Source organism: Populus alba, chromosome 14 (genome assembly GCF_005239225.2).
Source record: "Populus alba chromosome 14, ASM523922v2, whole genome shotgun sequence".
NCBI classification, from domain to species: Eukaryota; Viridiplantae; Streptophyta; class Magnoliopsida; order Malpighiales; family Salicaceae; genus Populus; species Populus alba.
This window is the reverse complement of record NC_133297.1, coordinates 9,713,316-9,771,243: the sequence shown is the minus strand read 5'-3', so window position 1 is coordinate 9,771,243 and position 57,928 is coordinate 9,713,316. Positions and strand designations below refer to the sequence as shown.

Here is a 57,928-nt window from a genome sequence, read left to right as displayed (position 1 = left end):
CCTTTTCTTACCTTTGCATATGCAAAACGCGTGGGAAAAAAACCATCTGAGATGAAATTTATGGTCAAATTTAAAATCTAGCGAATACGTGAATGCTTTTATTCAATTTATAATAATATTCACATACAAGCCAACTCATTTGCCTCCAGCATAGTGTTGGATCCTGGCAAAGCCTTCGTGCGATTGCAGTAACTCTTCCAAAATTGGAGTTCTCCAGCAGAATTGTGGACACCTTGGACGCATAAACTTTTAGTTTCTACTCTTTCAAGAATGTTTTGGATTGTGGTAACTTTTATGGCCGTACCACATTAAAAATAATGCTTTGTTACTGCTTATTGGATTAAAAAAATATTTGATTAAATCTGTTATTAGAATTATTGTCAAATAAAAAACATTTGAAAAATGTTTAGATAAAACAAAAAAGAAACGGGATAATTTCATAACTTCAACTTATATATAGAGCTATGATTATTAATACATAAAAAATATAGCAAAACAACATTAAAGTCCTAGTTTAACAACAACAAAAAACATACTAAATTGGTTAAAACAAGAATAGAAATATTATTATTATTATTATTATTTATACATGTGAAATATTCAATCCGAAAAGGATATTTTAATAAAAATTACAAATAATAAATATAACAATTGCAAAATTGGTGCAAGTACCAATTGCTATCCTAGTTAGAATGTCTCCTGCGTTAGGCAACAACAATACTAAAAGATAGTTTTCCCCTTGTTTTGTCTCAATTGTTTTAGCACTCAAAATAGCAGTCCTAAAGTCCACCTTTAAAAGGGATCTCTCACCATTGTAAAAGAAATGGAGAGAGAAGACATCCGATGAATGAACACAAACTATTCTCACTAACCTTCTTTTCTTTTTAAGACACAGCAATCCAAATCCAGCTCACATTCATATCCAATTTGAAACCCTTCCCCTTAAACCCATCTGTCGAGCCCTATCCTTCTGTTCATTCCCACTAACCAGCTACCAGCTTCTTAACACTCACACAGTCGGCCATACACTCGAATTTAAAGGGAGGGAGAGGGAGAGGGAGAGAGAGTTGTTGATTTTCTTTAAGGGCATCTATTTAAAGACAATTTGCAACTAGAAGACCTGTAAAGGATTGATACATAGCCGAACAAATCTGAGAACAAAAACACAAGATCAAACTGACGCTATTAATGCTTGTAATTAAAATTCACTTGAACCACATATCGCATCCTAATCTGACCCACGTTGTAGACTATGTACTCATTGTACAGCAAAGAACCCTGCAAAAAGTATTCAAATTACATATCAACAAAAAATTATGAAAATTGTGAGCGGGGAAAAAAACAGGAGTTGCAATAACAGATGTTTAACGGTCATATGAGTTAATATGTCTGAGTCGGCGAGTGCTTTGAATGCACACAATCATAGTTTGTACTACCTTTGAGCCTTGTTGCTCTTTGGGCTTCCCAAGGGGAACAACAACACCATCCTCCAGTGCTTTGGCATCTGAAAGATCTGGAGCAGTTCTACCAACTCCTTTTGTGCTGCAATAATTAGATTGACACTACATTTACTTTGCATTAGGGAAGAAAAAAAAACCGTATCAACCATGTTCTAATAGATTGCGATAGAACTCTGCTGTAAAAAGGACGAGAATGATACTGATTATAAATGGCAATGTCTCTTCACATACAACCTGCAACTTCAAATTTATGCTGGCAGTGTAAAAATAATGAACTAGTATCTGGTAGAAATTTGAATGTTTAAGGCAAGTAGATTCTATGTAAGGGTCAAGAGATGAGTCTCATCAATCGTGCAGACATAGCAACAGTTTCATCATGCGATTTCATTTCATCACTTCATTATAATTATGCATGCATGGCGCAACCAGGTAAGCATGAATAAAACTTTCAAATACAGCACAAAAACAAGACACACCTTAGCTTCCCCGATGGCAACTTATCAGCATCATAGTTTGCACATAATAGTTCAGCCATGTCTCCAAGAGCAACCTAAAAGCATACAGTCCAACAGTTTTATGAGAGCATCCAATTATTCAAAAGAAATAATTGCAGTCGGAAAAGGGATCATAGAAGTTTTCTTTAAAAAATTTACTAGCCTTGCAATTGTGCTATTGTTTCAGGCATTAAGACCGTGCTTACTATTATTCAGAAACTCATCAAGTGCCATGTTTACAATTATTAAGAAATGGACTAATAGAGTTTATATTTCCTTGAATGTTTTAGGATATGCTTCCTTAAATGTTTTAGGACTCTTTAGGGGGTTCTGAGGAGTGGATATTAGCACCCATATTTTATGTATCTGGAGGCTTTTTTAATGAATGAAAACTGTGTTGTTTCAGGTTTCTCTATGCTTTTAATTTCATGAATGCTAGTTTCTTGTGGATTCAATAAGTGCCTCTATGGATTCAAGTAGCCTAGTGGATCCTACATTCATCATCTTTTATCCAGTATCCTTTCCCTCTTCTTGTTCTCCATCAGAAACATATTATGCATTGATAAAGTTGAAATACTTGGTCGCAATAGTCATGGAAATATGTGGCACATAATTTCGAATAATGAACCCAGTCTTCAGGTTCCACAACGACAATACCAATATTTCCATGAAAAAAATTGGTGAGGCGACAATTAAGGAAGCGTCTACATCTTGTTGAGCAAGAATAGTCTGTTTTGCAACATCTGTATACGTCTGATCTGATCTAGCCACATATATATATATATTTTTTTAATATGATACTTTCTAAGGTGGTTTTCTAGAATAACCATACCTCACACAGAAGCAGCACACCAGCTGGAGCAGCATGATTTGCATAGCAATAATTTGCACTTTTGGAGAACATGTCAGCAAAGTAAACTCCCTTTCCAAACATGTAACCAGTTACTGGTGCTTCAGGGGGAGCAATACGCAAGCCTGGCAGTTTTCATGGCAGAAGTTGCACTTTGCAGTTATTGACAGGAAATTCATAAACACCCATGCATGGACACAATTACAGTAGATGCAATTGCACAGCATATACATGCAGATATTCAGAAAAACAAAAGCATGAAAGGATGACCTTGGGATAGAATGCCAGTCCAGTTTGTGAGGCGCGAGCCATGCCATAAAAGCATTCTATTTTTTGTGTTAGAGAACTGCTCACAAGAGTTAGAAGGTATTAGTTTACAACAGCTTAAAAGTTGCTTGCAGAAGTGAAAGTAACACAACTATGAGCATTTTCTAATTGTTAGATATCCAGAATGACTGCACTTCATGCACAAGTGTCTCTTTAAAGATCATGAAATCTTAAGCTTACAAATACATCAGCACAAATTCAATTTTTCAAAATGGCTATTTCAAGAAAATTGCTGAAGAGAAAAATGTTTGTATATTCTCCCTCCAAAGACATTACTTTCGTAATGAGTAGTTTTTTCCTGTCCAAAAAGACCAAATTATTTCATGATGAGAATGACTTGTCTGGATAGAAAATGCATCATTACCTTTCTGAAGCTTTCATTTTCATCCTCTCTTGAGACCTTGAATATTTGAGCAATATCAACAGTATACTGTGAATGTGTTTTTGCATGCGTATTCTGCAAATACATGGCAATCTTGCCACAGATAGGAAGTGTCAGTTATCAAGCAAAATGTTAACGAATTCAAAAAAGAAGGCACAATTTAATACTTCTATAGCAATTTTAGGGCGGAATTTTTAGATAGAGTAATCAAAATGGGGGTTGAAAACAACTCCAAATGTCACCACTGCACCTCATTCATCTCCTCCTCCACCACCAACCATTCCCCCAAAATAAAAACTCAGTTTCAATTAAAAAAAGAGAGAGAAAAGAAGAAACATCTAAATAAAAAAAATATTAGGAGCTCAAGTTGCTTAAATTCTAAAATTCTACTAAAGAGAATACCATTGCAAAGTCCTCAGAATAAACTTCAACTGGAGTCAATTCACAATGTAGCCGGTTGTAATGAGAATACAGGGGATCTTCCTACAAAAAATTGTAGAAACTTTGCATAAGAATACTTGAGAGCATGGTAGCGAATATGAAATTGAGAAGAGAAGAAGATAGTGGGCACCTCATTAATATACCACGTGCAGCATCAAAAAGAAAACTATGACTAATTAAAATGATTTGATGCAATTCATAAATGGAGGTAGCATTTGTTTTTTGATTTTTTTTTGAAAAAAATGTATCAGAAAAAACATGGGCACGTGAACAAAATCCAGCAGCACATCAATCCTGGGAATCATAATAAACCACAGTAACTGAGTGGCTAGAACAAGGTGGGATCATTTTCTATCTGCATCTATTGACTGTTATTATAAACTGAAAAGGGGAACTAGTTTGGATCGCTTTCTATTTTCATATATTACTAAGATTATTATTACATTCAAATTGAAATTCAGAAAATTTTGCAAAACACAGCATTTCCAGGAACTGAGAGCATTAATGAAGAAGACCTAAAAGATACCTGCATTCCAGGTTCATCCTCCAACAACTTTGTTGCAACTTCAATCTCGCCTAGGGCTTCAACCTGCAATTATGAACAGGGAGCTGAGGAGTGCGTTTTATAATTTAAAGAAATAAAATCAATTTCCATACAGAACCTCACCAATAGGCTTTAGTCAAGATAATGTATCTATTAGAGTGATAGATGGTATCAATATCACCACAAATCCTTTAAGAGTAATACCAAGGAAGACAGTAATTAGAATGACTTATCAGCCGACTGCAGGCATACTAACAAACCTAACTAACCTAAAAGCAACAACGGATGCTTGAGTTAAAAAAAGAAAAGAAAAAAAGGAATTACCATTTCCAGCTTGCATTTTAACTTCTGAGGAGTATCAATAACAAACTCTCCTGCCATAATCAAAATATCATACTACTTAGAGCTTTTCAGAAAAGAAGATAAAGAACACCAGTCACCGCATCCATAATACTTATTAGTCTATGGTTTAACGAACATTCTAGAAAGAGAGAGACTCACGCATTTTTTTAAATCCAAAATCATGAGGAATGACAGTGTAAAATTCTCTGCAATAAATTACGTCCATCAAAGATCAAAGTTTCTCAAACTTCTTCCAAGCCAGAGTCCAACATCTTAACATAAAAATAAATAAATAAATACACACACACACACACACAAAGTGAATGATGCAACCCATGTGCTTGTACTTACCCGCTTAGTTGTTCAAGTTTTAATCTATCTGCTGTTCCAATTACATCAGAAATCCTCTTCAGAACATCATAACCCTAAATAAATTCAAAGAAAATTAATTGGTTAGATATTCCATGGAATTTTTTTTTTAAAAAATCAAAACAAAGAAAAGATACCATGTTGTGCATCATACAATTGAAAAACTAAAAAACACAGTAGCCAGTATCTGCATTGGCTCCATCCTTGGTTCATCAGACAGATTCTGATATACAATAGCTAGGCAGGACCCAAAAAATACCAAATTGAAGTCAACTAACTATGAGTTATAGTTATTCATCTTATCCAGTACTCTTTAACTCCCAAACAAGGAATGTTATTGCTGGAAACTGCATCTACATTATCTTCGATGCTCATATTAGTAGAAAATAAGAGCTCTGAAAAGGGTGGAAAAAAGGCTTAACATCATAAGAAAAATTTGCATCCCATGCTGCTCTAACATCTAAAGCAGGACAGTCTGAAATTAGTTTTATGTTGATTCATCAACAAAAAGTATTTTTATAGTTCTCGTGATCTGTGATATCACTCTGTGTAGTAGTAACTTAAAGCATGTCTTCTACATAGTTAATCATTGCAGTTGTATCTTATAATTCATGAATCACGAGCACTAACTAGCAGATTATGTTAAAATGTCATGAAATCAAGGACATAGTAAAGATTATTTCCATCCATGGATCAAACACTCACCTTTAATACAGTTGACTTGCTTAATTTACCAAGTGGCAATTTATTTGCATTGTATCCTGAAAGATAAGACAAATAACATTCGATAGTGACTTTCAGGAGATGTTGTGATAAACTAAAAAAACAAAAAAGGCATATAGAACTGGATTAAATAATTCAGAATGAAAGAACCACCAATGAAGTACTACCAACGTTTGAAAACATTTCCATCTCAAAACACGTCTAAAAATTTAAAGAAACAAATTGAGCATTTGCTTTACTTTTGGATTTTATTGAAAGATCGAATAACCAACCTATTTCCATCATTTGCTGCTTCATCATACTAACATTACATATAAGAGAGATAAATTTGGCAACACGTGACTCAAGTTGTGTCTCCTGAGGTTGAATTGCTATAGCAGAGTCAAGCTTTTCTTTAACCTGAAAACAGAACAATTGTATCTCAAGAGCAGTGGACTACATGGCATGCAAAGTTCATTATTAGGGTGAAATCTGGAGCACCCATGTCTCACACACTTAAATTCCTCGTTAAATTTGACATCCCTCTCCATCAAAGAACTCAAGAAACCAAGATTGGTTACTATAGCAAACAAGATTCAGAATTATTGCATTTCCGCTAACAAGGTTTGTCTTGTTTTCCTGTTTCACATTTTCTTACTCTTCTCTATTGCCACCCTTCTTCCTCAAGAGAAAGATGGTTGTTTCAATGCTGTAATCATGAAAATATATTACACTTGCACTAGCTGAAAAGAGGTGGATATAGAGTATGGATGCAACTCACAACTGGCTCTTTTTCCTGCTCACTGTAGTCCATTTCCAACCAAGCATAGCACTTTGGGTAACATATGAACTCCTTTCGGTCGGACCAATGGTTCTTTGTCTTGGCGTAGAACTTCTGTTCAAACTCAGAAATAGCAGGATCTCGTGAAGTGTAGGGACCAAATAGCTTAACCTGACCATTCACCCCAACCCTACCCCATCTGTTATAGACCATATATCTACCACCACCATCAGATTCTGCAAACAGATTTTCATTTAAAAGAAAAGGGGAAAAAGGAGCAGGATATTAGCAAAACCAACGTAAAGCATCTGAAATTAATAAAGGTTATTGTCATGTATCACTTTCTGCTTGTGGAGCACTAAAGCCATGCAACTTAAGATTTAAACAAGAATTTTCCACTGCTATTTTCCATCACATATGCCAAAAAAAAAAAGAAGTGAAAAAGGAGATCCTTCAGAGTTAATTCACTTAAGTTGAACACGAGAGCTAATTTGAGAGAATTTTCAGCTATAGCAAATATAAAGTTCCTCGAAAACGAAGGTATGACAATTTAAATAACCACATCAGCAGAAGTGAAAGCTTGCCTAGAAGTTGAATCACATAGAACTTGTTATTGTTGTCCCCAACATTTGTCTGATTCAGCATTGCATCATAGACATCATCACCCTGCATCATCGCCCAAAAAGATGGGAGAAAAAAAAAACAGAGAGAGAAGCTCAAATCGTTGCCAGCAAGACACTAAGAAAACCATTTCAACCGATGATACTTAATCCTAACAATTGCTATTAAGTGATCCTAATAAAAACTGCTACAAAACTCACTATTTGCAAAACATGATACTCTGACTTTATCTGATCAGAAAGGAACTGATCTAGCACCGCTGCGCCCTTTTTCGTCGCAGTTACAATTTTCTCCTTTTCCTTTTCCTTTTCCTTTTCACCCTGTTCCTGCTCTTCTTCTTTTGCTGGAACCACAATCATTTTTTTTAAAAAAAAATATTCCCAATTTCAGAAACAGAAATTAATAAGAAATTTAAACCCACACACATAAACAATGTCTAACAAACTCCTAATAAAACCGAGTAATAAATAAATAAAAGTGAAGTTTCGAATAGAACGTTGAGGTGAATGGTGATTGTCTCGTTCAGCGTTGCAGAGCCTGTCAATTAATTGTCTCTTGGTTCCGGCAGTGGAAACTCCAAGGAGACTGGCCTGTTCGCGTAATTGCTTGACATTCATGCCCCGAAACTTTTCAATAGCCTTGATTTTCTCTGTCTCGTTATTAGAATCTCCTCCTCCATCTTCAGACTCCCTTTCTCTTTTGTTGTTACTACTACGTCCACCATCGACCGAGTCCACTTCTGACTGCTTGTTTTCTTGCTTGAGTGCCGATTCCAGTCTCCGCACCTGCAAAAAATAAAACAAGTCTACTATTTCTTTGTGTTTGAAAAAATGTATGAACTTGAGCAGAAGGGGAACGGGGTGAAACCAGGGAAGGCTTGGTTCCGGTGGTATCGAGTCCACGCTTAGCAAGTTCGGCTCGAAGCTCGTCTACTTTGAGCTTATTTGCCATTTCAAGGGTGGGGGGGGGGGGGGATTTCGAGTGTCTTTTGAACTTTAGAACAAATGGTGAATTTAAATGGAGACGTGGAGAGCACTTGGTGACCAAATGACGTCGTCGTTTTCGAAAGTGCTTTTAAAGTGTCCTTTTTTTTCTTATTTTTTTAAGAAGCTTTTCAGGTACGATATTGGCTCTACAAATTATCTGTTTCCAACTTATGAAAGATTAAGAGTGCGGTATTTTTTTATTTTAATATTAGTATATTAAAATATTTAAAAATATAAAAATTTAATTTAAATAAAAAAATTATTAATTATTTTTAAAAATAATTTTAAAATATAAAAAATAAACACTCTTGTTAATGATGCATATTGGTTTGAGGTTAAAAAAAGTGAAGGAATTGTGATAAGTTGGATTTTCCAATAAGTCCAATTTAAATTAACATTGCTTTCCGCCAAGCTTTTCGAGCACGCCAACACGAACGGGGGAATTTAAATGTAGAGCACCAGGAGACGATATAAACGTCCAAAGGTCCTCTGATTCACAAGGGATGCTTTATAGTTTATAGTAAAAAACTAGTTACATGCTCCGCGCGATGCCGCGTATCATTATTTTTTATATTTTTAAAAAAATCAAGATCTAAAAGTATTAGGTTTATTTACAAAGTTATACTCAAGAGTCTTAGGTTTGGTTGCAACACCTGACCCAAGAGTAATATTTATAATATTAATAATAACATTAAACTTAGGTTAACCCTTAACATAAAAGTGTCAGGACTGCAATACCATACCTAATAGCATTGGACGCGGGTATGGTTGCAAGGTCGTGTCATAAAATTTTGATAATTAAATAAATTAGTTAAATAGAAAAAAAAAAAGAAAAAAAAACCAACAGGAAAAAAAGAAAAAAAAATATGAATTAATTGGGTTAACCCTTCAAACCAGGTTAATCCATCATACCTTGAATTCACATCGTGAAAGTTTGATAATTAAAAAGAAAAAAACAAATTAACGGCTTAGCCCAGAATTAACTGGACTAACTCATCAAATCAGGTTAACCTGTCAAACCCAGAATCCGTGTCATTAAAGTTTGATAACTAAATAGAAAAAAATTTAATATTAATATATAATTTAAATTAAACAAAAAAAATTAATTAAAAAAAAATAAAAGGCATCAACCTTTTCATTGTGGACTGCATTGTGCAGTCCACTGTCGAAGGCATAAAAACAAAAAAAAAAGCTAAAGGTATTAGCCGAGAACTACTTAGAAAAAATAAAAAATAAAAGAAAAAAAACCTCTAAGAAGAAAAAAAAAACTAAATAAAAATAAATTTAACATTAACAAAATAAACTAAATAAAAAAATAATTAAAAAGAAAAAAAAAGTAAAAAAAAAATTTCAGGTTAACTCGTCAAACCAAGTTAACCCGTTAAACCTGGGATCCGTGTCATGAATGTCTGGTAACTAAATAACTAAAAAAGTGAACATTAATAAACTGAACTACATAAAAAAAATTAATTAAAAAAAAAATCAAAAAACAATTTTGGGTTACTCGTCAAACCATGTTAATCCGTTAAACCCAGGATCTGTGTCATGAAAGTCTGATAATTAAATAAAAAAAAAATTAACATTAACAAACTAAATTAAACAAAAAAATTTAAGAAAAAAAATTGACAGGTCAACCCAGAATTAATTGGATTCACCCGTGAAATCATGTTAACTTTTGAAATTCGGGATATGTGTCATGAAAGTCTAATAAATAAATAGAAAGAAATTTAACATTAACAAACTAAACTAAACAAAAAAAAATTAATTAAAAAGAATAAAAAGCAAAAAAAAATATATTATAGGTTAACTTGTCAAATCAGGTTAACTTATTAAATCCGGAAAACATGTCATGAAAATCTAATAATTAAATAAGAAAATTTAACATTAATAAACTAAATTAAACAAAAAAATTTTGTTAAAAGAAAAAAAAAAAAAAACAAAGAAAGAAACAAAAAAAAAATCCCAAAAGGCATAAAAAAATAATACAACTTAAAAAAAAAAAACCCACCTAAAAATTTTGTTCAAAGAAAAAAAAAAACAAAGAAAGAAGTAAAAAAAAATTCCTAAAAGGCATAAAAAAATACAACCTAAAAAAAAAAAAAAAAAACCGGGAACCTTCAGTGTTAAAGGAGTCAGTGTTTTACTGTGGATTGCACAGTGCAATCCACAGTAAAACACTGACTCCTTTTAGCTATTGTTATAACTAGAAACTGCCCGCACCGCGCAGTGAGTTAATTTTTTTATATAAAAAATATTAAAAAAAAATAAAATTTAAAAGTATTGGGTTTTTCTATAAAATTATATCTAAAAGCATTGGATCTATCTATTACTCCTAATCCAAAAGTTATAATTATAATATTAATAATAATATTAAACTTGTATGATCCAAGTTTAAGTGAGTTTGGTTGCAATATTAAACCCGAAACCTTTTAATATGAGTCTGGTTGCAAGGTTTTGTTATAAAAATATGATAATTAAAAAGGAAAAAAAATTAATATTACATAATAAAATTAAAAAAAAAATTAACTGAAAAGAAAAAAACAATAAAGCAAATCATTATTCTGATAAATAGTTTTTTGAGATCACAATAATTTAATGATCAGTAAACAAAACAAATCATAAAGTTTAGTTTTTAATCAAATCGATATTAAAAAGATAAAATTGAAAGAAAAAAACTACTTAAGAAAATGAAAAAAAATCTTAATCAACTGGTTTAACCCGTCAAACCTGGGATTTGTGTCATAAAATTGGAAGAAAAAAGATTGATGTCTTTTAGTTATAGTTAATTACAATATGTCAAGATGAAATTGGAAGAAAAAACTAATAAAAAAAAAAGAAAAAAAATATGAATCAACTGGGTTAGCCCACCAAATCAAGTTAACCCGTCAAATCTAAGATTTGTGTCATGTGATAACTAAATAAAAAAAAATTAACATTAATAAACTAAAATGAACAAAAAAAAGATTAATTAAAAAGAAAAAGAACAAAGGAAAAAAAAAACCTATAGAAAGAAAAAAACTAATGAAGAACAAAAAATCTGAATTAATCAGGTTTATCCGTCAAACTTGAGATTCGTGTCATGAAAGTTTGATAACTAAATAAAAAAAAACTTAATATTAACAAACTAAATTAAAAAAATCATTAAAAAGCAAAAAAAAGAAAAAAGCAAAAAAAAAAACAAACAAAAAAAATATTAATTTAAAAAAAAAACAAAGAAAGAAAAGCTTACATGAAGAAAAAAAAAATCTGAATTAACTAAGTTAACCCTTCAAACCTGGTTAACCCGTCAAATCAGGGATTCGTGTCTTGAAAGTTTGATAACTGAATAGGAAAACAAAAATTACGAGTTAACCCAAAATTAGCTAGGCTAACCCGTCAAACCCGGAATCCGTGTCATAAAAGTTTGATAACTAAATAGAAAAAATTTAATATTAACAAACTAAATTAAATAAAAAAATTAATTAAAAAGAAAAATTAGAAAAAAATCTGAGTTAACGCGTCAAACCCGAAACCCATGTAATGAAAGTTTGATAATTAAATAGAAAAAAAAATTTAACATTAAAAAAAAATTAAAAAAAAACATTCATTAAAAAAAGCAAAGAAAAGAACCATCTTAAAAAAAACAAAGAAAAAAGAAGAAAAGATAAAAAAAAAACACCCTAACAAAGTAAAAAGCAAAAAGCAACAAGAAAAAAAAAACAGCTCAAAAGACTAGCAAATTTAGTGTATTTCTAATCTCTAAGGCATTTTCTGGTGCAAAAAGAAAGAAATGGGAAAGCTGTAAACTGTAAAAAAAAAACAGGGTGAAATATGGTAAAGAGCTTGCCACGTAGCCACCAAAACTAACAAAAGAAAAAAGACCAGAATTTATCGTGAGAATGAATAAAACTCTCCCCAATAAATACCTTGAATCCACAGTAAAAAGTAGCACAAGAATCCATAGTGTGAACAAAACTTTTCTTGATAAATACTGTGAATTTACAGTAAAAACAGCACAGGAATCTACACGATTTTAGACACAATCTACATGAATTTACTGGCCAGTTTTAATTTTTTTTTTAATTATTTTTTACATATGTACGCTGGATCTAGACCAGGCTACGAATTCTAAAAGATAAATTACATCATTCACCCGTATTATGCTGCCGATAGAATTAATTTTTTTTAATGTCCAAAAAGAAAATGCTGCTAGCATATTTTATAGTAATTTATATATTCTTAAACAATTTAATATTAAAAAATAAAATAAAAAAATATTTTAAAAAATAATTATTACTACCTTTCTAAACCTCCTTTTAGCACAAGACAAGCTACCGTTGACAGCTTTATTCAAATAACAGCACAGTTTTTTTTTAATTGCAGTCATTGACTTTGTTTTTTTTATTTCATAACTTATGCGGACATTATTTTATATGTTATGATTTGTTTTACTTTACATGCTGTTATTTATTGTTGTTTTATTTTTTAAAGTATTTTTATTTTAGAAATATTAAAAAAATATTAATTTGAAGTAAAAAAAATAATAAAAAAATAATTTTTTTAAAAACATTTTTGAAATGTAAAAACAAACAGAATATAACAAAAAAAAAATTACATGGTTGAAAATGGAAAAAACAAACATACCATAATGCGCTGTTAGAATTGTGTTTCAAATTATATTTTATAAAAAGATATTTTTTATTTTTTAATATACTAATATTAAAAATATTAATTTTAAAAAATAAAAAATAATATTTTAATATATTTTCTATAATTTTTTTTAAAAAAAAAACAATCAGAAAAGGATTATCATTCTCCTTGGACCAAAGAAACACACATTCAGTACAGTACAGTACAGTACAGGGGATTTGATGGTAATGTAGTAGTATGCTTGTTAAGGAATTCTGCTTAACTTCTTGAGTTCAAATTTTAAGACTAATATGTAAGAAAACTTATTATTTTTAAATGCACCAAAGACATGCGTTTTCTTAAATTACTTGAAAAAAAACTCAATTAATAAATAAATTACTTGGAAAATACCTAAGAAAAAGCAATACTGGGTCAAATGTGCAAAACCAAGAGATGCTATGAGTTGTTCAAATGAAAAAAAAAAAGATTTTGTGATATGGTGCGTGGAAATATTGTAGCAGTTATTTTGTAAAGAGTTTTTTTTGTTTATAAATATATTAAAATAATATATATTTTATTTTTCAAAAATTATTTTAAAAATCAATATAATAAAAAAATAAAAAAATAATCTGAATTTTGTTTTAAAAAAAACCCAAGAAAGACAATTTCAAACATGACACCCAAACGGTGTCTTTTTCGAGGAAAAAAGAACTCGTTCAAGCGACAGTCATGTTAGGCAACCTGGATTTAAATCTTGCGCGAAACTCTTCAGGACAAGAGAGATCACTGTATTAATTAATAAAATCATTCCTCGTCATTTCAACAAATTATCATTGACGTGGCAATAAATGAGTGGGTTATGTATTGGTCCGTGTTATCTTCCATATTTTATTATACTACTAGCAAATGAGCACGTCTTGCTTTTTTGAGAAGCCGTTGAAGAACTCAAAAACTAAACAGTGCCAATGCCTGTTTTTAAACATGGCCATGCCCTCCACTTTCAATACTGCTCGACTGCACTTCTAAAAGTCACGAAAGCTCGCTCGCTCCATCTCAAGCTTTTCTAATGGCAAACAGTCTCAAGAGGCCGTTAAAAGTCTCAACTAGTCATGATGCTTCATCACTTGGCAACAAGAGGCAAAGGGAAGCACAAGTACTTGACGGTTCTAATATCGTGTCTGAGAAAATCAATGCCATTGAAGATCTTCACGACATGGGAACTCGCCAACTACGCGAACAAGCAATCCTTCGAGGCCTTTCTTCAAGTGGGTCAAAGAAAGAACTACGAGACAGGCTCTGTGCAGAGTCAGAGAAAGAGTCAAAGAACGGTACACCTGAAGGTTTGTGCAATTTCTGACCAATTATAATCAAGAAAATTTTATTATAAGATGTAGTGGATTAATCTGTTTGGTCTTGCTGGCACTTGGCAGGCAAAGAAGAAGACGAAGAAAAAGAAACAAGCAACAAGGACGAGAAAGTTACTGCAAGTTTCAACAAGGTCACTGCCGGGCTGGATCAGTATCTGCCTGATCATATAAAGACACAGTACCATGTTCTAGAGCATGTAAAGAACATTCTAACTTCATATGCAACGTCTAATTAAATGTCTGAAACTTGCTGTTGATTTACAAGCATAAGCCTTTTAAAACTTCATCCTTTTCCATGCAGGGGGATAGTATCTATGATGCCACGTTGAATCAAACAAATGTAGGGAATAACAATAACAAGTTCTATCTGATTCAGGCTCTTGGTCAGTCCTTGCTCTCTTCAAGTTCAGTAGATTTTTGTAAATTATAGCAGTTGCAATTATTATTAGTTAGATTTTTTTTTTTAATTTTGATTAGTTTTTAGGTGCTTATTTGACTGAGTTACACGAATTTAATAATGGTTCTGTTTCATTGATTTAGTCTTTTAATGGTAAAACAATTGCAGAATCTAATGACTGTAGCAAATTCATGGTATACACTAGATGGGGTAGAGTAGGAATAAAAGGTCAAGACAAGTTGCAAAGCCCTTACACATCAAGAGGCAGTGCTATTCAGGAGTTCGAAGCAAAATTTTTTGCCAAGACAAAGAACCGTTGGCCCAACCGGAAAGATTTCATATGCCACCCAAAGTGCTATACTTGGTTGGAAACAGACCATGACATGAACAAAGAGTCGTCAGAGGTGAGTTGGTCTAGAGAAATTAGAAGCTTTTATTTTCTCTGATAACCAATATCGAATGAAATCTTGGCTTAGCCTTGTAAATATGTTCTACAATTCAAAGGCAATGCAATTTTGTTGTATTCTGCTTCCCAATTTAATCAGCAGCGAGATTTCCTCCTAATTCTGCACAGTTTGTTGTGGGGTTCAGGAAAAACCTATTTTTACTGTTGAAAGGCTACTACAGGTTACAAGGCTTGATCCTCGAATTGCAATTTTTATCTCTCTTATCTGTGATGTTCGCATGATGAAGCAGCGGATGATGGAATTAGGTCAGTGGCTTTTCTTCATTCGATTTAGCAATTGGCATATTGTACAAGATGTGTTATGTGGGTGTGTTAGCCTGTAAAGGCTCCGAAAGAAAGAAAGAAATGCTGTCATTGTGCTCAACGAGAGAAAGTGAATGTCTGATGATTTTAATTGCAATATTAAGGAAATGAGAAGTCTATGATATGGCCGTGGTTTAAGACTTTACTTAGTTGAGTTTATCTTTAGCCTGTTACCATCACTTCTATCATGTAATCTGTTGCGTTTACCTTCAGGGTACAATGCAGAAAAGTTACCCCTTGGTAAGCTGAGCAAATCGACAATCTTAAAGGTACATGCTCCGGTTTCTCACATGCACATTTCTCAACATCAAGGAGCCATTCCTGTTATACTTCTTGCCTCCATGATAAGTTCAGTCTCTTTGTTTTGCCTATGATACAGGGCTATGATGTCTTGAGGAGAATATGTGAGAATATTGGCAAATCTGATACAGAAAAGCTTGAGGAGTTAAGCGGGTAAGGATTTGTTGGTTATCATGCAGATAACTATAAAGACTTGCTACTAATCTAATTTTTAAGATTTTGTGCATGTAGATCTATATCAACATGAAAACATTATTGTAGGACAAGAACAGACTTTTTTTTTCCTTCTATTTTTGTTACATATTTCTCAATTTTATTGCATCCTTCATTCCAGGGAATTCTACACAATAATACCTCATGACTTTGGTTTTAATAAGATGCGTGAGTAATCTCCCTCCCCCCCTTGGTTTTTTGAGTTGCTGTTGTGGGACTTTATAATCATAAAACGCCCCGAACATAGAAATATTGTTAAATTGGGTGCGAGAAAACATTGCAATTCATTAATGTGGAGCTGTTGACCTTGTCAGGTGAATTTACCATTGACAACCATTACAAATTGAAATGCAAGCTGGAAATGGTAATTCTTATGACCATATACTCTATACTGATGACTTTTTTCCATTTGAAAATTGGATGTAATTTTCCCAATTCTTTTATTGTTTCTTCATTTCATCTCAGAGAAAGACAATATTATACTTCCATTTATTTTCATTGTGAATTTCCTGATTATAAGGACAGGAAATGCCAAGTCTTGCAGAAAATCTTAAGCAGAGTTTCACGGAGACGTCGAGTTAATGTTTGCAGTTTTTGTTGTATCTGCAGGTTGAAGCTCTAGGGGAAATTGAAATTGCTACTTCATTGATAAAGGATGATATCTACACCCAAGTATTGATTTCTGATTTTTTACTCATTTTCATCGTCAAATTGTGCTGCTTGCTGCTTTTCAGCAGTTATCTGATTTTCTGTTCTGATGTAATTTTCAAGGAAGATCCGCTCTATTCGAAATATCATTGCCTTCGTTGTGAATTGGTACCACTTGACGTTGGTTCGAAGGAATTCTCTATGGTAATTAACTCTGTGAATATCAATTTGTAAGGATTCTTCATTTGACCTGAAAAATAAATCTTCAATTAGGACACATCATTTTAAATCGAACCAGAATGTTCCTTCCATTCCGCAGATTGAAAAATACATACGTAACACTGGCGATGAAACACATTATAGAATCGACATTGTTCAAATATTTAGAGCTTCAAGAGAAGGTGAAAATGAACGGTTCAAAAAGGTGAGAATTCAGAGCTGTGGTCATGGTTAATCTTTCAGAAACAACTCATTGTTCCATTCTTTCCTTCTCAACAGTAGTTGATAAACCATTTAAGTATAATGTTACTTCAAACTCTTTATGCAGTTCTTTCAAACAAAAAACAGGATGCTTTTGTGGCATGGTTCTCGGCTGACAAACTGGACCGGTATTTTGTCTGAAGGTCATCTTTACTCATTCTATGTAGATATCCTCTATATTCTTTTCTTAGACGTTGGAAAGTTGGTTTCAATAATCACAAGGAAACTGTGCAGAGTTTATTAGAACTGCTTGAAATAGTTTCCAGTGGCTTTCATGCCAGAACGAGGATTATTTCATTTATAGTTAGCAGTGGGGTTCCAGACGTCACAAAGTAATTTGCAGAAATTATCTGACAGCTCTTTCATAAATCCCCCAGGTTTACGTATTGCTCCTCCAGAAGCACCATCAACTCATTCTCTTGGGAACGGGCTTTATTTTGCTGATATGTTTTCCAAAAGTGCACCTTATTGCCGAGCTAACTGGATAAACTCAGATGCTGTGCTAGTTTTGTGTGAGGTTTGTTTTTTATCCAGCAGAGTAAATTGTTATTAAGCAGAAGATTTTACATGTGTTGATGCATGCAAAAGGCTTTACTCAGCTCCTTCTAAAGTTTAGTGATTTGTTTTAGAAAAAAAAAGGTTTTAAGCAGCTTTTCATCTGTACACTTCCAGGTTGCACTGGGTGACATGCTTGATTATGGATCTTTTAACTGCCAAGCTAAGTTGCCAAAGGGAAAGCTAAGGTTCTTCTATATTCATCTTTCATCTCCATTTTCTCTTTGTTGATTGCTATCGTAGACCATAATCAAGTAAGGTGATCTTATAGTGGAATCTGTGGCATTCAATATGAGACGTTAGATTTAGCACCGTGCGTGTTTTCCATTAGACAATGGCAGGAAGGTTTTTTAAAAATGGCAGGTAAAGGCTTTGGTTCTTCTGAAACCAATTTCCAACGCATACAAGATTGGGATTTGTTAATGGAATCCCTCCATTGAATCTTCCCTTTTTAAATTGCTATATGTATCAAAACTAAGAGAATTCAGTGATGATGTTAATTTATCCTTCTTCAATAATAATAAAAAGAAATGTCAGAAATGATAGCCATTGATTCTTGTTCTGCAAGTTAAACATTACTATCGTATTATGCAGTGTAAAAGTAGCTGGCAGAACTGTCCCGGACTCTTCACAGGCTCAGGTTCTTGAAGACGGTGTTCTTGTTCCACTCGGAAAGCCAGTAGAGCTGCCTTATTCCCAGGTAGGATGCATTATAATCCTGTCCAATTTCCCCAAAAACTTAGTAGGTTTCTTGTGTCCACAGGCTCTTTTGTGACGTTCACTCACAAGAAGTTCATCAAAAGTTAATTAGAAGGGGTAGCAATGCAAAAGAATGTTTAGTTGCGTGTCATATGTTCTGAGCATTAACAACACATCACCTTTTACCAAGTGCCCCATCCATTCTAGGACAGAAGATAGGTGGGCTGGGCAGATATTATCATTTCAGGCTAAATGCGCACGAACTTGTATCTGTATGTATATACAGAACTTCTACGGCAGTTTCTTTACACAAGTTGTGACATATTAACTTGCAAAAATCAATGAAATGCTAGCCATTTTTCACTCTTAAACTAATAAAAATAATGAATGCAGGGTATGTGGCCGAGAAATGAGTACATAATTTTTGACGTGGATCAGATTCGAATACGTTATGTGGTTCATGCAAAGTTCTGCTATCAAACCTGTTGAATCTCATTGAAGATTCTCACTAGTGTAGCCTTTACTCTTTGAGAAAAATATATGATGTGTACCCATTAGTTGTTGGAACGCAAGGAACCTCTGTGTGCTTGTAACACCATCTGTTTCAATCTTTCTACTATCAATGGACGTGCATATTTGGATTGCTTTTGCTTTTTGAGGGCTTGTTCATATGCCAAGGAATATTGGAATGATATCTTCGCATGATGAGTATAGTGGATTCTCTTGGCGCTCTTCCTTAATTATTTATCTTAATTGTGGACGGACGGACGGCATCCAGTTTCAGGAAATCATCATGAGACGTACGATCAATTTCTACCTCATTCAGAGGCATCTATCAAATTCAACTTGTCGGAATACAAGTCAAGGTTTATCCTCGCTTCTTCTGTTGATAGCTCTGCTGTTTCTAAGGGAGCTGATATTGCTCGTACATCGCTGCCGTTGGCTCTGCTATTGCTGGGTTTCCTGTTATCATCCGTTGACATTTCCAATTCTGCTGAAATTGCATGCCAAATGCTAGTCTACCTGTGTGTCTATACCACTCCGGTCTCCTATGGAACATCCATAAACTAGTTGGTAGCAGGCTCAATATTACCTAGGAGATTGTTTGTTTACGCCGTAGAGATTATGTTTGAAATAAAATGCAGCCAAACGTTTGGTAAAGAAAAAATCACTAATTATTATTTATGGTCCCCATCATTTTCTATATTTACAATGCAGGATTGGAAAAAACAACTGTTACATGCTTTTTTTACACTATTCATGTTAATTGTACTGTTCACTTAAAAAATAATGAATAATGCAATTCACTTGCATTACATGAACTTTTTTTTTTTTTTAATATGTTAATTTTTTCAACATTGTTTTTTTTTTTTTAATTAGTTTAGAGTGAATTTTATACCTGATAATATTTTATCTAATTTTATTACATGTTAAAAAAATTATGAAAACTGTAGTTCTTGTCGGATGTATTTCATACGTAATGAAATTGTAGATGGTTTCATGGAATAATAAAAAATATTTTATATTAAGTATGATTTATTTCATGATGTAATAACAATAGTTAAATTCACAATATTTAAATTAAAAATCATCAATATTAATATATTTTTTTAAAATTATTTTATAACCTCAATTTTAAAAAGCATTCTTAACCAAACACATTAAACTACTTTTTCTTCGATCTTAATTTCAACCACAGTTTTAACCAAATATCTATTTTTTCAAACCAACCTCAATTAAAAGTACTTTTTGTAAAACAATTTTTTTCAAACCACAACCACAATAACTATCACAATACTAAACACAATCTAATTATAATATAACCAAATGTTAAAGATACTTAATTTTTTATATTCATTAGTTAATACATTAAGGACATGACTTTTTTCAAAGTGATTATAGTTACATGTTTTTTATGGAATTAAAATTTCATAGTTATATAAAATAAAAAAAAACTGGAAATTATTTTTCAAAATTTTTCATGTTTTTCTAATTAATTTAGATTTTTTTTATTTGATTGAGAGCTTCTTTTATTTTTCTAGTTTAATTTATTATGTATTTTTTATATATATATTAGAGGAGTTGTAATATTGAGTTTTGAATAGAAAAAATATTGAATAATAAAATTTTAAATTAAGGCTTTTACAAAGTGATTTTATTCAACAAAAATCTATATATTTTTAGTAAAAAGATTTAGATATCGTTAGCATTTTCCTGATAATATATACATATATATATATATATATATATATATATATATAGGAGTACTAGATAGTGGTCGGGTGAGGGGTTTCGTTTTCGAATTTTAAAAAAGAGCGAATTTTGAAAGGCAACTTAGACGAGAAGTCGTCTAACTAACAGAATAAAACACACGCCCAATGAGCCAAAAAAGTATTGGAAGCAGTGAAGTAATTTCATGTTGAGTTGAGGGATTTCTTTCATGTAGGGAGGAGGGGAGTAATTGAAAATGGGTGATAGACAAGCCGTAGATCAGCAGCAGCTACAATCTCCATCGCAGCTGCAGCAGCAGCAGCAGCAACAACAAGGAGCAGCAAGAGAAGACATGATTGGGTGTGTGATGGCTTTAGAGGCGGCTTTGCTTCCATGCTTGCCTGCCAGAGAGCTCCAGGCCATTGACCGCTCTCCCCATCCTTCTCATCAGAGTTAGTAACTACTGTCGATCTCTTTTTTAATTCCGTTGCTTATTATTGTGTAATTTTTATTTTTTGTAATTTTCTGAAATACAATACAATTGGAATTGAGGCTTCATATTTTGGAGAGCATAGATCCAAAAAGAAAATAGCTCTAGAATGATTCTAGTATGTTCATTTAGGTTTTGGATAATTGGAGCTACAATGGCTGATGATAGTCCTGCCTTTCCAATTAATTATTAATGAGGTTGGTATTGCTGCTTCTCGTCATCCCACTCACACTTGGGATGTGGAGGGGTTAGGGAGGGAGCAACCCTTTGTATGAAGCCTAAGGTCCAGCTTACCTCCCCATGAACAAAAACTAAGGGTATGTTTACCAGGAAGGGAGTGTGGATAGGAGAAAGGATCGATATTAACCTGTCTATTAAGTTTGTTTGGCTAACGAGGGAAAGGATGGAAGCCAATCTGCATCTACTCATATTGGGAGGATTGAAAATTATAAGTAGGCAAAGATAGAAGGGACCTTTCCAATCCTTTCTTTATTTAATCTCCATCCAGACCTCATCCACCCCCCTAAATCAAACCCCCGTCTCCTAACAAAAAGACCCTAAAGCTCTAGGAGATAGACAAACATCTGTAGGTGTTTGCCTGGAGATTCATCTTTTCATTGATGTCTCTTGGTCCATTACTCATCCATCACAACTAAAATTGCCAAGCATGAACGTGGTGGTGGAAACTGCTAGAAAAACAAGTGGTAGAGATTTTTCGGAACTAAACTTTTGATGCATGTCCTGAAACTGTAGCATGTACTTTAGGCTTTTAGGGAGCAGAATATTTTTTCTTCATTCCTCTTATAACTTGACTTTTCTTTATCCATCCCTCTCGTTTGGCCCTTCATCACGCTTTCCATGACATTCTATGACCGGGTCTGCTACTGGATCAAAAGGGAATGAATTTGAATAGTGTGGCATGAATTTAGTGTAAACTAATTGAAGTGCTGGACGCATTCATATAGCTAGAAGCCGAGAGTACTAGACTACTAGTTTATGTTCTTAAAACAAAACTATTTAAATGATACATGCTGAAAAGTTTTTTCCTTTTCAATTGTTCCAGTTGATGTGGAGAGACATGCCAGGGATTTCATGGAGGCTGCCAAAAAGCTTCAACTGTATTTTATTGGTCTGCAGCGTGAAGATCAACCAACCATGTCTGAAACACTGAGGAAGGTAAATTCCCACCACTTGCTCCACTTCCCCCAAAGCATCATTGGGACTCTGATGAAATGGTGTGTTGCATCTTAACAGGATATTGCTATGATGGAAGAAGAGTTGAAAGTAAAGGATGAGCTGATCAAGAGACAAGAGAGATTGATTCAAGGGTGGAGGAAGGAGTTGAAAGATCAAGCGGAAAAACACAACACTGAATTAGAGAGAGTGTAACAAAGCCTGTTCGCGTCAGACATTTGGGACGCCAAAAGTGCTTGCCCGGCATTATTTTATCTTCTTTTTTTTTCTTTTTTTTTTTTTGTGTAAATCGGGTCTGAGAGCCCAACATTATTTTATCCTTAGCTTTCGAGTATGCGCGATTAATCAAAACACCTTCTGATAACAGCCATGCCTCGAAGATTGACTGAAAATGGCCAATGTCTTTGGGTGACCAATATGTGATTATAACTGGCAGCATCATTATCTAATTTAATCTGCAACATTACACTCAAGCAAAAATTACTGTTGAGTGATTCTCAGAAGCAAAGGAAAATATTTGACATCAGTCACTCATAGCTACAATGATACACGAAAACTCTAAACCTCCTGTTCAAACAAAGAATGAAAAAGATAACAGGACACGCTCGCAAGAAGTTGAAGGTCCTAATGTCAGCCCTCCCCTAGTAGCAGCTAAAAACCCAATCATTTTTGTCTATTTCTTGGCGTAGGTAATTAACATTGAATTCTGCTGAAGTATCTTGAATCCCTGAAGTCCATGCATTGCACCCGTTGATTGCATCTCATCTCCATACTCTACAAAGGCAATCCCTGGCTTTGCTTCCACCATCCTGACCTCCTTGAAACCGGGATACTGCTGGAAGAGCATTTGCAGCATCATTGGAGTAGTCTCATTGGGAAGATTTTGAATAAACAGGATGTTATTTGGTGGAGCTGGAGCCTCAGGAACCATAGATTTCACACCACCTGGATAGGGTATTTGTAATAGCTGCAACAACAATTTGAAGGTCAGGATCATAATAAGAGGTATTGAACTTTCTTTTCACAATAAATTGACAGGTAAGCTTCACCAGTCTCTGAAAACAGGCTGTATCCTTTTGAATCTCAGCAACGAACTCTTTCACTAATTAATGGAAGTGAAACTAATTTCCATTAGTAGTTTATCATTAGCCAAGGTAACTAGCGATGGATTATTGTTTGATGTTTGATAAGTTGATCAACATAGGATCAGCAAATAATGGTTTTCCATCAGCAAAGAGAAGTAACACTCTAGATTAACTGGCTAGAAATGCAATCCTCTTTGCCTACTTCAAATGTATATATATTATAAATGCTGGCCTGCTCTCTGTACTTTATAGCAACCAAAAGTTAGTTTGTAAAGAAGTCAATCTTAATTTTCGAATCCAAATATAAAATTAACTAGCTGAATTTCAGGTGAATAGTAATCACAAACATGCTGTCAAATCCATAATCAATTAAGATACAGAGGAAGATGAAATTAACCTAAAAACCACATATTCTAAAGAACCCAGTAGGGTAATCCTAATAGAACAGAGAACATGCTTACAGAAGGTGTTGTCCCGTAGGCGCCGCCATAAGCAGGAGTCAGGCCCACTCCCACTTGATTAGCATCATGTTGATCTTTCTTCTTTTTCCCTGCCATTAGAAAAATATAGATCTCAGAGGAAAATAATTCATAGAAACTGAAGAAGCATAATCTACACAATGATACATCTATCCCAAATCGGTTCCACATCTCAAAGTAATATCAACATATGCACACTACTGTTTCACAGCCATGTGTATTTAAAAACTTTTTATATTTTTGGTTATGAAAGGGGCCAAAGGTCCAAAACAAAGAGCTAACCACTACCACAATCACGACTAATCCCTGTTGCCATTAAATCACCTTTTGACTTCTCCCATTAAAAAGCAGGAGTGGCAAAAAAATATGATCCTGAGTCTCAGCACAAAAGTTCACTATGCATATTGTTTACAAACACAAGTACACGTTCTGTTTCATGCTTATATATATATATATAAACTTAGAATCATAGTTACACAAATCACTCTTTCTATAATCTATATGAGCAAGGCCATGACATCAAAATTGCGAATTTGCTAAGTCAGACAGTGAGTACAAACAAAATTACAATTGGTCATGTTCTATCCTTGCAAGATCCAAAATAAAGGTTCATAAAAAAAAATAAAAAATGTGCTACTACTCCCACATGCAAAAAACAGAAACACTTTAAGCAAATGCTTGGCACTTATCAGTGAGTTTCTTTCTGTAATTCACTAAATAAAAAATAAAAAAAAGTGAGAGAGGGAAAGATAGAGATGCCTTACCTTTTTCCTCATGCCTCCTTCGTTTTTCCCGTGGAACAAAAGTACCATCAGCTTTTGCTATGATATCCGATTTAGTTTTTGCATATTGTATTCTCTGCATTAGAAATATTTTTCATCAACATTAATTTTTGGCAAAAGAGAGGGACCCATGCTTTACAATAGTTGAAACATAGAATATGAGCTTAGTCAAAGCGAGGAAAAGAAAAGCAAAGGAATCATGTTTAAATGTGGTTCTCTGCCAATAGATTAAACAGCAAAAGAAATAAAAGGTTAGAAACGTGACTAGTTTCTTCTCTACTAGTAAACAGAAAGGAACAAATTCCACCTAGAAAATTAATGAAGAACCTTTATTTTTACCGATTGATGCTGAAGAAGTAAGAACGTGTATCTTACAAGCAAACTAGGATCCGATTGTTTCTAATTCAAGCTATGAAACCAGCAATGCACAGAATAAGATACGGGCAGATAAGCACTATGAAAGAGCAGCCACTCCTTCATCGATCTGTGGGGGGGTTTCTAGGTCCATTTGAGCCCTCCTATCTAACCCAAGCAAGACATTTAATAACTAAGGAAAACATTAACCATTTTTTCACAAGGTTCCCTAGAGTTATTAAATCCTCTGCAATTTCAAGAACTTTCCTGTTGAAAAATGTGATGCTGACTTGGTTCATGAATGTTCATAATAATCATTTCATGTTTATCATACCATAATTAATGTTTACTTCATGCATTGTTTAATTCACACATTGTTTGGTTCATATATTGTCCACATTAAGTTCTTGTATTTGGTTTTTCCACAACATGAGAAACTTGTCACAACAGTTTTTTAGAGTTTTCTTTCACGAATACAGAGGTGTTCTTTTTTACTTTATTGTAGTTAGTGGATCTAGATACAGTCGCAAGTTTTCTTGATCTTTTGTTTGTTCAACTTTTTCCATTAAAATTCTGCCTAGAAATCTTAAATAACACCCATTGTTTCACATATGAACACAAATAGGATAATTTCAAAACTTAAAACATAATATAAGAAGAAAGAAACCCTAACAATATACATGCATACATACATACCATGGGCTTATCATAAAAGGGGAAAGACTGCATTTGCCGTATAGCTTTAGAGGCAGACTGAACATCCTCGAAAATAACCCAAGCTTGCCCTTTGTGTTTCAATGTCTTGAATGCCAATATCTCCAGTATCTTCCCAAATTGCGAGAACACAGCGTGCAGCGATGTCTTCAACTCTTTTTTTTTTTTTTCCAAGTCAGACATTATCACATACAAACCATATATGTGAGAGAGAGGACGACAATTGAAAATTAAGAAGGAAAGAAGAGGGGAATCTGACATTACCATCGATTTTGATCTTCTCGTTGAGATTGTTGATGTAAATAGTCATGTTCTGCGAGACATCAGTGCCTGTACTGTTATTGTTATCTCCCATTTCTTTTCTCTCTTGTAATGCCATGATTTCCAGCTCTAAATTTTTCTGGAAAAGAAAGAACGAAGAAGAAGAGACTGAGAGCTAGCTGTTTTTGCTGATAAATACACGAGCAAGACTGGGGGTTTAATTTGATTTCTTTAGGGTTCTACAGTCTACATTTTGCCCAAAACTCTAACAGCCACTGAAAAAGAGGGAGAGAAGCAGATGTGCGTCAGGCCCAACTTGTCTACCCAATCCACCTACTTGGATTATGAGTAGTAGCCGGGCCCATTATTAGATAAGGTCAATTTTGGGTTTGGCCCATTATCCAAGGCCTTCAATCAAGCTGGCTTCGAGAAAAGAGAAGGGCAATTTGACCTCTAAAACCTTGAAGAAGAATGACTCTGTCCGCATATATATGATCCCAACCTTTTCAATCAACACAAAGGCCACATCGCATCTTCTGGTATGAAATAATCCACGTAGCCTAGCTAGATAAGATATTAAGGAGGGTCATTTCATCGCCAAGTATACAAGGCAATATTTGAAAACAGAGATGAAATTATATTTTTTTAAAATTTAAAATTTATTTTGCTTAAAATTAATTTTTATATTTTTAAATTATTTTGATATGATAATATTAAAAATAATTTTTTAAAAATAAAAAATATTATTTTAATATATTTTTAAATAAAAAATATTTTAAACCACAATGATTAGATGCTCACAAGCACCCAATTAGAGGATAAGGATGGAAGAACATTGGCTCTCGTGAATTCTCAAGAGGCGCGAGGACTTTTTCTGGATGCATGCATATGAACGTTGCATGATTCCCAGTCCACTTCATTTGGTTCTGCTCTATCTTTCTTTAGTGCTCAGCTTCCCTGAATACAAAAGGAGACAACGAGAAAACAAAGCACGTGACCACCAATTTCAATTTGAGAAATATCTTATGGCTACTTGAAAATCATGCCAGCCTTATTTGTTGTTGCTTGTGCCTCCTGTTTTGCTAGGGTATACTATAAGAATGGCTCTGTTCTTAATCATTAGCTACAAGAAAATAAAAGGTAAGGAGTTGACTAAAAGTTAAGAGTCATTTAGAGCCACTCAGGATCTTGACAGATGATTTTTTAAAAAGAAAAAAAGGTGTTGACAAAGAAGTTTTTAATGGGGCACGTCAAATGCCATTAATTTTACATCTATAATTTGACTTGGTTAACAAATCTATCTTCTAATCTAGGCAGTCACGGAAAACGAAGAATCTGGCTAGATTATGCTCAAGAGTATGGATGTTATTGTTTTTTTAAAGTATATTTTATTTAAAAATATATTAAATAATCTGAAAATATTAAAAAAATATTAATTTAAAATAAAAATAAAATAAAATTTAATTTAATTTTTTTAAAAAATATTTTTTAAATACAAAAACAAACTAGACTTGTTGGATAGTGACGTTACCTTCCAACTTGGAAAAGCAGACTTTATTGTAGATCATTACAGTTCACACAAGTTGCTGGAAAACCAACCAGCTATCTAGCTCTATTGAGCAGCTGTTACTGGAGGCAATGACCGTCACGAGAGAGCTGCAGCCTCCATGCAATCGTAAGGGTAAAGAAAAGAGTGAGTGTCCCACGGACTGAACATGATTCATGACAAAGTTAGAGCGCAAGGAGTAAAAAAGAGATTTTCATGCGTATTTTAGGACCACAATAAATCTTTTTAAGAAAAGGAAAATAAATAAATTATTGCAACATAGCTCTTGTCTTTTTATGCCGCGCCCGGTTTCAAGAAAGCTATGCTCTGTCGTGTGGTATTGCTTTGCTGTTGGCTTGCCACGTGGAATCTGCCTGGTGTTTCAGCGTCTGAGGCTATCAATTCTCAAAAAGCTTCCAGCTACGCTGCCTGTGGCGGTCCGCAAAGATATTTTTATTTGGATTAGCAATCTGTAATCGTTCTCAACGTCTAAACTAATTTCTTAATCTCGGATTTTTGTTTCTCCAGTGTCATTAGCATTTGCTTAATTTAAAAAAATCCGTCCGGCCATTTTTTTTATTCTTTTATGTTCTCTGGAAAAGCTTGAGGGTGCAAGGCTATCAAGAAACTCTGTGAACAATGATATGCCCACTGCGAGGGCAGAGAAAACATCTACAAAAGCATATTTGGAATTCTCGCTATCATCAGAATCGGAATCCTTGCCACCACTACACATTTTTCTTCGAGGACAATTTAGTTATTCCCGAGACAAATAAAAACTAATGGAGGGTGATTAATAAATTATGAAATGAGAATAACGCCATCTATTTATCCATCCAATTCGTCTCTCTCTTTCTCTCTCTATGCAATTTTTTCTTCCATACAAGAAAATAAATGTATAAGCTTACATTACAAATATTAGTATATCGAAAATTGGATTTCTACCCCCTCCCCTAAAAAAAAAACAAGTCAACATACACACATTTCGTCCAACTTTTTACTCACAAACTCTTTGCAGGTAAAACTTTTATGCAAGTTGGACGATACATTTTAATTGGTGATTGTGATGTGTTCTATGCAAATCAGACTTTTTTGTTTTTTTCATTAATGTGTCATTACCGTTCATTAATTTCTCCATCAATTACAATGTCAAACACTATAATTAATAGTAGGAGTCAATATATTCACTAATCAATCATAACATTATTTTTTATATTCAAGACCTTCTAACGTGATTAAAATCTATAAAAACCTTAAGTCACTGGATTAAAAACAAGTCATGTTATATAATTCTACTCAATATTTCTCTATATTATCTCTTAATTTTGTCTTACATTACATGACTTAATTTTCTCACACATTACACTTACTCTCAAGTTTCTCTTACATTATTTATCTCCTATCATTACTAGCTTTGAAGAGTCTTTTATTTTATAAAATTATTTTTGATGCTAACAATATCAAAATAATAAAAAAATTTATTTAAAATTTTTAAAAAACACTATTTCAAACATGTTTTCAAAAATACTTCTATATTGAAGGTAAGGTGTGGAGAGAGGGGCGACTAGTTTGCTAGCTCCGGAGTAAAAAGGTGGAAGGTATGAGAGGCAAATGATTTACTAACTTTTGAGATGAAGATTGAAAGGGAGGGAGGGGCGGCTGGTTAGTTACGAAACTAAGGTTAGAAAGCAAATTTACCAATTTATAGTATTTTTAATTTTTTCTGTTATGTTTTAACTATTTTGGTTATTTCAGTTTCAGCTTTACAAAATTAAAACTAAATCAAATATTTTTTAAAATTTATTAATTAGTTTAATTTTTTTGGTTAATTTGTTTATTTTGATTAATTGGTTTTTTTCCACCCCTGTTAATTAATCAATATCTTGAAAAATAGGGAAAAAAGAAGAAGTGACTCAGCAAAAAGCAGGAGAAGCTTGGACACTTTGGGAGACGGTGTTTTAACTTTTAATTTCCCTGGACAAGACCTCAATGCACAAATACTCTCCTGTCGTGAAATCGAGACACGACAACATGTTCACGTGAGTTCACACGAGTTAAGGCGGTAGCCAGTAGCATGTATCTCAACAAATCAATTCAAAATTGGGCACCTAAAGTTAGAGCCCATCAATTTAAAGAGCTGGAATCTGCACATACTGAAAGCCATTTTAGGAATTCTCGTTGATCTTTCACGAGTTCATTGGGCCAGGAAGATGTCTTCCAGAAAAAAGAAAAAAAGAAGCAAAACACGCACAAAAAAGGGACCCTCTTGTCTAGTTCAAGTGGACTGCTTATGTCATGTTGCTTACCTATCATCATCGGCTGTAACTCCTTTTAACTTTTTTCAAGACACCGCTCTCACGCCGATCTTTCCGGCCGTTTGTTTTTTTACATTGAAAAGTATTTAAGTAGAGACTTAATTTTTTTTCTTGGAATGAATTTAAAATATTTTAAAATACCAGCTCGAAGAGGTCAAAAGAGGTTTGCTTCTTCTTGGCTGTTGTTTCTTCACTCCTCTGACTCTCTCAACCGCTGGATCATCGATGTTTCTCGTCATTAATCTGAAGAATTTAGTAAGATTGTAAAAGAGCAAAAACTAAGTCATTAACTAGGAATTAAGGATAGGCCAAGTGTTTTATTTTTCATTAAAAAAAAATGGATATTTTAAGTTAAAAGAAAAAAAAAGGACAGGCGAAAGCGGCAGAAGGAAGAAACAGTCATCACGTGGCAGGATTCAAGAACATAGAAGAAGTTCACTGCATATAACTCTTAGCGTAATTTGACAGGGTCCACCGTTTAACCGTAGTGGATGCTATTTCTTCTTCGAGGCTCACGCGTCTCAGTTTCCGTCTCTTTCTATATAAACCCCCTAAGGCTACCTTCTCTCATCACATGTTTTCGCAACCTTGAGCAGAGAGAGTCTAGAAAAGAAGAAGAAGAGTGACTCTTTGTTTCTCTCAGCTGCTGCACAAGGTTTCTTTAAGAAACAGAAGAAGGAAACAAAAATTTGTGCTGCTGTTGAAATATACAAGTTCATTCTCTTAAGTTTCTATAATTTCTTTGACAGGTTTCGAATCATATCACAAGCTGTATTTAATTACAATGGCTCGTTCTTCCTCAAACGCAAAGGTCATCTCTGGCTTGATCAGCAAGGCGATCAACGGCAGAGGATTCTCAGCTGTTGCATCACAAGGAGCTGCTGTGTCCAAGGCAAGAAGCGGTGCTGATGCCATGGTGAAGAAAACAGGGGAGGAGGTTGGCAAGTCTACCGAGAAGACTTCCTGGGTTCCAGATCCTCGTACTGGATTCTACAGACCAGGGAATGTTGCTGAGGAGACCGATGCGGCTGGATTACGTGCTTCCCTCTTGAAGAAACATTGAGAAATCACTATCTAATCTTATTAATAAAATTTGATTACTATATCATGTTCTACGGTACAAAACGAAGGATCGATGGACGCATGTGTGTTGTGGGGGTGGTTCTGATGCATCGGCAGCGTGGGCTATCGGTGTGTGTGGAAAAAAAAAAACAGATCTTGGCTCGATTCGATTACTGTTATGGCATACATCTCTGTCCTCTCTCTGTTTAAGGGACAGGATTCGCAGATATCTTACAGATGTAATATCTCTTCCTATAAATTCATCAAGCAATTACAGGTTATTTATTACACGCGGCCTCAAATTATTAGTTTTTGTTTGCCTTTATGCGAAAACCAATAATTTTTCATGATAAATTCGCGGCAGCACGCATAGCAATTGATGACGTTCAGGTCTGAAACCTGAAAACCAGTTTTTCCAATGAATTGGAATGCCCGCTTTTGATTGGCCAGACACCGGTGACAAAAAATAATAGTCCACAAGAAATACGAGTGGCTACTTTCCTTGTTATTGCTTATTGTCTTCACTAGAGTTTTAGTAATTATTTTTTAAAATATTTTTTTTAAAAAAATATATTAAATAATTTATTTATTATATTTAGCTTATCAAAACAATAAAAAAAATTATTTTAAAAACAAAAAAAATCAAAATTTTTAAAAACATGTTTATGCTATAAAAACAAACATACACTACAAACAACTAATAATTATAGTGTTAGAATTATAAAAGAAATTCTCCATACCAACTAATTAATTATAAAGAAAACAATCTAAATCTGAACCTCCATTTTCATTTTATAAGGAGTGATTGATAATGCCTTTTTATTTGTTAATAGTTTTGATATATTAATATCAAAATTAAAAGATATTATTTTGATATATTTTTAATTTAAAAAAAACTTTAAAAGAACACCCTTAACCAGTCGCAAAGCATGGTTGAAAACCCTTATCCATGTGATAAATAATATATTTGAACGAGTAGGACGATCTCCTCCTAACTTGAAACAAATAAAGCTTAGCCAAAAGCAACACCTGTTTACGTGTAGTCTAATACCATATATTTTGATTATAGCGTGCAGTCCAATATTACCATTTTGCTAACTTTGGTGCTTGATCAATCTAATAATGCAGGCAACACCATCAACAACAGGTCCCTCACCAACCGAAAATTGCATAATTCACTCCTTCTTGTCTTCTGCCTTCCAAATAATTTATCAAGATTCTGCCGCTGAGGATGGCTTCCTCTATTTATTCTTTTCCGATTAATGGCTTAACAATCGAACTCGTATATAATAAGTGGCGACAGCAGACAATTTCTTTTGTCATCCTTTACTGGGTAATAATTCGTTAAAGATACCTAGCTGCTGTTCATCAGTGGGATCGTTATAATTGAAATCGCATAATGATCTTCTAATATTATAATGGATGGTGAGAAGGGAAGTTAGGCAAAGTTCAGTTGCCAGTTTGTATGCCGGTTCGGTGACTGTGACGAGGGAAATGCACCGATTTTCGTAATTTCTTTTGTAATTTCAACATTAATATAATATTATTCGAATTTGAAGAACTAGATGGGTTTGCTTGCAAAAGGAAAAATCTTGAAGAATAGAAACTCATTTTCAACTAGAATTGATAAGATTCTGGAATGGATGAATGATTGGGTAACAAATTAACAATGCAATGAACCTTGGAATAAGATATTTTAGATTGCGGGTAGAATTTGTTTTTGAAAAATTCATGTTTTAGTTTTAAATTATTTTTTATATATTTTTAAATTATTTTAATATATTAACATCAATCAACTTCACATGAATGCAAAAACTCCGATGGAGTTTACCCACGAATTAAAGTTAGTGCTTGTGATGCCAAATATCTACGCGTCCCACATAAGTCAATAATTGATAATGGTAGGAGCAGCGGAGACGGTATCTTTCGTGTCCGGTCATCATGGATGTCGTGCAACAAGTTTCTTACAAGACGAGGTTTGTTTTGGTGATGATATACGGGTTAATTACACCAGGACGGGAGCCTTGTGCACAGAATCCTGTTGTAATGCTCCAGTAGCAAACATAAATCAACAAGAACTGAGGTAGGATTTAGGAACGATGATGCTGTTTCTCCTTCTTTTGGAACATGCCAGTCTTTGTGTTTACTAATATGACCATGCTGTATCTCCCATTCGCATTTTGGATGGAGTATTTTCTCCGTATGGAGAAGAAAGACGTGGGAAACATATATTTCACCTCGCATGATCAGTTCAAGGAGAAAAAACTTCATGAGCACGTGCTCATCATCGTTCTGTCACAGGCAAGCACAGTTAAAGAAAGTTCTCCGACCTGCCTTTTGGATTTGGTGAAAACCACAATATACCTTTCTCCAAATCAAGCTATGGCGGCGCTGGCAAACGAAAGGCAGCAGGACAGTCCCTTGATAAGACACCATGAAATGATGGAGCTTCCTCAACTTCACGCTCAGTCAAATTCGTGCTTTCCATGGACCAGAGAAACTTCTAATCCGGTAATCCCCAGAGGCCCAGTTTTACTCCTCCGCGTTAGCTCCTGCAAGCACTTGGGAACGCGGTTTTTTTGTATCTTTAAAAAATTTTAATTGTTTATATTTAAAATTAATATATTTTTCAATCGTTTTAACATGTTGATATTAAAAATAATTTTTTTTAAAAAAAATATATTATTTTAATATATTTTTAAACTAAAAACACTTTAAAAAATAACCATACTTATATTCTAATCTAAAAATACAGAGATAAATTGAAGTGTACATGCGCAACTCCAATCCTAAATATATGTTCTTACACCACGCTATCTAAGAGGGGACATCATCTAGAGAATACTACAAACCTAAATTTTCTTTACCTATCTTGCACTCTCTTTGTTATTTCTGCTCGATTCTCCAAATGCAAGCCCGTGTTAGGCATTACTGCTCTAGGAGAGGCGCAATTGCAAACAATGAGGCAGAGAGCCTCTTCAACAAGAGAACCTCATCAACTTCAAACCAGAAAGACTAGGAAACATACCTTCACTCGACAAATCTGACTCAACTGAAACCTCGATCTTGAGGTGTATGACTATTTTAAGACCTTAAGAGCATTGCATGAGAAAACATAACAAGGGAGAATAATACTTTACATACCCTGCAATTTCCTAACAGCATACACGAATTCCAGCTACCAAAGAATTTAAAATCCCCACCAGATATATCAACATTACCTGTATAGCCTCTCAAATCTACTATCTGTGTGTGCTAAAGCTTGGTAGAATAAACTCAGAATACTGAAGCTTATCTGTGAAATTAGATTTTTCAGATACTTAACCGTTTTTTCATGAAGTTATCATGGGTACTACAAAACAAATTGCAAATTGTGAGGATAATTTCTTGACCTTACAAACTATAGCAAGTTACAAGTACTTATCAACAAGTCCAAGGCCATAGTTTTTCTGCATCTCAAGTGACTAAAGTTGGGAATGACTCGGCCAAATGGCATTCCTACAATACAATTAGCAGCTAGTGATATTGCAGTTGTAATGGCATCAAAAGGGGTATTGTAAGTTCTTATACTCATGGGCCAAATACTGTTGCCAATACTCATGTAAGAAAAGGCCAGGTTCCAAATGAGCACAGGCATTCTAAACCAAAAGAAACTCCAACGAGGATCCATAAATCCTTGAAACGAAGAGATGCACCTTTAGCTTTCCAGGCAGAACCTTTTCTGGAATAGCTGAATACATACCCTCATCCTCATATAGTAGATGGATAGTTCTAAATAACTTCTTTTAAAAGTTACTTTTCCTTATTATAAAAGAAGAAACATATAGAGTTCAAAGCAAACGTAATTAGGAAAGGGGTGATTTGTTTCAAAATGTTCACGCAGCGATGGTTCCGCCCTGAATCAAGACTGGTTTTCCGTATCAGTTTGAAATTTGAATGATTTGATAGCTTCTCCTACCAAGTCCTTGAAATAAATTTAACAATTGTGCCATCATCTCCAATTTGTTGACAGCATGAAGAATGTAAGGAAACATCCTAAGACCCAAAGCGAGCCTACGCCGTGCTAATTGCTTAACGGAAAGTGTTATAAGAAAGCTGCATAAATACGGTTTACAATTTCCAATTCTTTTCCTTCAAGAGAAAATAACGATTCAATTCAATACCAAGTCCAACTAAAAGAAAAGCATCCCATTATTCGTCCCTTCAATATCCATTAATTAACAGGTAAATAAATCCCTAAAAAGAGGAAACAAAGGGGTTTGATCTAAGCTTGGTTGCTAACTCAACATTATTGCAATTCAACCCAAACCCACACTGTGGACACTCATAGAAATTATCGATTGGAAAACTGGCAGAAGCGATTCCAACAGAAAAATCGAGATCATCTCCATTTCTAATAACCTCCACAATATTTAACCAAAAAAACAGAACCTTCACACTTACTCCACTCAAACTCGTTAGCCTGTTGTCGCTTATGTAACCACTGATTGTGGATTTGTAGTAAAGCTGATAAGAACCTTCCACAGAGAAACCGCACGAACCGTTCAAAAAGGCGCTGAATTCGCCAGTAGTTTTGTCGAGTTTGTAGCCTGTGACACCTTTTGGGAGAATACCGATCGGGAAGTTGTATCCAGCTATGATTTCATACGCCGTTGGGAGATTGTCGGTGAAGGTGAGAGATGATGAAGTGACGAGCGGCGATAGGATGAGGAAGAGGGTCAAAATGGCGGTGAAAGACATTGGGGTCGCTCTGCTTGGTGTGAAAAGGAGTCGTTTTTTATTTTTGTTGATTGAGTAAATTTTGTTGATTTCTGCTAAGGCGGTCGTTGGAACTCGGTAGGACACGTAACGACTTTTGGAAAAGTAGTTGGTGAGTGCTGATTTTGTCACCATCGGAGAACCTAGATAATTTCTCTGGTTTTGTTTCTTCCCCTCGATATCATCAATGTTTCATTACTGCTCAGCAAAACAATGTCGTAAAGCACTGTTCTTTAAGATTCATTTACCTGATTTATAGTCAATTTTACCCTTTTCAAACCCTTAATTTTCTCTTTCAAACTCGATCATTGAACTTTTTTTCTTTACAATTTTATCTTTAAACGGTGTGTTATCATGATTTTAACACATAATTTTATGGTAATTAAACACTCTAACTGATTTTCGAGGACTAGCCATGTAATAAGAAGATAATCTTCACTCTATAAATTCTATTTAAAATAAATTGTATTATTTTTTATTAAAAAAAGGTTTATTGTACTTAAAATTATTTAAACTAACATGTCTTTATTTTAAACTTGCATTAAAATAACAGTTTTGGACTTGGGCCTTAAAATAATATGATTTTTATTTTGACAAAAAACGCGCATTGGACTTGTAGGGTTGGTGAGTTATGGATAGGCATAAGCCCATTCCAGAATATATTTATAGATCTTTCATTCTTTTCTTGAACTTATAATTCATGGATTTGACCGATTATCTAATAATCCAAATACTTGTTTATGTTAGTCCTCGGATAGAATATGAAAACTATGCTATGCAACATTTGATGCAAAAGCGAGGAAAATCATATTAAAGACAACGGCTTGACAATTGGACCGTGCACTTCATAGCTGCATAATTCCTTTTTTTTTTTTTTTACACCCAAGCCATTTCACAGGAGGTAAAAATAATTGTTACCGAGTGCTTAACTACAGGTGAATGCTGACTCAGCATGCCATATGTCATCGCATCCAAATGCCATCACATTTGCCATGATGAGTCAGCATCCAGCTAAGTTAAGGGGCCCGCCACAACTTTCAACATTTCCAGAAAAGCAAAAATCAAGGACAAAATTTAATTAAAATAACAGGAGTTAAAAAAAAAGATTTGGATTCTGGGATTGCTAGCGGCCACAACTTCTCCAGCGCCAGAATGCAAATTCAGATTTTACGTAAAATTTGTGGGTGTTTGGGATATTGGAAGGTGAAGCGTTTTAAATTGTTTTTTTTTTTTTTTTTTAAATGTATCAGAATAAAAATTTTAAAATTTTTATATTTGAAAATATATTAAAATAATATATTTTTATTTTTAAATTTTTTTCATATTAATATAAACTATATAAAATTATATATAACAAATAATTTTTAAATGTTTTTCAAAAAAACAAACCGGCTGTAGACTGATAAACGATCAATTCCCCCTTTTTTTTAAAAAAAAAAGAACATTTCCTGCTAAATAACTTTGCATACGAAAAAAATGGCAAAAGGTAAAAGGAGAATAGAAGAGACACATTATCAGACCGCACAAATCAAACGGAAGATATTCAAGAAAAAATGAAGAAGGAAAAATGAAGACAAGGCAATTAAAAGACAAAATCATTAATTTATTCTGGCAAATCCTAACGAAGACAAGTCACTGCGACCTGGATAAATTTCTAAGAAGAAGAGAATCGACGGCTGGGCCTGCCTTTCCTCAAGTCGACATCTTCACAATCAAAGCCACATCCACAGGTGGGGCACTCATCAAAATTACTCACAGGAAAATTAGCAGAAGCAATCCCTACAGAAAATTCTAGTTCATCTTCATCACGAGTCACTTTAACGATGCTAAGCCACAGGAAGAGCACCTTCACTTGAATCCCACTTAATTTTGAGAGCTTGTCTTTGGCTAGCACGCCCTTCACAGTGGACTTGTACTTGAGCTCATATGAATCGATTTTGAAGGAGCAAGTGCCGTTAAGATAGACTGTGAACTTACCTGTTGAGTTGTCAAATTCGTAGCTCGTTACTCCGGCGGGAAGGAGACCGATGGGAAAGTCGTATTCCTGGAGAACTTCGTATACTGTTGGCGTGTCGTCTGCATTGACGAGTGAAGATGCTGAGAGAGCTAGAACCAAGAAAGTTGGCCAGAGGGAAGCCATGGGAGAGATGGATCTTGAGCGGAAAGGCGAACCCATTTCATTTGTACTCCAATGTGGACCTGCAAGTCTCTTTATCAATCTTGTGTAGTTGGTTTGTTGACTCGTCGTTGGGAGATTGGAAGCGCGGGGTAGATAAATATATAATTACGAAGCCTGAAAATGGCCTTCTGTTCTACAAACTACAAAGAGTTAGGTAGGCTAGCCTGCCCTTGTGGCAGTTAAAAGTGGCGGATGTGGCTTTACAGAGTTAGGTATTCTGTTATATTATCTCAGGTTTTTTTATTAGTTTTATTTTTATGCTAAGTTTAATTTTTAAAATAAATTTTATTATTGAATTAAATAGAATTAATTTATTGAATGACATATATTCCATTCATTTTATTTTGTTCAATTTGCTTTTTCAGATAATTGCTTTAGTGATTGTTGTTTAATTTTACAGTTAGCTTTAAACTGTCTTAACAAGTTTTTTTTTTTTTTTTTTTGTGATGAGTAATGTCCACAATGAAGTAATAATTGGTTGCCAACAATTTTTTTTTTCTTTTCCTTCTAGGTATAATATTGACGATTTATTTGTTATGTTTGAATATTGCCAAATAATTTTTTTATGATTCATCTGTTATAAGTACTTGTAGTTTAAATTATATTATTAAACTACTTCTTTATAAATATTGTCTTCGTCTAAGCATTTTTTTTGTGTGCTAAGAATTTTTTAATTGGCCCGCATTACAACATGTCTAGTAAAACACTGGCCGTGTTTGATTGCAGGAAAGTGAATTCCTGGAATTCACTTTCCTGCTTTTCCTATGTTTGGCGGCGATAAAAGAAAATAATGAAAGGAAACTGAATTCCATCCGCCTAGAATTAATAACGTGCTCGAAGGAAAGTGTTTTCCTTCTGTTAGAAAAGGAAAACACTTTCCTTTCGGCGTGCTAGCGCACGCCTTCACTTGCTACAGTGGCAAGCGATATAATTCACTTGCCACAGTAGCCAGTGATATAATTCACTTGCCACTGTAGCAAGTGAATTATAATTCGCTTGCACTGTAGCAAGTGATATAATTCACTTGCCACTGTTTCAAGTGAATTATAATTCGCTTGCCACTATACCAAGTGAATTATAATTTGCTTTGAGTTTTTGATTAAATCAAAGTTTAATTAATTCCTCAAACTCATTAATTCTTCAATTAAACTCTTGATTTTATTAATTAAAATAATCTAAATTTTAATTAAATCAATTCTCCAATTAAACCCTTGATTTAATTAATTAAACTAGTCAAGAGTTTAATTAAATCTTTAAACTTCCAATCATGTTGCCCTTAACCCAATTTTTAATTAATCCTTCATTTATTTTATTTTTATTTTTCATCATCTTTTTTTTTAAATAATAAAAATAAAAAGGTCAAAAATTGGGTTATGACAATTGTAAGTGATTAAATATTTTATATTAAATATTATATATATATTAGATAAACTTGAAAAAAAAATTAATTTATTAATAAATTATTTTCCAGTTCATTTTCCATAACACAACCAAACACTGGAAAATATTTTCCAGTTCATTTTCCATAACACTACCAAACATCGGAAAATACTTTCCCGGAATTCACTTTCCAAGAATTTACTTTCCCCGGAATTTACTTTCCAAAAGGAAACTACTTTCCTGCAAACAAACGGAGCCTTAAGATAAGAGGTTTTTTTAATGTAAACAAACATTGTTTACTATTTTACATTTTACCGAGGACTCATAGTTTAAAGTTTTTTTTATTTTGATCCCTATTTGACATGTTTTGATAATTTGTTACACAGATTAAAAGATAATTGAATCAGATTTGTTAAATAAGGACAATTAAAAGACAGTGTACCAATTAATATACCCATTTGACCCCTACATATTTTTCAACTCAGTTTTGGTAAAAAAAAAATTTTTTTGTTAATTTTTAGTCTTTGATTTGAGAGAGAACAAAGACACATGTGAATTCTAATTGCAGAGAAAAAAAATATATTATTGACACTGATATGATTATTAAAATTAATTAATTTTTGTGTCAAGTTATTTCATTTGATGAAAAAAGTTCAATTTAAGTTTTTTTTTTAATCTTGAAAGTGCTTATAAAAACATATCTGAGTGCAAAAAAATATTTGATTTCGGGTTAATTTCGAGTTTTATGATGGTTTTTGATTTTTTTGAAATAAAAAATATATTAGAAAATGAATTTTTAAATAAAAAAAATCTTTAACCCTGATTTTTTGGCCACTAGTGGTTAGAATCTGGGTAAAAAAATCAAACGATGAATTATTTGTCTAAATAGATGACGCATGGTTTAACTTATTTTTTTAAAAAAGTTTTTTATAAAAATATTTTTAATTTAAAATATATTAAAATAAACTTTTTTATGTTTTTAACATCAACACCTAAAAAATAAAAACAACAATTAAAGAATATTAATTTAATACAATTTCAAAAAAAAAAAAAATCATTTTAAAAATAAGTTTAATTAATTTGATTTTTAATAAAAAAAAATGTAATATTAATTTATCTAAATTTGATACCATAATGCTTACCCTGGGTAGTGGAATCGAAGTTGTAAGAGAAATAAGTAAGGTAAGGTCACCTCCATTTGCTCTTGATGGCAGTAAAGTCGTGCTCCTCTTCTTGTATATATGGCTTGTACTAGTTTGTTCATCCACACTATTTTCATCAACGCAGTCCGCTAAAAGAAGACAATGTCTTCGACCAAAGCATACGCCATGTGAAAATCTTATTTTCATCAACATTGGGTCCTCCAATCCTCCTTTCACCACCACCAGAAGGTCGTCCGGACATAACTCCACTGTAAAGCATATACACCATTTTATTGGCCCTTTCCCCTCTTCCAGTTATAAGATGGATAGCTTTCGGCTATTCTAAAATGTGATGAACTCTATCATTGCCTTCCACATTCTCTCCAATTCTCTTATGTTACAACCCATAAGGTTGTCCAGACGGGAGATGGGCAATCGAGCTTCCCCGTCTCATATTCAACTCAGGACACAACCCAAAAAATACTCCCTAGGAGTTCCAATGAAGAACACCTTTGCCCTAGAGAAGATCTATTGTCAGTTATTAAACCACCCAGCGTTGGAGTCTGAAAAGTTCATTTCAATAGCTAAGCTTCAAGATAGTAGTGGTTATAGACAGCTACAGTCAGCTCACCATGAATCTAGTCCAATCCTGGCTCAGTCTGAGAGCAGATATAATTTAAAGTCTAGTGGAGAAGGGTCAGCTAGATAATGCAGAAACTCTCGAGCTCCATTATGAATGGTATATATTAAGCCAGCCAAAATCATGGTTATCTAGAAAAGTCTTCCTGGCCAATGTAAAGTTACTGTTAAGAGGCATCAGCACTGTAAGCAGTGGCTCCAGCTCCTGTAAGATGCCATCTTGATGCACTAAAAGATAGTTGCACTCGGATGGAAGATCGATTTTACTTTTTGTTTTTGTTTGTTCTCCCTTTATTTCCCTGCTACTAGTGCGGCAGGAGGTGGATTTTATCCCCGCCTTGTCGTCCACAGCAAGGATGTCCGGGGGAAAGGGCTCCGGGTACAGGTCTCACCTTAGATCTATCACAATGAGCAACAGCCCTCATTTACACAACTCAACTCAAAAGAATTCAATCAAACAATCTGATGCATATCTAAGAGAACTATAAGCACATAATATAATTTTCACAACTACTAAAACAATGAGAAGAAAAACATTGGAAGCAAGTAAATGTAGCAATGATCAAAAGACAGTAAAAAGAAAGAAGGACCATACATACAACAACGAGTGAAATCAGCTAACGTCCCTGAGTTTTTTTATCAAAGCATCCAGAGACTTCTTTTTTGGATTCTGCCTGGCTCCCCTGCTCCCAAATGTTCCAAATAGCCGATCTGAAGGATCCCTCAACTTCTCTGATATTGTCATTACTTTCCTATGGTCCAGCATATTATAACTCCTCTCCCTGATCACAGGATTCAGAAAATTCTCAGGATGATTACTCAAAAGCAAATTAACCAGTTGCCTTGCCTCAGCAAGTGCTGTTTTCAACTGATTTGCATCCCCTTCAGAGAACAATGAAGCTTGGTTATCAGCAAAAGACTCCAACAATCGAATATCCACATCAATCCCCATGATAGCATTAACATTAAACCTCTTAACCGAGTCCCCAAGTAAAGCCCCAACAACCATCTCTGAAATGTGAGAAAGAACCTCTTGCAAAACCCTTTTCAGAACAGGAGTTGGCAATATCTGTTGAGCAGTAGAAACCAAAGTTTCCAAATATATCATGACTTCATTCACATATTCATTGCCGCCCTGCGTGGGCTCATCAGCCATCCAGTTCACATTCTCTATCAACATCATAAAACCATCAACCTTCTGTTTCAGCAGCCCAGATAGCATCTCTTCAGCTGCATCACGAGCATTGTTGAGAGGAAACCGTCGCCTACCCCTCTCTGCCATTCTCAAGGGAATGCCTGAAAGCTGTGCAGAATGACGGAAGAAGAAATCACAAGCACGTTCTAACACGGCCATGTTTGCTGCAACCTGCATAGCCTGGGATACCCCGTGAACTGATGTGTTAATAAGCTTCAATAAAGCTTCATCCAGAACCTCGCTCAAAAGCCGGTCCAAATATTTCTTTATAACATCAAAGAATTCAAGCTGCCCACCATACGACATAAAACTCACAGAATCTTCAATAAAGGACCGCACAATTCGGCAACAATCAGGCACAGTGGATGAAAAAGGTGCAACATAAGGAAACGCCGGTACAATGTCTGATGTCTGTAATTGAAATGAAAGCACATTCATAGAATATTCATACTCTTTCTTCATCAACATCTGCTCAAACTTATCTGCAGAAAGCGCTTCAGCAATCTGCCTACGACAATCAGACAACAATAACTCATGGTATTTATCGCTGTGCTTGCTCAAAACATCTAACAAAGAATCAACAGGGTACCCATATCTACGCAAAGTTACTCCAAGCAAACTCACATAATCCTTAATCAATAAAAGATGATTCGCAGTTTGCATTCTAGAGAACTGATCCTCTAATACTGAACACATCTTACTAACAGCGGTTTCCCACAAATTCTCAACTTCCATTCTCGAAATCAAACGCCCTCCAGTCCTCAAAATCTGATCTTCCACAATAAAAAACCCGGCAATTTGTGCGAAAAAAGTCTGATGTGATTCAAGAAATGGAGTCATCGAAGATACCTGAAAATCCGAAGTCAATTGAAGCTTCCTATTCTCAAAATAATACTGCTTAAACCGATCTTCAAGTCCTAACGTCTGATGTATATGATAAGCCCTATAAAGCGGAGTCAAATCAAACCCACTACCGCCACCATTACTATTACCATCATCACCGATCACACCACTATGCCCATCGTCCTCCTCCTCCTCTTGCAAAGCATAAACACAATCTCTCAAACTAAGTCTACTCTGTTCTTCAGCTTGCCTCTGCTTAATCCTCAAATCCTCCTCTCTCTGCCTCGCCGCCGATGCTTGACCAATAGCCAATTGCCCCAAATTCCGACAGGCGACGCGAATCTCCACTAACCAATCACCAAACTCTTTACTAACCTTCCTCTCTATATGCGATCTAATCTCCGGGATCTTCTTCTCTAGCATTCTCTTCAAAGTAGACGACGGCGTTTTATCTAAGAAATCAGTCTCAATCGAATCCACACACTTCAACGCCATGTAAAAATTACCGCCAGATAAATGGAAATTACATCTAGAACAAAGCTCTAGTAGCTTAATACAGGAGAAAATCAAACTGAGAGCTAAGTTCACATTATTCGATCCAGTTTGAGCTTCGAGGTAGGAATCGAGGGAGGTTAAGAGGGGCCTAGCGACGGACTGGAGCTTGGAGTTGGAATCGGAGAGTGCAGATTTGAGTGAATCGACGTCGGAGAGGAGAGATCGGAGGTCATCAACGGCTAAGATGAAGTCTTGATAATGAGCTTTGCAAACTTCTTCGATTTCAGATTCTTTGGAGCGAGCGAAGTGGCGGAGATTGTGAAGGAGTGTCTCCGGCTTGCCAGATGCGAAGGCTTTGCGGACGAAAGGTCCGAGGTCCTCGCCATTGCATACGGCGGAGGATAGGAGGAGCTGGTCTTGTTTGTCGGCCGAGTTGTCGGCGTCTCCGTTCGACGGAGCTACTTTACGGCGAGCCTTTGAGGAGAGCATAGTAACTGGTAATCGGGGAAGGGAGGGGGTTTGATTAGTGTTTAGAAACGGTTATTTGGATGGTGGGGGTAATCTGGTTATTTCAAGGACTGGAAGACCTTTTTCGTGATTCTGATTTTGGAAATTCGATAGCGGCGGTCCGGTTAAGGCGGTGTCTGAAATACGAGCACTATCTTTCCTTGTAAAATCTCCTCAACCGGAAAATGCCGGCGTTAACAAAATGCTCGATGGTTGTTAGCCAACTAGATTTAAATAAAAAAATTATCAAATTTAAATCCAATAGCATAATAGGCATTTACATTGCCCACGTTACAGCGACCTCTATGTGTTAACACATGCCCTATGCTCTCTCTTTTTTTTCTCCCTTCGATGCAAGGGATGGATGAACAGAGAGAAAAGCGAACCCCGGCAAGAGACTTCAGCACAATCAGCATTGAGATGATTCTCCCATGCCATGCACAATTTCCTGCTAGCAGCACCCAACTTTGCCTGGAGATCCAGAGATAAAATAAAAATTGTCGTTCATACAAATAAATCACCACAAAACTATATGCAAAAAGATGTCACGAACTATAAGTGATGAAATATGGATCTCCCGATTACTAATTAAATGATCGATCCAGGATAAAAATAACAATTGCCACGTTAATTTGAAAGAAAATAAAATTATAATATGATTTATTTGTATTTATAGCACTGTTCACATGTAAAAGTTCCCCTCAAATCGTCTTATGATCAAGTCTCATCTTATTTTCCGAATTGAAGCATGATGGGAATGCGGATCAATGGAACACTGCTTTTTGTTTTTGTTTTTTTTGTTTTTTAATTATTTCCCATGCTTATATTATTGCTAGCTATTTTCGTTTCGCTGCGGATAGTAATTTTAAAAAAATAAAATTGAGTATACAAATAAACCTTTGTTAATGAAAATAAAATTATACTATGATTTATTTGCGTATTAAGCAACTTCTCAGAATAAATAATTAAAAATTCAACATAAAAATATTAAACACCCTCATGACCCTATAAGTTAAAAATAAATCTGTGTTAAATGCATGCCTTATTTAAATTGTAGCCTAGGTAGAGAAAAAACAAAACAAACCCTCGGTCAGCAACCTTTTTTTTTACCTTGAGAGAAAAAGAATATTTTTAGTATTTTAAAGTTTGTGAAAACTATAATTTTCGATTTAAATGTTAAATCAAACTTAAGAAGATTTTCAAGACTCATTTATAAATTAAGAAGACTCGTTTCATCAATTCATCCGTCATGCGGAATTCCTTAAATTAGGATATGAATATTTTGTTTTGATTATTCTAGATTTTATGATTTCTGGCTATATTTTCTTTTCTTGGATTAATATTTTAGAAATAAAAATAAGATTTTAGGTTTTTTTTCATGTTTTAACCTTATTTCAGCATGTCTTCCATCCTTCTATTATTATTGTTGTCCTTCTTGTCCTTTGACCTGCATAAAAAACTCCGGCATAGTTATATGGAGAAATATGAACATCTATATTTGATAATGATCTACACGACTACACGTACATAAACATGGTTACCTCTAAATACAGGAAGAATTCTATATTGAAGCCTAATCGAGCAGAAGAAATAGATTCATTTTAGAAAGCAAAGAAAGCAGCAACCTATCCTTGACAGTGAAAACAACAGATCGGACAATTCCATCAGCAATAGGCATCCGATGTTCCTTTCTTGCCAGATGAAGCGAAGACAAGCACACTATGAAAGTCTCGAAGCACAGAAACAAAGGAAATGATCAGTAATCTGCATGAGAAACCTGTTAATTCTTTTTCAAACATTATTTTCACTTTTTCGTAAAGAACTGTTCTTACATCTTGATAACTGTCCCTGAAACTATAGTTTAGGTTTAAATGAATTGAAGAACAGATTGGATAATACTCTCAGCAAGGGTTATAGAATAATATTTGTGATCATAGGTTCAATTTGGTTGGCCTAGAATTGACTAATTATTATTTTAACATAAAGTGTGTGTGTGTGTAAATCAGTTAGCTGAGACGAGACGAGGGCAAGTTGTTGAGTAAGTGCGCCAGCGGCAGAGAGAAATGCATTGACAGACAGGCAGTGAGGAGTGGAAGGAGATACACCTAAATTCAGAAGATTTTTTGTCGTTTAATTTGCCATATGTTAAGCGACATTTTTGTCATGTGTTTGTCAAACGCAAGTCTTCTGGAAACGACGTCGTTGAGCCTAGTGTAATGGACTTCATAATCAAACCAGCCCGGCCTAAAACAGGCCCAGTCCGAACTTGTCTGTTCTGACAGTACGTACAGAGGGGTCCTAAAACCCTAGCCTCCGTCTCGTTGCTTCTGTTTAAGGACATTTGATTTGCCTCTCTCAGCAGCAGCAGCAGCAGCAGCAGCAGCAGCAGCAGCAGCAGCAGCAATGGTATCCATCTTTCTTCGCCACCATCTACAAAAAAATAATAATAAAAGAAAATAGAAGCCGTAACACTCTAATTATGTCTTACGCACTCTTGTATGTATGTGTAATTGCAGGGTATCGATTTGAAGGCCGGCGGCAAGAGTAAGAAGACCAAGAGGACAGCTCCAAAGTCCGATGATATCTACCTCAAGCTCCTCGTCAAGGTAGGCTGCTAATACCTGTCTCTCTCTTTTTTCCCAATCTATCTATTATCTTTCTGTTATATATATTGTTAAATAAATGTGTGGATCTGTGAACAGCTGTACCGGTTTTTGGTGAGGAGGACAGGCAGCAAGTTCAATGCGGTGATACTGAAGAGACTCTTCATGAGCAAGATCAACAAGCCTCCTCTTGCTCTCTCTCGTTTGATCACTTACATGAATGGCAAGGTCCATCTCTCTCTCTCTCTCTCTCTCCTTATATCACTCTGTTTTTTTTCATTTATATTACTTTTGTTTTGATTAGTGATATTATCTGTGTTTGTTAATCAGGAGGGTAAGATTGCAGTTGTTGTTGGGACAATAACTGATGATATTAGGGTTTATGAGGTTCCTGCACTCAAGGTTACTGCCTTGAGGTTCACCGAAACTGCCAGGGCTAGGATTGAGAAGGCAGGTGGTGAATGCTTGACTTTTGACCAGCTTGCTCTTCGTGCTCCTCTTGGTCAGAACACGGTATGCCAAACCTAACCAACCTCTTGGATGATATTTTTGGCAACTGTTGATTATTGCCCTTAATCAAATAATGTGGCACGTTCAAAATTGGAATTATCTAAATTTGGAACTCTGATGCTCAATAATTAAGCTTGAGGGACTCCAGTGTTATTTTATTAACTGTCTTCATTGACTTAATGATGATTGTGATTCTAGTTGAAACTTGTTTTGTGGTTGAAGATAACAGGCTTATCTAAGATGCTTCTTATACTGTTTATTGTATTTTGGCAAGGGGTGATAAAGTAGCCTAATAGTGTTAGATGTAAAGCCAGGCAATGGGATGTGTGGGAGGTTTATATAATTCACTTTCCCTGAGCATGAACTGTGATTTACTTGATAAATTACATATTAGCATGATGGTTGTACTTGCAAAGAAGCATTTGGAGTGTTCAATTTTCTTTTAAGTTTGAAATATGGCTCTCTTGAAGTGTATTACCTTTATAGAAGTAAATGACTTCAATTCCCTATAAAGCTAAGCACCATATCAATCCTTTTAAATTTTGGGATGTACTTGGATTCTCTCGTGAAGGGATTATGAGCCTGCCATTGGCGGCGTGTTTTGAACTAGTTTGTTAGCAGGTTGTGTGAGTACTTTAAAAGTGCTTTCAAGTAGATTCAAATGTTGTCAGCAGGTTGTGAGTACTGTAGTTTGTTAGCAAGTTTGCCTTCCATCTCATTTACCAGGCATATGATTGTGGATCAATCTTGGAACCTTCAAAAGTTAAATTCCTAGAGTCAGACACATCATCTCAATGTGTTCACAGTGCTAGATTGTTCTCATTATTCATGTATAGAGCTCTGGTTGCACTTCTGTTCCTCTTGCCTCTATGTTTCCTTATAATGATATAAGATGAAGCAAGAACAGTGGAAGGAACACATGAGGATATGCTCATTAATCTCGAGCTTTCTTTGTAACCATTATTCTATTACCATTTTCCTAGTTTTCCATGTCCTTTATGGTATGCATCATGCAAGTAAAATTACATTGATCAACTTATACTTGATGGTTCTATTCACATGTGCAAATGGTTTCTTCTGCTCCTTTTTGGTGTGATTAAAGAATTTGTTTTGCTTGGAGCCTTGTCACATTGAGGATATTAAGTAATCATGGGCCAATGTTACAGGTTCTTCTCAGAGGTCCCAAGAATGCTCGTGAGGCTGTGAAGCACTTTGGACCAGCTCCTGGTGTGCCACACAGCCACACCAAACCCTATATACGATCAAAAGGAAGGAAATTTGAGAAGGCTAGAGGTAAAAGGAACAGCAAGGGATTTAGGGTTTGAGTGTGGTATCTCACGCAGAAAATACAGCCAAATCCAAGCAGATGCATCTATAAGCCAATATGCAATTTGTTTGATTTATCTTTTCTTTTCTTATCCTCACGTCTTGAACAATTATTTTGTCTTAGAAGTTAAAAGATTCAGTTTTTCAATATTTTGATCCGAGCAACGATTTTGTTTGTCAACTGGGTGATTAATGGTTCACTTCTGAATTTCAGCAATGTTACCGTTACTGATATCTGAGGTGGTTCGTGTCATTGAGATGATTCGTTTTCATTTGAGATGGCTTATTCGTACACAGAAATACAGTTTGTTCTTCTTAAGAAATAAGGCCTTACAGGGTATGCTGATTTTAATGTTTTTATCAAAAGCTAGGTTTAATGTCGGATCTGTTTATCGACACAAAAATAAAGTCATCAATCCACCCAAGTTAAAATGCAAAATTTAGTTGAGATTGGCTGGTGCTTGGTAGTTGGGCCCGCTAAGCCTGGGCAGGGACTCCATGATCGTGTGCATTCTTTTCATCTGGATTACATCCTCTTAGCAGCAGCAGCAGCAGCAGCTGACTTCACATGATTGATATTCCATTGGTTCATCAAGGCCAATCTCACATGCTTTGTGCATCTGATCTCGTCCTCTTTTGTCACAAAATTGTTTTCCATTGGCTATAGGGCACCTGGAGATGGTGGAGCTGATGTCAACGATTAGAGAAAGCTAAAACTGGATGGACATTTAATTTGAAGGTATTCTTCCATGCACATCATCAAAAAACCAAGAAGAAAACATGCATCCTATCAAGCTCCGATTATCATGTCGCTCGGATAATCAGATTTCCCTTCATGCATATCAATTGAGTCACAGAAAACAAATCTTGTGTTAACAATTTGGGTTTGCTGGTTGGGATTTGTAAAGTGATCAGCGTGAATTGAAGACTTGCTCTATCAAAAAAACAAAAGGAAGAAGAAAAGACCCAGACAAGTGAAATCATTAGATGAGAACAAAACAATAACACAGATTCTGTATCTTTTGACATTAAGGGCGAAAACTGGAAGACACCCAACATGGAGAAAATTTCGCTCCAGCACAATACTTATGTCCATAGAAATCTTTGTTCAGGTTATGACGTCCCACAATTACCAGATGACCTAGTACCTATTGGGGATCTTTCCTTTGGGTAATAAAACTGTAGTTGACTGGTTGTAATTTTGAAGATTTTAGGTCCCGAATATGTGAAGTATTTTCTACGTAAGATGAAAAGGACAATGACCTAGGGGTGGATAAAAAACTTCAAAAAAAAAATTAATTAAAAAAATCAAATCAAGAAAAAAACAAAACTTAACCGATTAAAAAACCCAAAAGAATTTCTAATTTGATTCGGTTTTAGTTTTAAAAACTTCCCAACTTTAGTTGTAAACTGCAACAAGTTCTTAAAAAACAAAAACAAGATTTGATTCTTGATTTTACCAGTTTTTGAACAACAAAAACTAAAATGAACCAAAACTAGTTAATTTGAACTAGTTTCGGTTTTAAATTTTAAAAAATAATAATTTTAGTTTGATTAATTTTTTTTAAGTGAAAATCAAATCAAAACAAGATACAGTAGCGTCAGCACTCAGGAGCAGACAACGCCCAACTCCAACCTTGGGCTCAAAGACCTGTATTTATTATTGTTGCCACCTATTGACACACTTTTAAGGCCATCCCGTGGAATGGATAATTGCCGTACAGGAAAAGCAGACAATTGAGTTCTGCAGATATATATATAACCTTGAAAGGAACATGTATGAGATGTCTAATGCTAATTAAACTTCTTGATGAAATCGTAGATATGTGAGCTAACTTCCTCTGGCTTTTCTTGGTTGAGAAAGTGAGCTACACCTTCCATTATAGCTACTTCTTGCAAGAAGGGAACATATTTTTTTAACCCACCTTTGCTGATATAATCTTGAGCTCCAGGCATATTATAGGTGATATCCAGGTCACCCACAATAAACTTCACTGGTACTTTAATTTGTAACCCAGTCCATGCTGCCGTTAGCTCCCAGTTTCTGCAACAAGGAACAAAATTGAGTTGAGAAAATCAATTCTTTCCAGAAATGAAGCAGCAACTTTCAATGCCTCCAGCAATTTAATCCGCATCTGCTAATCAAGAATGCAAAAGTTTATGCCTTGACAAATATCTGTCCAATAAATGTTACGACAAAACAATGGAATGGATCGATTGCTCTGCTGAAACTAATATTGTATTAGAATTGGAGGTGAAATGGACTTGTGCACCAAATAAAGACATGGAAAACGAGTCCTGTACCGAGCAAAGTGTCTAGTTACTATGATGATGAACAAGAAGATTAATGTCCTAGACATATTTTGACATATATTTGTATTAAAGTCAATAAGAAGAGATTGAGCACACATACAGGTCCAAGCATCGATAGTAGTTCAATCCTCCAGTGAAGCCTGTCTGGTTGAATTTGCCAGCATAATAGTTTATGTCTTTTTCTGACAACCAAGAAGGTAAATTTGGATTGTCAGGTAAACCTCTGAACCCTACCTCTTTAGGTATACAAGGTGCCTTTGGATTACGAGAGGTCAGAAACTTTCTGATTATTCTTGCAGTATCCATTTGAGCAAAGTCTTCTTCAACCTCTCCAGGTTCCTGCCTCACAAGTTTTGAAACTTTTTATGATGGTTAAATCAACCCTGAACAGCATTTACAGCAACTAGAAAAGGACGACTGAATACCAGGTTCTGCATGATTAGAAGAGTGCAATTCCAGAAGGCTATATATCCAAGATAATTCCCAATAAATTCTATATAAAATCCATAGCACTTCAAAGAGTAAGATATCGGGTAAGAGAAATCCTTTTTCCAGACAACTCGGAAGTAAATGTGTAACGCCTATGAAGCTGTTAATGCAATTCCAGCAAAGTTTTCACATAGACATTAATAGCATTAAGGGTTTGTTTACTAACAGAAAATTATTTTTCTTCTCTATTTTCAGTTTCCTTTTTCTTTTCTGATTTTGTCTTTCAATGAAAAATTAGAAAATGTGTTCATTTGTAGAGAACGAAGACTAATTTTTTCATCCAAAAATATAAGAAATATACCAAGATTACAACTATTTTTATAAAAATAAAATCAAAACTATAATTTACAATAGCCATCTTAATATTTTGCATTCGTGATAATCTAATGGCAGAAAATTAATTTTATTTTCGTGAAACAGCTATGTCGTTAATTAAAAAAAAGTGAGAGAATACTTATATTAGACTTATAATAAAAATTAAATTTATGACACTAACTAAATATGAAAATCTAAAAAATAAATAATTTTAATCTTTTATATTGCTTTAAAATGTTTGCATATAAAAGGAAAAAAATTGTACAGTTCATGTCTTTTCTTTGTTTGAAAAACAGTGGAAAACCTCTAATTTTCTGGATAGAAAAGGTATTACTTTATTTTGAAATAGCGCCTAGCTTTGCACTTCTTTTTCACTTTGTTGGGTCACTAAGTTGCTCCACTGGTTAAAGATAAATGCTAAAGAGCACAATCCAAGGAAAAAAATAACACTAAGGACATATAATAACTCCAGCTTTAGGAACATGCGAAAAGTATCAAATCAATAAAGCGATTCTATTCTAATTTCTACCCCAACTTGAAATCAAATGAAAGAATTTTGCAACATTTATTACTGACGAACCACCAGACAAGAGCAAACATTCATACCAGATTTACCTTTTAGCACTAAAACCACTACTAAAACAACAAAAATGAACACCACCCGCAGTACAAAATTAAAAAAATAAAACCCAATTAGTAGCGTATAATATACAAAATAACCGAGGAAGAGAACAAGCTCAGAAACTGGAAACAAATATGCTGATAGATTCGGAAGTGTTTTTCACAAACCTGAAACCTGCAGATATAATAATCATCACCGAATAAATCTCTACTAATCTGGACGAAACTCTTGTGTGGATTCCTGGGATGGAACACAACACTCATGTTAACCAAGGCCTTAATTCTGTCAGGCCTCAACAAGCAAAAGTACCAAGCCACCATTGCTCCCCAATCATGACCCACCAAAAACACCTTATCGATTCCCAGCGAGTCAATCAAACCCACAAGGTCGCCCAGGATGTGGAATACTGTGTACTCTCTACAATTCTTTGGCGCGTCAGTGTCACCGTAGCCACGAAGGTCAGGGGCTATACAGCGGTAGCCCAGGGAGGAGAGAGAGAGTAGCTGGTGTCTCCATGAGTACCAGAGGTCAGGGAAGCCATGGAGGAATAGGATCTCTGGGCCTGTACCAATTGATGCTATGTGCATGTTTATGCCATTTGTGGCTACAGTTGTGTGCTCTATCTTCTCCATCTCTCTCTCTCTCTTTTCTTTTTGGGTTTGTGCTGTGTTGGTGACGGTGATAACCAGTGATGGATAGTGCTGGTTTTAGCTTTCGTTTGGAAGCCGGCTTTTTTTTGGAAATGTAGACAGCGGGCGAGAGAGAGGACAAAACGATGCTATATTTAAGAAAAAATAATAATAATTAAAGTGGTGTTTGGTATGATTTTAAAAAAACAGAGGTGAACTAGCTATTTGAACGCCGCCTGTAACGGGTTAAATATTTGTTTCTTATACAAAAAAAAAATTAAAAATGTAAATTAAAAAAAATTATATGTTTGTGTAATAAAATAAATAGAAAATTATGTATATTAATAAATAAATAAACATATTTATGATAACCAAATATAAAAATATAAAAATTAAAAGATATGTATAAATTAAAATATTAAATCTTGCAAGAAATTACATTTAATTAGTTATATTTACTGAATTCATTTATTAAATTTATTTTATTAAATAAAATGATATTAAAAAATAAAAACATATTAAATTAATTAAAAAGATAAAAGTAAAAAAAATATTATGTCAAACTACAAATATTAGAAATATTATTTAAAAATAAATATTTTTTATTTTGAAATATAAAGTTTTTGTATATAAAAGATAAAAAATATAAATAAATAAAAATAATATTTGAAAATATTAAATATGCACAACACAATAAAAAAAAATCTTTATCCACAAAATTTAAATAAGCAAAACAAATCACAAACGAAAAATATTAATTGAAATATAAATTTAAAAAATATGTTAAAGATATTAGTTAAAAAAAATTAATATTAAAAAAAAAATAATGTGTTATGACTTAACTTCTCAAATCTTTGACCCAAATTATAAATTTAACCAGATTAATAATTCTTTCCCTTTAAATCTAAATCAAACCTAAAAAAATTAAATAACTAGCCTTTTTGTTTACCTCCAAATTAACCATTTTTTTTTTAACCCGTGTTTGTTTTTTTACCTAAAAACCATAACCAGACTTGCAGGCCTCTGGCCCAGCCCATAGAGCCGCAACAATGAAGAGCTCAAGGGATTAAAAAAAATAAAAATTGCTTGAGGTAATATTTTCCCTCCAAATTAACCAACTTTTTTTTACCTTTTTCACCTACTCAGATTGCTCAAATGTCCCTCTGGTAATTATAATTTTGTTATAATATATAAATTATATACTTATAATTTTAAACATGTTTAAACTCTAATCTTTTCATTAACAGCTTTTTATTTTATTTGTTAGTAATGATAAACTAAACAGTTCATGCTTATTAGTCTAATTAATATGCTTATAGTTGTGATTTAAAAAGTTTATGTTTTAAAAAGACTAAAAATTATAATTTTATCTTAATCAATATTTCAAGAATTTTTTTTTAGTAAAATTCATGTAAAACTATAATACATATTAATTAACCAGATAGTTTTCAAAATGTAGGTAGTGCAAGAGATAAACTGCACCATGAAACAAACAAGACAACAGTCTTTATATCCCATCACCTCCTATCTATCAAATAGGTGATGTCACGGCAACTTCAAATATTTGAAACGCGATTGATGTTATTGATTGGAGATAACAGGAATTACAAGCTTTTTAACCCATTCTTCACTGCAAATCAAATAAATTTTATTTTTAACACAAAAAAATAAATATATAGACTTTTCTAAAATGTTTTTTGAAATAAAAACATCCTAATTGTAAATTAAAAATAATAATGTATGTATTTAATTAAGTAAATGAAAAATCACTTGTTTTAATAAATAAAAAAAATCATTTACTATAACAAAAACTTAAACTTGAAAAATTAAGAGGTTAAATCAAAAAATTTGATATTGCAACATAAATAATATATTAGATGGTGTTTAATAAATTTTTGTACTGGAACTAACATCTTATTTAATAAAATGATAATAAAATAAGATATATTTAAGAAAATAATTAAATAAAATTAAAGAAGACAATTTAAATAGAGCTACACAAAAAAAATGCTTATTAACATTATAAAAAAAAAACATTGAAATCTTGTTTGTAAACTAAGTAAAAAACCAATTATATTCCATTAAAAAAAATCATAAAATTTTGTTAAAAAATAAAAATAAAATAAAAATTTAACATTGAATAATAAAATTAATAAAAAAACAAAATCAATCCACCAAAAAAGAAAATAACAGGAGCACGTGCATGAACTTTAAAAAGCCTAGGGGAGCATGCTTTTCAGCCTAGGCCTGTTCGCCTTCGCTGTCTATTTTTTTCTTAAGGTTAAGAATTTTTTGAAAACAAAATAAGCAGAAGATGTGTTGTCTGTTGTCATAACTCCAGCTTTAGGAGCATGCGAAAATTATCAAATCAATAAAGCGATTCTATTCTAATTTCTACCCCAACTTGAAATCAAATGAAAGAATTTTGCAACATTTATTACTAACGAACCACCAGACAAGAACAAACATTCATACCAGATTTACCTTTTAGCACTAAAACCACTACGAAAACAACAAAAATGAACACCATCCACAATACAAAATTAAAAAAATAAAACCCAATTAGTAGCGTATAATATACAAAATAACTGAGGTAGAGAACAAGCTCTGAAACTGGAAACAAATATGCTGATAGATTCGGAAGTGTTTTTCACAAACCTGAAACCTGCAGATATAATAATCATCACCGAATAAATCTCTACTAATCTGGACGAAACTCTTGTGTGGATTCCTGGGATGGAACACAACACTCATGTTAACCAAGGCCTTAATTCTGTCAGGCCTCAACAAGCAAAAGTACCAAGCCACCATTGCTCCCCAATCATGACCCACCAAAAACACCTTATCGATTCTCAGCTAGTCAATCAACCCCACAAGGTCGCCCAGGATGTGGAATACTGTGTACTCTCTACAATTCTTTGGCGCGTCAGTGTCACCGTAGCCACGAAGGTCAGGGGCTATACAGCGGTAGCCCAGGGAGGAGAGAGAGAGTAGCTGGTGTCTCCATGAGTACCGGAGGTCAGGGAAGCCATGGAGGAATAGGATCTCTGGGCCTGTACCAATTGATGCTATGTGCATGTTTATGCCATTTGTGGCTACAGTTGTGTGCTCTATCTTCTCCATCTCTCTCTCTCTCTTTTCTTTTTGGGTTTGTGCTGTGTTGGTGACGGTGATAACCAGTGATGGATAGTGCTGGTTTTAGCTTTCGTTTGGAAGCCGGCTTTTTTTTGGAAATGGAGACAGCGGCAGAGAGAGAGGACAAAACGATGCTATATTTAAGAAAAAATAATAATAATTAAAGTGGTGTTTGGTACGAGTTAAAAGAGGTGAACTAGCTGTTTGAACACCGCCTGTAACGGGCTAAATATTTTTTTCTTATACAAAAGAAAATTATAAATGTAAATTAAAAAATTTATATGTTTGTGTAATAAAATAAATAGAAGATTATTTATATTAATAAATAAGAAATTTTTTTTATTAATGATAACCAAATATAAAAATTAAAAGATATGTATAAATTAAGATATTTAATGCAGAAAAATAACATTTAATTAGTTATATTTATTGAATTTATTTATTAAAATTGATTTTTATCCAATCAAATGATATAAAAAATAAAAAAATATTAAATTAATTAAAAAAATAAAAGTAAAAAAATATTATGCTAACCTACACATATTAAAAATATTATTTAAAAATAAATATTTTTTATTTTAAAAAGATAAAAATAAATAAATTAGAATAATATTTTAAAATATTAAATATGCACAACACCATAAAAAAAAAAACAATCTCTATCTAAAAAATTAAATAAGCAAAAAAAATCATAAAAAAAAATTAATTGAAATATAAATTTAACATTTATTTAAAAAAAAATGTTAAAAAGGATATTAGTTAAAAACAATAATAAAAAAACCAATAATCTGGGTATTATTATTTAACTCCTCAAACCCATAACCTGGATTATAGATTCAACTAGCTTCAATAAATCAAACTTAAATTAAATAAATCTTTCTCCTTAAATTTAAATCAAACTTAAAAAAATTAAATAACCAACGTTTTGTTAAACTCCAAATTAACCACTTTTTTTTTAACCTGCCTTTGTTTTTTACCTAAAAAACAAGAATTATACATGCAGGCCTATGGCCCAGCCCATAGAGCCATAACAATGAAGAGCCCAAGGGATAAAAAAAAAATTAAAATTGCTTGAGGTAATATTTTCCCTCCAGATTAACCAACTTTTTTCTTTCTTTTTTTTAACTTTTTTCACCTACTCAAATGTCCCTCTGATAATTATAATTTTGTTATAATATATAAATTATATGCTTATAATTTTAAACATGGTTAAACTCTAATCTTTTCATTAACAGCTTTTTATTTTATATGTTTGTAATGATAAACTAAATAATTCATGCTTGTTAGTCTAATTAATATGTTTATAGTTGTGATTTAAAAAAATTATGTTTTTAAAAAAATTATAAATTATAATTTTATCTTAATTGATATTTTAAGAAAAAAAATTTAGTAAAATTATAATATATATATTAATTAACCAAATAATTTTCAAAATGTTGGTAGAGCAAGAGATAAACTGCACCATGAAACAAACAAGACAACAGTCTTTATGTCCCATTACCTCTCCTATATATCAAATTGATGATGTCACGGAAACTTCAAATATTTGAAACGTGATTGATTTAATTGATGGAAAGAATTACTAATTTTTTAACCCATTCTTCACTGTAAAATCAAACAAATTTTATTTTTAACATAAAAAAATAAATATATATAGACTTTCTAAAATGTTTTTTGACATAAAAAATCCTAATTATAAATTAAAAATAATAATGTAGGTATTTAATTAAATAAATAAATAAATCACTTGTTCTAATAAATAAAAAAACATTTATAATAACTAAAAATTAAACTAAAAAATCAAGAAATAAATATAAATTAAAAAATTTAAAATTGCAACATAGATTATGTATCTGATAGTGTTTTGATAACTTTTTTGTATTGGAACTAACATCTTATTTAATAAAATGATAATAAAATAAGATATATTTAAAAAACTGATTAAATAAAATTTTAAAAATAAAAATTTAAATAGATCTATAAAAAAAGAATGTTTTTTTAATATCATAAAAAATATTGA

General features: G+C 33.6%; 10 protein-coding genes and 1 pseudogene across 11 annotated transcripts; 4 read left to right on the top strand and 7 right to left on the bottom strand.

Annotated features, from left to right (window-relative positions):
* Positions 1 to 544: 544 nt before the first annotated feature.
* Positions 545 to 8,276, bottom strand: LOC118041472 (poly [ADP-ribose] polymerase 2). Its single transcript, XM_035048829.2, has 18 exons — positions 8,181 to 8,276; positions 7,810 to 8,098; positions 7,514 to 7,656; positions 7,277 to 7,358; positions 6,693 to 6,928; positions 6,205 to 6,331; positions 5,915 to 5,970; positions 5,192 to 5,265; positions 5,000 to 5,046; positions 4,823 to 4,872; positions 4,481 to 4,543; positions 3,916 to 3,996; positions 3,496 to 3,606; positions 3,075 to 3,150; positions 2,787 to 2,929; positions 1,937 to 2,010; positions 1,437 to 1,542; positions 545 to 1,278 (listed from the first exon to the last, which is right to left on the bottom strand). Exons 1-18 carry the CDS (start codon positions 8,262 to 8,264, stop codon positions 1,186 to 1,188), a joined length of 1,935 nt encoding a protein of 644 aa, XP_034904720.1. The 5' UTR covers positions 8,265 to 8,276; the 3' UTR covers positions 545 to 1,185.
* A 5,634-nt stretch (positions 8,277 to 13,910) lies between these two features.
* On the top strand, positions 13,911 to 19,477 carry LOC118041473 (poly [ADP-ribose] polymerase 2). Of its 2 annotated transcripts, XM_035048830.2 has the most exons (17): positions 13,911 to 14,247; positions 14,338 to 14,471; positions 14,576 to 14,657; positions 14,840 to 15,075; positions 15,263 to 15,383; positions 15,654 to 15,709; positions 15,820 to 15,893; positions 16,075 to 16,121; positions 16,268 to 16,317; positions 16,563 to 16,625; positions 16,725 to 16,805; positions 16,921 to 17,025; positions 17,149 to 17,224; positions 17,459 to 17,598; positions 17,754 to 17,824; positions 18,231 to 18,336; positions 18,729 to 19,477. In XM_035048830.2, the coding sequence occupies exons 1-17, from the start codon at positions 13,974 to 13,976 to the stop codon at positions 18,822 to 18,824; spliced, it is 1,812 nt and encodes a 603-aa protein (XP_034904721.1). In that variant the 5' UTR covers positions 13,911 to 13,973; the 3' UTR covers positions 18,825 to 19,477. The 2 variants fall into 2 exon arrangements, with proteins under 2 accessions (XP_034904721.1, XP_073260817.1); XM_073404716.1 differs by having other exon boundaries at positions 16,563 to 16,805.
* Positions 19,478 to 20,667: 1,190 nt separating this feature from the next.
* Positions 20,668 to 22,594, top strand: LOC118041475 (mediator of RNA polymerase II transcription subunit 28). Its single transcript, XM_035048834.2, has 3 exons — positions 20,668 to 20,998; positions 22,100 to 22,212; positions 22,291 to 22,594. Exons 1-3 carry the CDS (start codon positions 20,803 to 20,805, stop codon positions 22,423 to 22,425), a joined length of 444 nt encoding a protein of 147 aa, XP_034904725.1. The 5' UTR covers positions 20,668 to 20,802; the 3' UTR covers positions 22,426 to 22,594.
* A 105-nt stretch (positions 22,595 to 22,699) lies between these two features.
* On the bottom strand, positions 22,700 to 26,171 carry LOC118041474 (U1 small nuclear ribonucleoprotein A). The gene is made up of 5 exons (XM_035048832.2): positions 25,909 to 26,171; positions 25,627 to 25,799; positions 24,559 to 24,652; positions 23,777 to 23,865; positions 22,700 to 23,197 (listed from the first exon to the last, which is right to left on the bottom strand). Exons 1-5 carry the CDS (start codon positions 26,021 to 26,023, stop codon positions 22,904 to 22,906), a joined length of 765 nt encoding a protein of 254 aa, XP_034904723.1. The 5' UTR covers positions 26,024 to 26,171; the 3' UTR covers positions 22,700 to 22,903.
* A 4,152-nt stretch (positions 26,172 to 30,323) lies between these two features.
* On the top strand, positions 30,324 to 31,116 carry LOC118041476 (protein SENESCENCE-ASSOCIATED GENE 21, mitochondrial-like). Its single transcript, XM_073404291.1, has one exon. The coding sequence runs from the start codon at positions 30,551 to 30,553 to the stop codon at positions 30,827 to 30,829; it is 279 nt and encodes a 92-aa protein (XP_073260392.1). The 5' UTR covers positions 30,324 to 30,550; the 3' UTR covers positions 30,830 to 31,116.
* A 3,879-nt stretch (positions 31,117 to 34,995) lies between these two features.
* On the bottom strand, positions 34,996 to 35,762 carry LOC118041477 (uncharacterized). The gene has a single exon (XM_035048836.2). The coding sequence runs from the start codon at positions 35,719 to 35,721 to the stop codon at positions 35,065 to 35,067; it is 657 nt and encodes a 218-aa protein (XP_034904727.1). The 5' UTR covers positions 35,722 to 35,762; the 3' UTR covers positions 34,996 to 35,064.
* Positions 35,763 to 37,240: 1,478 nt separating this feature from the next.
* Positions 37,241 to 37,762, bottom strand: LOC118041478 (uncharacterized protein At5g01610). The gene has a single exon (XM_035048837.2). It carries the CDS (start codon positions 37,760 to 37,762, stop codon positions 37,241 to 37,243), a length of 522 nt encoding a protein of 173 aa, XP_034904728.1.
* Positions 37,763 to 41,374: 3,612 nt separating this feature from the next.
* LOC118041479 (exocyst complex component SEC15B) lies at positions 41,375 to 44,564 on the bottom strand. Its single transcript, XM_035048838.2, has one exon. The coding sequence runs from the start codon at positions 43,946 to 43,948 to the stop codon at positions 41,540 to 41,542; it is 2,409 nt and encodes an 802-aa protein (XP_034904729.1). The 5' UTR covers positions 43,949 to 44,564; the 3' UTR covers positions 41,375 to 41,539.
* Positions 44,565 to 46,228: 1,664 nt separating this feature from the next.
* Positions 46,229 to 48,658, top strand: LOC118041480 (large ribosomal subunit protein eL18y). The gene is made up of 5 exons (XM_035048839.2): positions 46,229 to 46,372; positions 46,483 to 46,572; positions 46,669 to 46,797; positions 46,900 to 47,082; positions 48,246 to 48,658. Exons 1-5 carry the CDS (start codon positions 46,370 to 46,372, stop codon positions 48,402 to 48,404), a joined length of 564 nt encoding a protein of 187 aa, XP_034904730.1. The 5' UTR covers positions 46,229 to 46,369; the 3' UTR covers positions 48,405 to 48,658.
* Positions 48,659 to 50,042: 1,384 nt separating this feature from the next.
* Positions 50,043 to 52,941, bottom strand: LOC118041481 (epoxide hydrolase 3). The gene is made up of 3 exons (XM_035048840.2): positions 52,312 to 52,941; positions 50,819 to 51,057; positions 50,043 to 50,449 (listed from the first exon to the last, which is right to left on the bottom strand). Exons 1-3 carry the CDS (start codon positions 52,774 to 52,776, stop codon positions 50,200 to 50,202), a joined length of 954 nt encoding a protein of 317 aa, XP_034904731.1. The 5' UTR covers positions 52,777 to 52,941; the 3' UTR covers positions 50,043 to 50,199.
* A 2,352-nt stretch (positions 52,942 to 55,293) lies between these two features.
* LOC118041483 (epoxide hydrolase 2-like) lies at positions 55,294 to 56,065 on the bottom strand (annotated as a pseudogene).
* Between the last annotated feature and the right edge of the window lie 1,863 nt (positions 56,066 to 57,928).

What these genes read in the sequence shown, in the direction of transcription:
- LOC118041481 (XM_035048840.2), bottom strand. Translation starts at nt 52,776, where the DNA reads ATGGAGAAGATAGAGCACACAACTGTAGCCACAAATGGCATAAACATG. An exon ending in ATTATATCTGCAGGTTTCAG is followed by an intron (nt 51,058 to 52,311) that starts GTTTGTGAAAAA and finishes CTTGTGAGGCAG; the next exon opens with GAACCTGGAGAGGTTGAAGA. An exon ending in TACTATCGATGCTTGGACCT is followed by an intron (nt 50,450 to 50,818) that starts GTATGTGTGCTC and finishes TCCTTGTTGCAG; the next exon opens with AAACTGGGAGCTAACGGCAG.
- LOC118041478 (XM_035048837.2), bottom strand. Translation starts at nt 37,762, where the DNA reads ATGGGTTCGCCTTTCCGCTCAAGATCCATCTCTCCCATGGCTTCCCTC.
- LOC118041480 (XM_035048839.2), top strand. An exon ending in ACCTCAAGCTCCTCGTCAAG is followed by an intron (nt 46,573 to 46,668) that starts GTAGGCTGCTAA and finishes ATCTGTGAACAG; the next exon opens with CTGTACCGGTTTTTGGTGAG. An exon ending in CTCCTCTTGGTCAGAACACG is followed by an intron (nt 47,083 to 48,245) that starts GTATGCCAAACC and finishes CCAATGTTACAG; the next exon opens with GTTCTTCTCAGAGGTCCCAA.
- LOC118041472 (XM_035048829.2), bottom strand. Translation starts at nt 8,264, where the DNA reads ATGGCAAATAAGCTCAAAGTAGACGAGCTTCGAGCCGAACTTGCTAAG. An exon ending in GCAGCAAATGATGGAAATAG is followed by an intron (nt 5,971 to 6,204) that starts GTTGGTTATTCG and finishes CTTATCTTTCAG; the next exon opens with GATACAATGCAAATAAATTG. An exon ending in GCAAGTCAACTGTATTAAAG is followed by an intron (nt 5,266 to 5,914) that starts GTGAGTGTTTGA and finishes GAATTTATTTAG; the next exon opens with GGTTATGATGTTCTGAAGAG.
- LOC118041475 (XM_035048834.2), top strand. Translation starts at nt 20,803, where the DNA reads ATGGGTGATAGACAAGCCGTAGATCAGCAGCAGCTACAATCTCCATCG. An exon ending in TCCCCATCCTTCTCATCAGA is followed by an intron (nt 20,999 to 22,099) that starts GTTAGTAACTAC and finishes CAATTGTTCCAG; the next exon opens with TTGATGTGGAGAGACATGCC. An exon ending in TGTCTGAAACACTGAGGAAG is followed by an intron (nt 22,213 to 22,290) that starts GTAAATTCCCAC and finishes GCATCTTAACAG; the next exon opens with GATATTGCTATGATGGAAGA.
- LOC118041477 (XM_035048836.2), bottom strand. Translation starts at nt 35,721, where the DNA reads ATGGTGACAAAATCAGCACTCACCAACTACTTTTCCAAAAGTCGTTAC.
- LOC118041479 (XM_035048838.2), bottom strand. Translation starts at nt 43,948, where the DNA reads ATGCTCTCCTCAAAGGCTCGCCGTAAAGTAGCTCCGTCGAACGGAGAC.
- LOC118041473 (XM_073404716.1), top strand. Translation starts at nt 13,974, where the DNA reads ATGGCAAACAGTCTCAAGAGGCCGTTAAAAGTCTCAACTAGTCATGAT. An exon ending in GCAGCGGATGATGGAATTAG is followed by an intron (nt 15,384 to 15,653) that starts GTCAGTGGCTTT and finishes GTTTACCTTCAG; the next exon opens with GGTACAATGCAGAAAAGTTA. An exon ending in AAGCTTGAGGAGTTAAGCGG is followed by an intron (nt 15,894 to 16,074) that starts GTAAGGATTTGT and finishes CCTTCATTCCAG; the next exon opens with GGAATTCTACACAATAATAC.
- LOC118041476 (XM_073404291.1), top strand. Translation starts at nt 30,551, where the DNA reads ATGGCTCGTTCTTCCTCAAACGCAAAGGTCATCTCTGGCTTGATCAGC.
- LOC118041474 (XM_035048832.2), bottom strand. Translation starts at nt 26,023, where the DNA reads ATGGCATTACAAGAGAGAAAAGAAATGGGAGATAACAATAACAGTACA. An exon ending in CCTTTTATGATAAGCCCATG is followed by an intron (nt 24,653 to 25,626) that starts GTATGTATGTAT and finishes TTTCTAATGCAG; the next exon opens with AGAATACAATATGCAAAAAC. An exon ending in AAGGAGGCATGAGGAAAAAG is followed by an intron (nt 23,866 to 24,558) that starts GTAAGGCATCTC and finishes TTCTAATGGCAG; the next exon opens with GGAAAAAGAAGAAAGATCAA.